This window comes from Ischnura elegans, chromosome 13, assembly GCF_921293095.1.
Source record: "Ischnura elegans chromosome 13, ioIscEleg1.1, whole genome shotgun sequence".
In the NCBI taxonomy this organism is placed as follows: Eukaryota; Metazoa; Arthropoda; class Insecta; order Odonata; family Coenagrionidae; genus Ischnura; species Ischnura elegans.
The window spans coordinates 6,512,104-6,573,051 of record NC_060258.1 but is presented as its reverse complement, the minus strand read 5'-3'; the positions used below and the strand labels follow the sequence as shown (position 1 = coordinate 6,573,051).

Below are 60,948 nucleotides of genomic sequence, written 5' to 3'. Positions count from 1 at the left end.
CTGGAAATTTTACATTTGAATACAATTTTAAATTTTTAATTGGGCTGAATGAAATATAATAAATATCAACAATATTTGTGGCAAAAGTGGTGTTCCCTATCATGGATAATGCGACTGAGCGATTCGATAAGCTCTGGGAAAATTTTGTGATGGCATGCATAGGTTAATTAATAAAAAGGAAAATTTATATAAAAGAAGAATTATATTGATGAAACATCGTCAAACAAATCAGAAATTGTCAACCATAAGAAAAAGATTTTTCTATTTACTATTTATATTGCATCAAATAATATCATTTTGAAAATACACAAATTTACGCATAAAATTAAGATGTAAATTTTATAAAACAATTTTGTTCAGCTGTGTAAATAATTTTCTCCATAACCAATTCTTGTGATACTTCAGAAAACACTCAAGACAATCATGGGTCAGCCAGGCAGGTGGGGCAATAATATGAAGTGTCCTAGCAGACATTCTTCTTGATGTGCTATCTACACCTCTTTTGTTTTAGTCTTTTCTGTCTTTGTCTTTTAGTTGGGGAAATGTCTTGATAAGCCGTTGGTTTTGAATGAGGTGTGCTGGGATGATGGTTGTCTCTTCAAGGGAGCTGGAGTTATAGATACAGTTAAAAGTGATTCTAAAATTTGAATTCAAAAGTCGATAGAAGGAATTTTCAAAAAATATTCTGAGCATAAAAAGTAACGGTTCAGCAACAGTAAGATTAGTAGGTAGATTCCCAAATTTTTGTACCATGTGATGGATTTCCTTTCAGTGGGATAGGAAGACCTTTTTTGATCCCAATTATCGATGCCACTCACATAATTCTTATATTCAATCACTTCCTGTGGCTTTCTTGGTGTGCAACCAAGGATATGAGATACTTAAAAATAAACTTTTTTATTATACACTAGAGGACGCAATAAACTTCAAATCATCTTCGTATATCAAGCTATGTATAGAAAAATCAATTGATCTTCGTTCGTCTCGCCAACATCCGAAAACGGCAAAAGCGACCTTCTTCTCTCAACCACGGCACGGATTATCTTATCATTATGTTAGAAATAACTACATCAACGTATAGGTACCTACCAACAGTTTCTTTGGTTGGTACTGTTTATTGGTTATCACTATTACATTCGGTTTTTTAATAAAACTTGCTTATGTTTGGATTTAAATAGTTTCTCTGATGAAGAAGCGTTTGCAGTTCTTGGGCCAATAGTTCGCGTCACTATTTGATTGTGAGATTTAATTGTCAGCTTTCTTATCTGGATTACCCGAGGGGTAGAGGCTAGCCATTGTGTTCAGCTCAAAATCCATTGCCTTCATCTTCATCTCGTGATCCCATATCTCAGTAATCTTGCAAAGAATCGCAACCTACCCAAGAAAAAATGTTAAATAGATATTTATCCTTCTTATCCATTATGTTCAGTCGAGAAAATGGCAATTATTTTTGCCCAAGGGAAGACTAACAATGTAGTATATTCGCAATACCTACTCCTCCATTTTTTATGAGGCACTAAAGATTAGATAAGTCCGCTGTCTGTGGGTGTAAAGGCCATTTCCTAAGTCATGAGACGAGTGCGAGTTGCATCTCACGAATTGATCCACCATATTTTCTTCAACACCTGTTATCTGAGAAGTATTTGTCCCTCATATTGGATTGTAATTTCTGCAAGTTTAAAAAGGCATTAAGGAAAGGTTTGCTTCGTACGAGTATAATAATTTTCCCATTTCAGTGACAGAAATAATTTATTTTACGTGTCAGGATTGCCTTCTCTGTATTGGAAATACGGGAGTCGAGGAAAGTTCGAATATCTATTTCAACCAGATTGCCTAACCTAGTGAGTAAGTACGTGCAAATGCATTTTATTGCAGCTTTTTTATGAATTATCCATTGCTGCGTGATTGCCTTACTTTAAATTCACATGCATGATCTTATCTAATACAATCGACCAACTGAGTTTGAATATAATGTATGATAAGAACGGATAGTAAATATTTCTCTTGTTATATCCAAAAAACGTTTTTTGCCACAGTTTACTCTGTACTTATTCCATACCTGAAAAACATTACTACGAAAATCTATTTCAAATGAAATCCACCAATTTCTTTTCCACGAGACGTAGTCCTATCGCAAAATAATTATACGAAATAGCTTTTCAACAACCTCAATCAGAGGCCGGCATGAGTCAGTTCTTATGAGCTTATTATTTACTGCTTTTGTTTAAAATGATGTTAAAATCTATAAGATACTCTCATCTTACCATTGAGAATATCTAAACTTTCATTTTTCAAGCAAGGGTGATTAAATACATGTTTTAGAAAGGCCATCTGTTTCTGTAAAAATGAGGAAAATATTCAAGATTATTATTGATACATAAAACTTATTTAAATATTATATTAATATTTGCAGAGAAAATAGGTTAGAATAATAAAATAAAGATAAAGTACGTCCTGAAAAGGCATTAGTCCTCATTTTACTATTCAATTTCTTTAGAGATGCAGACAATGCAAAATATTCCTAACAACCAAAACGAAACAATACCAACTGAAATAATTAAATCTCGAAAATGGATTTGCGTGTATTCCAAAGTCTGGCTGAATATTGCGAAGTCTTGCAAGTGTAACATCCAACGTTTTTTTTTTCATTATATCCCAGATAGCACAAAGTAAGGGAGTTATCTGTTTCTTGTGATTTTCTTCGGTAAAATTGACAAGCAGCTTATCGTAAGGTACGGGGCTTATATTAAGGAAGGGTAAGATTTGAGAGAAGAATAGGTAAGAAATGCCATCAATGAGTCTTTCTGAGAGCAAATGGTAACAGATTTTCCGGTAAATAGAAAAAAATTAATAACTGCAAGGGACGGGCTGGTGAAGATAAAAAGCATAATAAAAGTACATTTTTCTTGCGGCGAAAAGAAAAAAATAATGCTAAGGAGTTTCGAACGAATGATTTACGTATCCACAGTTCTGCACTCTAACTACATCACCACTGCAGCTGATAACTGCAATGGTCATAGTTACCAGTTTAAAATTCAATAACGTAGAAAAACTTTGCTGGTATATGCGTGAACAACTGAAACTATTCAAGGTCCACATGATACAACATTTATGAATTTTAATTTATGGCCTGATAACGCGATGAATACAATATGTATATTAGAGATTACCAAAGGCATTTTTATATTACTCTACGTCACTATTCGTGTGAAATTGTGTTTTTCTTCCGTCTGTCCTTTCTTTTGTCCGCTGTTTTGCCATCAGTGCATAAACGTGAATGATTTTCAAATTATGGACATTTAATGTTATTTCTACTCATGTTATAGAAGTGCCAAGAATGGAAAAATTATTCTTATTCGTAAATACCTTAATGAATACTCTAAATCGATAGAATAATCTACGGAAGTGCTGAAAGTTTGGCATCCATTTTGTCATTACTCTGTATGTTTGTCGGCCTGGCCGTCAGAAACCCATAACAAGCTTACTTGATAAGCGCCTTCTGTATTTCTTCCTTTCATCTTATATCAATGGTTTATAATGTGCTAGCTGGGATGCAGTAAGCACAATCCGAAATACCCTGTAAACAATACGCTGAATTTGAAAGTTAAGGATACGATCTTCAGTGAGCTACTCTTCAAGGTGAGGTGATAGTACAATTCTGAAAGAGAGTAAGACTATTTAGAAATCTCCATTACCATGGGGTGAGGTCCAAATAACGCTACATTGGCTACAGTGCAATCTCGAGGAAAGTGCTCCGGAGCAGCGGTCAACAGGCGATATGTTCGCCACGAGAATTTCTTTCCGAAGCGGTCAAGATTGAAGTCAAAACGTTGGAATGAACTAAGGCAGGCTAGCTGGATTACGAGATGAAGGAGATTGTTTCAATTGTGACAAGAGGCGATCAAGGCCATTGTATATTAATGGTTGTGGTTGAATATAATTAGAATAAACTTTATTTGGAAGTTTGTGGTTCCACAAAGGAAAACAAGGAACTTGGGGCTAATTGCTCATACCTAACCCCGCATACCTCTTGCTTTATAAACTCATTACCTTACTAAAGAGAAAAGTGGGTGATCTACAGTTTAATAACTTGTAATATATTCACTTAATATGACTAGCGACTATTATAAAACTTTAATCTGTTGTCTTTATTTCATATATCTTATTTTTCCGTCATGTTTATAGCATGAGATGATGTGCCTAAATATGTTCAGTCTTAAATCGTTTCTAGTGCTACATGCCCTTTTAATAGTTATGTCGCCTTCTGTGTGTAAAAGACGCTTCCAGAGGCATTTGAGTGTATTTTGGGGGAGATAAAGGAATGTGCACGGAGAGATAGAGCTCGCTTTACATTCATTTAAATCACAGTTAAATTAATATCCTACCTGTAAATGCCAGTGTCTTCTTGTAATTGGGATTACGAACAACGTAAGACAATTAATGTGCCAAAATATTCTCTTTATTGTTAATATGATATTTTATGATTGATACTCAATCCAAAACAAACGCAATGATAACCAGGTTAAAAAACTTGTCTTTTTGTTTTCAAAGAATCAGGGGGGCACGTGAACCTGTACCCCTCCCCAATATCCCCATCTGTACTCTAGTCATCTGAGCGTTGTTCAGCCAACAAATTTTACTCTTTAATTGATGACAGAATAGTTTATTCTTATTTCAAGTAAAAATATTCAACGTGTGCTAAGTGAAAGATAGAAAAGTTATGCTCCAATATAATATGAGGCCACCTCTAATATCTGTGTAGACTTATTTTTTACTGAAGAAATTGGACGAGATCGTGTAGGTGAGTAGGACCATTATCGTGGAGAATTTAAATCTCAATTAATGCCATAAAAATAAGATAAGTGAAATATTGAACGATGTTGTCCATTTGACTCAATTTTGTTTTAATTCATGTACACTAAGTCACTGGCGATGAGAAATATCCAATAGAGATAAATAGGATATCAGGGGGAGATAAGAAGTGGACAGGAGGAGTATGTAAGGAAGATTAGCAGGGGTGGTGTGGGGTGATTGGGGCCCACGGCTGGGGCTCAAAATAGGGGGGCTAAAAATCTTAACCGGTGAGCCCTGCCTTGGAATACTTAGGAAATCCCTGCGTGGAAATGGATTTTGACGCCATCCTGCTTCTTAAAATCCTGATAAAAGTTCATGAAAAGTACAATTTTGTAAGATAAAGTAGTGTGAAAAGTGGAAATTTCACAGCTTATGAAATTCAATAATGTAGAAGTGCTGTTTTTTTCTCCACCTCCGATGAACTGGAGACAAAGGAACTGAAGACGAAGTGGTGGATTAAAAATTTGGTAGTCCAATGATTAAGTTAAGTAACATAATTTAAGTGATGGTGTATATGGGGAAGGCAATTGAGAGCTAAGGTAATTTGCATTTCTAAGAGAAGAGGAGGAATGGAGGAGGAAAACCTGGCGTAAGCATGCTTTCAATTTATGGCACAAAGGGGAATAAGACAGCGTTTCATAAGATGGACAAATTATTGTACTTGAATTGCCCTCTAGAAAGTAACCGAGCAAATATTGATAATTATATGATGTACTTTCACCCATGCCAGCATCCGCTATTAAGTTGTTACTCAGTTTATTTATTTACTTGTTAACCTTTTTCCCATTTGAATACAAGTGGGCAGCACTTTTCCACAACATTTCAATGAGTATGATGCGTTTTAGCTCACAGAGTCATCATCTGGTACAAGAATTGTTCATGAAATACTGTGGAAAAGTGTTACCATCTCTAATTTAAATATTTCAAACTTCCACCATGTAGCACCTGCATCTGTTGATTTTCATCTATTGTTCTTATTTCTTTTTTCTGTTTTTTCAGCAGCCTGTTTTCCCATCTAATCATGTCACCTAATAGATTTTCGAGCATTTCATCTATATTTTCATTCTAACCTCACTTCCCTCTTTATTATAGGTTTGGTAATAAACGATCAGTATTCCTGCTTGGTAGAAAACTGTCCCGACATTTTCAGTGTAGCTGTATCTATTTTGGTCTCCAGCTGAATTGTTCTTTCCTCATAAAAACGATGGTTGTGAGTGATTGAAGTTTAAATAAATGCCATTCCAGATCATTTTCCTATTTATTCTGGGTTGCATTGTAAGCCAGATATTTTTTCTCAAGTCACGCTTATGCTTTAGTTTTTATGTTCCCACTCTGCTTTTGACAACTTGTAATAATTTGAAATTCATTCTTTTTCTTTGCAGTCAACATTTCATCCTTTCATAGCAACATTGAGATCGTGTTACTCCTCGCTGACCAACGCCACCACACCTGATTCCCATTGGAAACTCCCTGTATTCTGAATCCAACATACTCTTAAATAATTATTTCATTCTTTCGAAATAATGGCAAGCAACATTTCTGCTAGCGGCGCTGAGCAATTTGTTGAGGAGAGGCTTTTAAATGGATTGTTTACTGGTCCATTGCTTCAGCATAAAGAGCTGTTGAACATGTTGGAAGATGTTGATGTTCGGTACATGCGGCAAAAAACACTTTTGCATGTTGGTGTGGGACTTGGAAAAACTGACTGGGTGGAGGAACTATTGGCGAGAGGGGCCGACACAGACATTACAGATGACAGTCAACAGAATGCATTGTCTTCGGCTGAGGAGATGGTGCGGCAGTTCCCTGACGATGTAGAACGCTCAAAAGTGCTGCAGTTGGTGACGTTGGTTCACAAGAGGGACCAAGTTATTTTGCATCGTCTGGAAGCATCTTCGAGTAGGAGCACTGATCATGCAACACCCGTGGCTAGCCCAGAATGTGATGTTGCATCTCTCAAGTCCTCCGTGGACTCATTGAGGCGAGAGATGAAATCTCTTGTGCGACAGCTGAGCTCATCGTTGGAGGAACTCAAGGCGCAAGTGTGTGGCCATGACACACCGTTGCGTTGTCTGGAAGAGCCCGTGGCATCAACAGCAGAGGATGTAACGTCGATCAAGTTTGGATTTAGTGGGGAGGCATCTTTAAGTCAACCTACATCCGATCCGGCCAGAGCAAGGCAGGAGTGCGTGGATGCCATGATGCAAAAGACGCGGATAGTGTATGGAAGTGGAGTTGATGAAATGCGTAAGATGTATGAGAGACTGTATGATGGAGATGAGTGTACTGCGTGTATTATTAAGTTTTTAAGTGGGGATGATCGGGTGAAGGTGATGGTGGACAGTGATTCTTATTACATTGGAGGGATGAAGGAGAAATTTGTGGATTTGGATGGGACACAGAGGAATGGGAGTAAATGGGAAGCATTTTGTGATTTTGAGAGTGAGACTGTATATTTGGGTGCAAAGGATTGTTCTGGTATTAGAGAGGAATTCGTATTTGCTGAGTTAGGTTGTGCCCTCTCACAATTATCACTGAAGTTAGTTTTTGATAATGAGGGGAGTCCTTATAGCAAGGGAGATGTTGAAGGCGAGCTTGAGTGGATGAGGGCTCTAGAGGAGTTGGAGGAGAAAATGAAGAGGGGAGAGGTATTAGATGATGATATCAAAGTTGCATTGGATGGGAAGACACTGAAGGCAAAGGTATGTTGGCTGGCTGCAGCTGTCCCTTGGATTATCGCTTATTATGGATCCACAGATGGAAGAGCTAGACTGCTGAAGAATTACCCTCTCCTCCTCTCTCTCTATTCTAACAATGTGATGGGAACACTTCTAGCCAGTGCAAAGGTGGGTATTATGTCTATTTCTTATGCTTTTTTCATTACATCATGGTCTTTATTAAAACATTGAAATCATAATAGCTGTTTTAGCCAATAAATCGGTAATTAATAAATGTAAATGTAAACAAACTTTTGAATAGTTGAAAGATTTGTTCGTAATTTAATTTTCCAAGATTTCCCAATATTCGGCCACTCGGTGGAGATAGGAATGGCATGCAGAGGTGAAATGAAAGTTCTGGTACATTGAATACATCCTTAGATATTCCTCTCATGTGTTCTATGAGGCCTATTACGAACGGCTTACCGCATGCGGTGAGATACCGCCTGCGGTATCATACCGCCCCGAAGCGCGTTTACCGCCCCCGAGCGATTACGAGTGGCCACCGGTCGGTATCATACCACGGCTTAGGGGTCGGTATGATACCACGGCCAGCTACCCCGGTGGTGAGATACCGACCCCCTAATGGCGGACGTCTGTTTACATTTTTCAGGTCGAGCTGGCGTTTTTAAAACAAAATATCCGACGATAGAAACTCGGAAGCTATCATATTTTGTGTTATTTATAATATTAATATCTGAGTAAGCGTATAAAATATAAAACTGGAGCCGACTGGAGCAGTTGAACAAAAAAAGTATAATACCCATATAACAACGTTGTAGCCGTCTGAGCTGAGAGAGAGAGAGCCACGGCCGTAGGAGATGGATACGTTGATTGTAAGTTGACCCTCATTCATTTATTTAATTAGAACAATTTGGATGTTTTTTAATGTCCGCTATGTTTTTATATGCAAAAACATCTTCCATTTCTTCATAGGTTCCGGAAAATTCGTCGTTAAGGACTGCCTGTGCTGGTATTGTATGGTGAATACAGCTGTTGCTCGCCGCTTGGAGATTTCTACGAACATCTATTGTGGCAAAATATTATTTTTTCAACGTGACAACTTCTTGTATTGCAAGGTGAATACTACTTTTGCTCGCTGCTTGGAGATTTCTACGAACATCTTCTGTGCCAAAGTAGTGTTATTTTCAACGTTATAACTGCTTGAATAGTGAGGTGAATGTAACTTTTGCTCGCTGCTTGGAGATTTCTACGAACATCTTTTGTTTCAAAATAGTATTATTTTCAATGTGACAACTACCGTTAATCACAGTACCAGTGGTTGTAATGCACAAAGTTTGACGAGGTTGACAAACATCTGCCAAGAGCTGTAGTTATCACTGTTCCATTGTGGTTGGTTTTTAAACAGTGGTTTACGCTATCGAGAAGTGTCTGATAGTAATGTAAAGATTGTCAGTGGCGTTTATACCTTCGTCATTCACCGCAGAGATAACATTTTACGATCAAGCTATCAAGTTCAAAGCCATGTGTGAAATTTGTTTATATACTAGTATATCAATTTCGTACCAAGGAGTTGTTGTGAGAAAAGTCACCTGTGCCACTTGCGTAGGATAATGTGAGGATTAAAATCAGTGATTATATAGTTGTTTTCATCATAGCGAGCTCTTGATAGTAATGTTTACGTGATGAATATAGGAATGGTAGTGACTTCCAGTTTTTGATGATCGTATTTGCCTATTTACCATTATCTATAATGGTGTGAGCATGTATCGATTGTGGATTTTACCTGAAATATTGAAATAAGTTGTAGCCTGTGTGTGTGATTGCCGAGGAACCGATTCGCGATCTCACATGTTTATTGTGGGCAGACTGTTTTGCTGTGGTTGTGTACCCGTGATTAAACCAAAGAAACGGTGAAACTCTGTGACATTATATTGAAATAAAATTTTATTGTAACCAGAAGTGAATATTTTGTGTTTTTTAATTCTCCATTGCTTTTCATAGATAACAGCCAAAAGTTATTTTTCATTATTTTTAAAAGTGCCTTTCTTGTTCTCTGAATTTGCATTAGGTTTCCAAACCCCGTTACTTACACGAAAGGAATGCAGAGCAACAGATATTATGTCATTTCACAGATGTTGATTGTCATATTGTCTGTGATTAAGGCTCTCAAGCTAAGTATTCGTGGTGGATTTTCATATATTTTTTAAGAATGGACATTTCGGTCAAAACTATAATGGAATTGGTGGTTCACCTTGCCCGTTTGCCCTAAAAGTACTTCTATCGTAATTTTTCAATGGTCTGCCATGCAATTTGTCACTACCTGCGTCTGCTCATACGTGATTTTTTGATGATATCTTCCGTAAGTCACGGCTAATTATTGTTTTATTCAACTTTTTATCCTATAAGTAAGAATTGAGGAGCAAAATTCGTTCATTTTTCAAACTTTTAAGGTGAATTAACGAAGAACACATCCTTATTAATCCATAAATACCACTAATTGCCTTAATCGACTGCCAACAACTCTTGCCGAAATATTCGTCTGCTAGGAACAGTTGCCGCGGAATTGGAACACCGCACGCCCTTGCCATTGGCTACACCATTTTCGGGCTGAAGGAGCTCAGAATTTTTCATACAAACGTCACTTCCGCCGCATCGCTCCTTACCGACCCCCTGACACGTACTCTCCGCCCGGCGGTGACTTGCCGACTGTCCCATTCGTAATCGCAAGGGGCGGTATGATACCGTATACCGAACGAAAACTCCGCCCGGCGGTAGCGTACCGCCCGCTCGTTCGTAATAGGCCCCTATGAGTACTTTGATTTAATGGTAGTGGGGTTTTGTAATATTAGAATATTTAAATGCAATTTATTTTATTCCAACATTCTACTATCGGTATTCCAAGATGCAGATTTCTTTTCAAAAGATAACATGTATTGAAGATCTTATGTGTCATAAGTTTAAGAAAGTGACTTCAAAACTAACAAACTAATCTAATGGATAAATATCGAAGTTAAAGATAAAATAATATAAGGAAATTGAAGAGAGCCCATATTAAAATCCATGATAGAGCAATCCAGTGATTCATACGTGAATTCCAAACAATAGTGAAAGTCTTCCAACATATTTCACTTCTAAAATAAAAGATATTTGTAGAACATGGGTTTGTTGGAAGATATTTGATAATTGTTGCTTATAAATACTGCCATTGAACTCTTGTAAATGGAAGTCATATTTCATCTCACTATGAAGACTGACCTTATATTGACATTGCATTTTGATTGTGATTGCACTACTTTTCATTCCATTAATTTATATTTTCTGTTTCAGAGATGAATTTGCCCTGATATACTTTGGAGATTGTGATGGAGCCAGTTCTGAAGATGAAAATTTTGTTCATATTCATTTATTTTCTTTAAGCCTCTCAGTTTTTTTTGGTTAACTTAATTACTCGTGTGTTTAGTGCAATCGTAACACATATCTTATGATTATACTCAGACATTTTTGTTGATTTCATGTTTCCGACACCATGGTATTTGTATTTTTAATTATAGATCACTTTGAATCCCATTTACGCTATAAGTAAATTGAAGGAATGTACCATTTTGGCTTACCAATGTAATCCTTCAGTTTATCTGAAAGCCATCGTACACATAAATCTATTTGCAACATATGAAGCTCTTTCCAATTTTATAATCATATTTTGCCAGATGTACTCATGTTTGTATAGCCCTTTGATAAAAATTAGTTTGTTTTGGTTCATTGGTCTCACCTTGTTTGAACCATTCACTTGAGAGACATTTCCCTGTAGTTTGCTATTATAATGATGTAGGCATAACATTTTGTAGTAGGCATAACACTATATTCGTCAAAGATTATTAATTTCAAAGATGGTGTACATTTAAATGTGATGCAAAATATAAATTTACAATCTTGTCATACTTGACATACAATGGTTAAGATGGGATTTTTTTCAATTTTTACCAGTTGGAAGGCATTTAAGAAATGTCGTTATTAAGTAATTAGGTTCTTAGATTCATTTTCCTACATGTTTGTGACCTTAGTACATTTTTGTTGTAGTTGGTCGTTTTCAAATTTTCACTGGCGTTAGAGAAGATCATTGCAGTCATTCATGCACGTATATATTTTCAACATTCACATATCCTTTGTATAGTATTCAGTTGACGGGAAGTAGGTATCTTCTTATTAATAAGCAATAGTAAATGTCTCCTTATCCTCAGGATTGCTGCTTGGTTTTCAAGGATTTAAGTGAATATAATGGTTAAACATGTTACCAGTTGTCTTGATAAGAAATATAGCTATTCCTATTTCATGCCTTTGTGACGCCTCCTTTCTTTGGGTTTTATCGTATATCTAGGGCATATTTTTTTAAATAGCTCTTTATTTGTCCAATCTTCCATTTGATAAATGTGTTTGGGTTTTTTTATTACTTTTTATGTTTCACAATTTTACTTTTTTCTCTATTTTCGGCATTAGCATTTGTTACTCGTTCGTTTCTGTTATTGTATTATTTGTTAAACAATAGCTATATTCTCTCTGCTACCTGGAGGTAACGGAAATGTGGTTAACCTGGATCCCCCCAATTTTTTTTTTATATTTACAATTCATATTCTAGGGGAATGGTAAGGGTCTCATTTTTACTACATTCTGAAAATATTACGTTGATCAGTTATGTAGTTTCCGAGATACAGGCTGTGACATAAATGTCACATTGGGCGGATCTGTTGTCTTTTGGTGCGAGGTAATATTTCCCCAGAAAAAGCAAATATTTTTCGCATTTGAGCTGCACTGTTCATTTAAATGATAAAAAACACTAGAAAAACATATTATTAATTACGTACACTATTTTCAAGCTTTGTTTAAATTTAAATTAAATTGTTTAAAAATTTAGCAATAATTTTTGGAGTTCCATTGCCCGCGATTCACAAATTTTAAGATGTAAATTGTGATTTTTTAAGATGTACAAATTTTTTGGATTTTTCAATGTTATTTCACAAATGTGGGGTATATTTAAATTTATAATGTTTATATTATAAACTTGTCAAATACACATCAAGAAAAATTATTTTAAATTTATGTAGTTTTCGGCAGGAGTGTTATGAAATTACAGAACCTTGAATTGACACAATCAATGGATTTGTTGAAGGTACATTTAAATAATATTTTTACATGGCTAATAAGTAAAATGGTTGAAAATGCACTTCTCAATTTTGGAAAATACATAGAATAAATATACATGTTTGAAAAATATTCTCACAACTATTAACCCGCCGTGACTCGCGCCCTAAATACGAACGTGAGAGCTCGCGTGGGGTGTTTCTGACACCCCACTCGTTTTTTTCGCTTTTTTCAATTGTTTAATTGTATTTTGCCTTATTTTTTGCTATTTAAGTATCCTTTCATAACTCCTGATAATATTTGTTTGTTTGATATGAATAATTGTCGCATAGGGATATTTTGTTGTAATTTTGTTAATTTTCAAAAGAATTTGAAGTACAAAAGATGCGGACGTTGATACAATTTGTAAACATTCTTACATATTGGCTGTATTCTAATTAAAGCAATAATAATTTTGTTCACATAAATTAACAATTTGCATTACCTGGCTAAATAATTTTATACGTTACTTCGTTTCAATATTTTATATGAATTGAATTTTGATTATTTGATGGAAAAACCGGCCGCGAGTCTTGCGATTTGCCTGCTTTTGAGCTAATGGAAATGATTTGATGATTAGGGTTTTTTACATTTGTTATAACGATCAAATTGTATTCTAAGTTGTTAATAATGATTCTGAAAAGTATTTTTGAAGAATTTTATCTCAATCACTGGCTCTCTCAAGTGGGAAAATTCTGAATAATCTTCTAGTCTATAAATTCCAAATTTGCCTGGGAAATGCTGTATCTTTTCGGAAATCGAGGGTGGACCTGTAGTCTGTTCAAATAAGGAAGGATGGGTAAGAGATTTGGCATGGATCGAGGGCCCAACGATAACCGCGTACCTGCCGTCAGCCAAAAATTACCCGGGGTCCAGTCGATCACGCTCGATATAATGAGTCACGAATCGCACTCCACTCGGAAAAATTATCTCATAAAGTAAGCGTGATATGTAATTTTTATTATAACTTTGATTTCTACGTATAATTTCATGAAGAAAGAGTCTCTATACGACGGAGCTACGTCCATTAGTTATGTAACACTTACATAGCGGTTGCAAAAAAAACCACTAAGTGTTGCATAACTACTTGACATAGCTCCGTCCTGTTTACACTTTTTTCATGAAATTACACGTGGAAATCAAAACTGTAAAAAAAATACAAATTACGCTTATTTATATGCAGTAATATTTCAGAGTGGAGTGCAATTCATGACTAATTATAGCAAAAGCGGTCTACCAGACCCCGGCTATCGTTTGGCGGATGGCAGGTAGGAAGCTATGGTTGGACCTCGAGCGGTGCCTAATCTCTTACCCGCCTTCCCTGTTTGGATAGACTATACCAACGATCGGAAAATCTGGACTACTCCTTCCGTTGTTTATTTCTCACGCACAAGAACCCCCTACACGGGTTCTTACTCACGCCATTCATTGTGCCCTAGTATGTCATGTTATGACCGACTATCTCGAATTTTCGTCATGACTCACGCCAGGCTTGGGGAAGGACAGGGTATGGCAAATACCGCAGCAAGAAGTGTGAAAACCCCCCTACGCACCCAAGACTGGAAGCAATAAAAAGGTTTCACAAATGAAGCGGCGGTAGACGGAGGGGGAAAGATTCTCTTTCCTTTATACGCAGCTGAGTCAGGGTCATTCGGATTTCAGAAATGTTTTGGGCTTAGGCCGGAAAGGATCTGGGTGAAGGTCTTCCCTACTCTCTTTGCTGAGAGGTTTACCCTGCAATAAATCCTTTTGTTCTGGCGGTCTCTGTATCCCAGTAAAAGAGAAGTTTGCTCTCCATTCGGCAATTCAAATATGAATTTTTACTTCTCTAAACAAGATTTGTCTTCGTTACTTTGTGCATGCAGACATCACGATAGTTACCAGAAAAATTTCCCTGCGAAATCCTCGCTATTATTGATCAATATTCATATGCTCCTTTGGGATAGTTGCATTTTGATCAACTTTAGAAATTATTATGTGTAAAATGAGACAGAAAATATTTACGAATTGTAGCAAGTTGGTATAGCCTCAGTTGACATTTGGAAGGGCTGATGAATGACACGAAAAAATCGTTTACACGAATTCCTTCATGAAAATATTTTTTAATATTTTCCAAGCACTCACTACATACTTTCAACATGTGCGATGCACACATATTCCTTTCACAAATTTCACAAAACAATTTAGTTTTTATGTCTTTGGCTCTGGGGCAAATTACACACCTTCCACTTCCTCTTCTCCGCTTTTCCTGTGGCTCCGATATTGATGGCTCTCCGTATTTCTCTAACGTTTTCCTAAATTCTTTTGGCAAATTTTTTTGTGTACTTCTCTGGGCAATAAAAGGTTTTGTTAAGCCTTTAGCAATTTCTCGGAGGAATGTTCTTCTATTTGTCTTAATTTCAGGATGTAAGTTCCTGAAAATAACGAACGCATTGATGCCCAATGTATTCATCAAATGATAAAAAACCACCATAGACCATCTCCTTGTGTTTCTGGCAACACTATAGGTAGCGCACATTTCATCTACCGTATCTACACCACCTTTCGTAGAGTTGTAAAAGGATATCATTTCCGGTTTTTTTTTCTCACCTGTGGTCGGATCAATGCTAATATCAAATGATGAAAGAAAACACTCCAATGGCCGTAACAAGGGACCTCGTCACAGGTGTAAACCAAAACACTGTGTGGTATGCTGGAACGGGAAAATTCGCAGCAGTGACCAACCCCAGCCTCTCAACCGGAAACCCTTCACAAACACACGATCAACAGTGTAGAAACCTTCGCGAGGGTTTTGTGGGACCTCGCTAAGGCTGCTCACGTTGAAACCAATCACTCGCTTAACTATGAACGAACCTTCGCGAGGGTTTTGGGGGGCCTCGCTAAGGTTGCTCAAGTTAACCCTTTCAACGCGGAGGCTATTTTTTGTATGGCTTTCCCCTGACTGAATGCATTTTTTTGGGTTTTTCAGTAATACTGTACCTAAGAAACAATTATTCTTCAGGAATTAAAAAAAAAAAAATTTTTTAATGCTAAAAATTTAAATTTTTTCAACGGACGTGAATTCACGTCCTCAGCCATACGCTTGAGGCCGCTTTGAGTTATGCAGGGTAGTATCATCGCCCCTTTGCGACCATATATCTCTCCTAAGTTTTTAGCTACCCCTATTGCTGGGAAAAAATGCAAAGCCTTTCAAATATAGTTATGCAATATGAAGTCTTATTTTTATATTGATTTAAAATTCCATAGTCATACTTTATCAATTTTGTAATTATTTTGCAAATGCTGAAATTTTTCTGCTAAAAACGCGATCTGCTATAACGGTTACTACAACGACTAAATAGCTATTTCTCGCACTCGTTCTTATGTTCTGTGAAATAATAGAATGAAATATGCTGTATGCTATTTTGACATTTGAATCTAATATTTTTTTTTTATTTCGTTACGAAATTTTGCAGCAAGAACTAACACAGTTTCTAGCAGGATTTATAAATGAAAAAAAACTTTTAAAACAAGCATAATTTATTTTTACATAGCGCTAAACAAATAAATAATATACACAAAATGCAATCGCACAAATTCAAAACAAGCACAAAATCCTTTTACAATACTATTTACAAATTTAAAAACGTAAAAATAGAACAGAAATTACAACTTCATCAGACTGCAGAGCAAAAAAAACATATTATTTATACACAAATAAAAAAATACAGTTTCCATCATTGCAATTATTATGTACAAATATTTACAACCGCATATTTTCGTGGAAGGCCGTGAAACATGTGTCGACGCAGAGGGGAGGGTGTCCCTCGCAAGCAGGGCAAAAGAACGTTGTGTCTTTTCTTATCCCCTTCTTCTGGCATTCCCGGCACCTTCTTTGCACCGTTCTGTTCCTCTTGCTTTTTTCGTCAATTGGAAGGGTGTGAGGGAAATGCCTTGATAAGCCTACGCCTCTGGAAGGGACTGAAGGGGAAGGGCCTGAAGGGCGAGTGAAAGCAGGTGAAAGTAAAGATTTGATTACCGAAAGCCGAAAGTCATAAAATGAATATCTGGGATGTAATTTCTTATACAAATAATAGCTATTGAGGAGGAGAAGGTGGAAGATGTGAATGCCCAACTTCTTGTACCACTTGAGAGTTTTTCGCTCAATTGGATAATAGGACATCATCTGATCAGTATGATCAATGCCCCCCATTGCCTCGTTGTATCTTGCAATTGCCTCAGGTTTGGGTATGGTTCCCCCTCCCCTTCGGCGGGGGACATCGATCATTTCGCCGCTATACTGCGAACTGATCATCAGTACTTCTCTCTTGTCTTTCCACTTCATGACGCAGACACCGTCATCAGTGTAGGCATTCACAACTTCCCCCTTCTTTAATTTTTTTGAATTAATTTGGGGAGGATTACCCTTCCGGTTAGTTCTCAAAGTTCCGGTACAATAGGTCTTCCGCTCCAGTAGTTGGTGGGCCAAATTGACACTGTTGTAATAATTATCCATAAATAATGAATGGCCAGCATCAAGGTGACCCTCCATTAGCTTATTCACAACAGTGTCAACGTGGCCTCGGCCTCCTACATCAGCGTCACTAGATCCTGTGTAAACGATAAATCTGAGAACTAAACCGGAAGGTTCCGTTAGCATATAAATTTTGATTCCATATTTATGTTTCTTCCCCTTCAAAAACATTCGGAAAACAAGTCGCCCCCTCCAGAGAAGCATAGACTCATCAACGCAGAGTTTTTGCGTCGGAGTCACGGCATTACTTACTGAGTCATGAAAGAGGTCTATTAGGGGGCGAATTTTATATAGTCGGTCATTTGGCTGAGGCTGACCAGGTTCTGGGTTTTTCGCAAAGTGCAAACATTGCAAAATACCCGAGAACCTGTCACGGCTCATGCATCCCCGAAAGCAAGGAAAGTTAAATAGGAAGTCCTTGCTCCAGAAGTCCGATATCCTATTTAATCTGATTGTTCCCATGTGGTACAGGACGCCTAAAAATACAAGGAACTCCTCTTTCGTCAAGGATTTCCATTTAACAATCCTTGCTTTCGGGGCTACATTCTGCGCCTTCAGCTCGTCGGCAAATCTATTTGTCTCTCTCACAGTCAATTCGAGGATACTGTCAGTCAGTAAAAGATTAAAAAAGTCGGGGGGTTGGTCTCCTTGAGGTGAAGCAGTCATACCAGGGGTCTGGGTAAATGGAATGGGGTCTATTGTCGGTCTGCCAGAAGTCCAGGTGTAGGTGGTCTGTCTTAGTCTGGCAGTGGTGGCTTGCGAAGAGGTACTCGGGAGGCCTGAATCTGGGGATAGCAAGTCATTACCCTGCGAGGGATCCTCTTCCTCCTCCGAATCATCGTTATCACTCCCGCTGCAATCCGTTTCATCGGAGAAGGTACTATCTTCTTCCTCACTGTCATCTTCCTCTTCTAGCAGCCTCCGGAGTTCCTCCGTGGAGGTTATTACTCCCGAAGCTGCCATTCTCCTCGACTTCGGTGGAGGAATGTCCTCCGTATTATCCTGAGGATCAGGAGTACGCGGGGGACTGACTTGAGAAGTCGAGGGTTGAGGACTCTCCCTAAGGGTGGATTGCTCCACACCCCTTTTTTTTCCTCCCCGAGTTTTAACCATTCTGAAACATGATAAATGAAAGCATAGTATGATGGCATACTTTTATGGACTAAAAAAACATTTTGGATAATAATGTAAATTTTCCACTATTTATAAGATCTCGATTAAAAAAAAGAAAGACCTGATTTTAGTAACATATTGGTTCAATGATGAATGAATAAATTAGCGAATATAGCAAAATCTTTGTTTATTTAAAAAAAACTATGGCGAGTTTGGTGTCGTTTTCCATCATTTTAAAAAAACTTTCTAAATATGGTATGTGTATCATTCATTAGAAAACATTTAGCTTGTATCGCTATGCTATTAAATGCCGAAGAATAACTCAGATCTACTCCACTCCCATTGTCATAGGCCGGGGTAGGGTGTTTGCCTGCGGAGGATTATAAGGGTTGAACCTGCAGGTACCCGGAGACCAGCGGCCGTCCCGTTTTACACAGAGCATGGGCAGAGCTATTTACCGCTGGGAGATGACATGCATTCCGAAATATTCTCAGAGGGAATCCCCGAGCCAGTCGGTAGACCATTGAACTCTGCTTCATAATAAGAAAATATCCTCTGACGCCATCCTGCTTGAGGGTTCTTCCGCCCCAACACCCTCATCCCTAATGCTTTTCACGTGGCAATAAACCCTCTTTGTGTCTGCGAAACTTCCGAAAGCAGGGCCAAGAAGGTCGCGCGGCACCCCGGCAACTGATCAAACAAAAGAATATACGGAGAGAGTGAAAGGTATCTGAAAAGAGTGAAATGTCGAAGACTACTAAAGATATTGCTAGCGACCACTTCAACTCCAACTTTCAAAACATCCTTTTCTGAACAGCCAAATCTCTAACGGGAATGACAACACTCCCACGGATAATTCTTTTTCTTGATTTCCTGATTATGCAGATACCAAGAACACAAAGTTATTTTCATTCGTAATGAACAAAGATATTTTGTTACGCAGCAAGCGAGGACCGCAAAATTTTAACAAGAATACCAAAATGTTCTTTGATATCGTGTCTTATTTTTTATGTTTCCAGCATTATGACAGTGGTAATTAATCACAAATAACAGCAACAACACTTTCAACCTTCAGTAATGAAGGCAATATGTGCTTATACTTACTAGTAATAGGTACGAGTTTACAAAGAAAAATTAACAATTTATGCATGAATTTGTAATGCACTGGTCCGAGGATTAAATATAAAAATTTAGGAGCGCATAACTGTCATTTGAAAAACAAAATAAATGAAAATGTTACATGAGCAAAAATAAAAAATAGCTACGTTTCGCAAAAAAATATTTTGAAGCAAAAAGAGTATAACATAATGATTCATTAACTCACCCAAATTGAAGGCAGACGAAGGAAACAAAGTTGATAAATACACAGGATCGGGATGTTTACAGCTCCTGAATTCTTCAATAAATTCTTTGCTGCTGCAGTATCTTGTGTAGGAAGTAATAAGAAGAAATAATGAATACACGGTACATGGGTGTTTAAAATAAAAATAGGATCTATGCACAATAAATGATAAAAAATGCATTCAATGCTTCATCGCCATATTTCATCGCTAGTACGTGAAGAATATTCGAAGAATATTTTGGATAACGAAAATTTATCGCCGTAAAAGTCGAAAAAAAAAATAAACTGAAAATTTTCATTTTCTTTTTACTTGAAAAACATAAACCTAGTTATCAAAATACATATCTATAACACATATATCAACGCACAATTAGGTAAATAAAAGGCAAATCACGCATAATTACAACAGAAAATGAAATGGAACAAGGAAAAAAAAATGTTTACGTACCTCCAAGTGAAAGCGTCTTCGACCGTAATATTCACCCCAGCAAGAAGAACTGACCTTCCCCAAGCGATGGTAGGGCTGTAACTGACGGCTGTGAGCCTGCAAGAGCCCCTCCGAACGACTTGGACGCAGTGGTGCCGCTATTAAAGCCGCCGGGTATTGGACGTGAATTCACGTCGGGCCGCCATTAGCTAGGAATCGCTGGACGTGAATTCACGTCCAGCCGCGCGGAAAGGGGAAACACACACACACACAATCACACAAGCAACACTTACTCCGTGGGTATAAACTCCGGGAGAATATGCTCAAAACTGAGCGATGGAACTGCCACCTGGACGGGAAAAGCGTACCGGTTTCGGAATCCAAGATTCCCTTCTCAACGCACCTGAGGACAAAGCTTCACTTCAACAAGGTTGAGTGGCGAAAAAACAATAGACACCGCTGAAATATATGTAGAGGAGAGTGTAGGGGAGGGGAATGGTTGTGGTGTAGAGGGTGGAAGAGGAGAGGGGGAAATTGTGGTTGGACGTAAGGTATGGGGGGGGGGGCGGAATAGGAGGGGAAGAGTTAACGGACGGAGGTAGAGAAGGGGGGGGGGGGAAGGGGGAAAGGGACGGATTAACTTGGACGGAGGGTGGGGGAACGTGACGTAAGGATGACCGTTACGGAGTGGAAAATAACTGAGGGCGTAACGTTCTCAGTGCAAAAGAGAAAATAGAGAAGAATATGGGATGGGACCTTCATCACTATTAAGGAGTTTCCCTTTGTTTTTATAAATGTAAATGCTCTCGTATGCGTCGAGGAAGTGTTTTGATGTTTGTTTCAATAGAGTTAGGTTGTCTAGGGTAATTTCGTGGTCTGTGTCCGTAAGGTGTTGTGCAATGCTGGATTTCTCAGGTTTATTGTTTTTGTAATATGAGAGGTGTTCTTTGTATCTGGTGAGAATGTTGCGTCTTGTTTGACCTATGTAGGAAGCTTGGCAGGAATTACAATTAATCTGATATATGCCGGATTTTTCTTGAAGAGGTATTTTATCTTTACTGGTGCCTAAAAGTTGTTTTAGTTTGTAGTCGTTGGTGTACGTGATTGTAGTGTTAATTGAGTTGAAGACTTTGTCTAGACCTTTTGTTATGGTGGGGTAAAACGGGAGTTTGATGAATCTTTTTGATAGGTCTTTTTTGTGTATGGTTGAGTTGTTGATTAAGTGTTTGAATTCATGTTTTTTCAAGATGTGGTCGATTAAAGAAGTAGAGAATCCGTTCTGTTTGGCAATATTTTTAATGAAGAGTAAATCTTTGTTGAATGCTGGTTTACTAAGAGGTATGTTTAAAAGTCTATTAATGAGGGAATGGAAGGCAGCAAATTTATGGCTTGGATGAACAAATGAGTAGTTGTGTATATAATTTGTTGTGCTGGTGGGTTTTCTGTATATGTCAAAAACGATTTTGTTTTCGGATCGTGTTAGGAAGAGATCGAGGAAGGGAATTGAGTTATCGATCTCAGTTTCTATGGTGAACTTTATGGAAGGGAAAAGGCTGTTTAGGTTGTCTAGGAAAGTATTCAGTGAGCATTTCTTTGTGTCAAATACGGCAAAAATGTCATCCACATATCGTAAATAAATGGAAGGGAAGTAGGAGAATTTCTTCTTGAAGGTTGTTTCGAAATGCGTCATGAAGATGTTGGCAAGAAATGGCGAGAGTGAATTACCCATAGTAGTACCGAAATTTTGTTTGTAGTATTTCCCTTTAAAGGTAAAATAATTTTGGTTCATTACTAAATTCGTGAGGCGTATATACTCGTCTATGGTTTTCTGATCTAAAGATAGGGATTGAAGCCAAGTTCTTAGTGAATGAATGGCTGTGTCAATAGGTACACTTGGAAATAAATTCGTTACATCAAAAGAAACCATGATCTCGCCTTCAGAAAAGATAAAGTTTTTAGTTTTGTTAACAAAGTCTACGTTGTTCTTAATGGAATGCGGACTCTGGAAGTTGAATTGTGCAAACTGGGCAACTAACCATTTAGACAACAAATAGGTTGGGGAGTCGATCCCTGATACAATGGGTCTCATTGGGCAATTGTCCTTGTGGACTTTGGGTAGGCAATATAACCTAGGGAGGGTAGGATTGGAAACATTCAGTTTGAAAGAAGTGTTTTTGTCTATTAAAGCAGGGCAATCTTTGAGTACTGATTTAAATTGAGAAATTAATTGCCTAATAGGGTTTTTGGTTATCTCGGAATATGGCCCTGTCGATAATAAAGTAGTGACTTTATCGTAGTACGTAACTTTGTCAAGTATGACAACAAGGTTGCCTTTATCAGCTTTCATCATTTGACCTTGTAAATTCAGATTAATTGTAATTCCTGCCAAGCTTCCTACATAGGTCAAACAAGACGCAACATTCTCACCAGATACAAAGAACACCTCTCATATTACAAAAACAATAAACCTGAGAAATCCAGCATTGCACAACACCTTACGGACACAGACCACGAAATTACCCTAGACAACCTAACTCTATTGAAACAAACATCAAAACACTTCCTCGACGCATACGAGAGCATTTACATTTATAAAAACAAAGGGAAACTCCTTAATAGTGATGAAGGTCCCATCCCATATTCTTCTCTATTTTCTCTTTTGCACTGAGAACGTTACGCCCTCAGTTATTTTCCACTCCGTAACGGTCATCCTTACGTCACGTTCCCCCACCCTCCGTCCAAGTTAATCCGTCCCTTTCCCCCTTCCCCCCCCCCCCTTCTCTACCTCCGTCCGTTAACTCTTCCCCTCCTATTCCGCCCCCCCCCCCATACCTTACGTCCAACCACAATTTCCCCCTCTCCTCTTCCACCCTCTACACCACAACCATTCCCCTCCCCTACACTCTCCTCTACATATATTTCAGCGGTGTCTATTGTTTTTTCGCCACTCAACCTTGTTGAAGTGAAGCTTTGTCCTCAGGTGCGTTGAGAAGGGAATCTTGGATTCCGAAACCGGTACGCTTTTCCCGTCCAGGTGGCAGTTCCATCGCTCAGTTTTGAGCATATTCTCCCGGAGTTTATACCCACGGAGTAAGTGTTGCTTGTGTGATTGTGTGTGTGTGTGTTTCTTAACTTGAGCAACCTTAGCGAGGCCCCCCCAAAACCCTCGCGAAGGTTCGTTCATAGTTAAGCGAGTGATTGGTTTCAACGTGAGCAGCCTTAGCGAGGTCCCACAAAACCCTCGCGAAGGTTTCTACACTGTTGATCGTGTGTTTGTGAAGGGTTTCCGGTTGAGAGGCTGGGGTTGGTCACTGCTGCGAATTTTCCCGTTCCAGCATACCACACAGTGTTTTGGTTTACACCTGTGACGAGGTCCCTTGTTACGGCCATTGGAGTGTTTTCTTTCATCATTTGACCTTGAGGCCGTAGAGCTCAACCTTTTTATCTAATGCTAATATCGCTGTGCATACTCGAAATCATGAGGACGTTTTTCTTCTTTTTAGGAATATATGACACAAGAGTCATATTTTTCCTGAAGAGAAAAATGCTACTATACTCATCTCTATTTTTGACAAAAACAATTTCATGGGGAAGCTCTGCCTTATTCTTCCTAATGGTCCCCACAATAGTAAGTTTTCTTAGAAGTAGATCTTCCAAAAGTGGCACACTCATGAACCAATTGTCCACTGTAATGTTCCTCCCCGTTCCCAAAATTGGACTGACAATCCTTTTTACAACCTCCTTTGGGCTGTTGTCTACTCTAAAAGGACCATCTGGCTGAATACCTAGGTAAACCTCCATTTTTTGCGTGTAATACACAGTAGCATCTACAAGTGCAAATATTTTTATGCCGTACTTTGCGGGTTTGTTTGGTAAATATTGGCGGAAAGAACATCTACCCCGAAAAGGAACTAATTGCTCATCTACTGTAGCAAACTCACCGATGTTGTACAATTGTTCAAATTTACGGATAAACATTTCAAATACCTTTCTTATCGGAGCCAATTTATCAGTTTTTCTCCTATTTTCTCTGTCTCTGATGTCATCAAATCTTAGACATTGGAGCAGCAATTTAAACCTCTGGTAATTCATTGATGCCCTAAATATCTCCACACCCAAACCATCTTGATCCCACATATCTTTCAAGTTCTGGCGACCTGATTTGTTTGCCCCTAAATAAAAAAGCAGACCAATGAGACATCTGATTTCAGATTCGTCTGTTGGCTTAGCATCTCTTTCTCGAGAATAATTTTGCGCCTTTTCTGCAAGTTTGATATTTGTACTATTTACAATTATGTGACAGATGTTCTCATCAAAAATTATGTCAAAACAATCTAGCGGAGAATTTATATCATTTTTATTTCCCTTGAAGCCAGCTGCCTGAGATACAATGTTATGAACTGGTGTTCGAACATTACGTCGTGGCTCAGAGGTACTCCATTTTGTCACTCGATCTTTGCCCGTTAAAAAATTATCGTTAGTCACAGTTGTATATTCAGTCTCTGAATCACTGATGTCCTGATCGCTACATGTGTCGTGCTCCGATTCCTGTGCTGAAGCTGAAGAGAATTCAGTGTCTGAATCAAATTCTTCCTCTTCGGATAGTCCACTGGAAAGCAGAAGAGCAGTTTCTATGTCCCTCTCTGATCGTAAATAGGTCATCTAAGGGAAAATATAGTTTATATAAGTTTCTGAATGATTTTCAGTAATTCCTAAAATTAAAATTTTTCATTTATCAGAAATTGAAAATGACATGAACTTACCTCGAGGTCTCTAGATAATTTCTAGGCTTCCCACTAGCAATCACTTCTAAGAGAAAAAAGTTATACGAATTTTGGGATGAAATTCTTCCCTAAAATGGAAAAATAAAAGAAATATTGCGTATAGTCTCCTTTGAAATAATGAAGTAACGAAAAATAATGGTGAAATAAGCGTTGAAAATTTATAAAACGTAATGAAGCATTAGGTATCGAAATAATGATTGTAAAAATAAGATAAATTTTATAATTGTAAGTGAAAAGACTCACCAAATAAAAGAACGAAGTATACTTCGCGGCAGTATTTAGTAGAGGATCCAATGAACACAAAAACAAGTAAACGCAAAAAAGTTTACGGCACACATTCAAGCATGAAACCAACACTCGAAAATTTCGCTCCAACGGGATGCGCACTGTCTTCACAAAAGCGTCTGATCTCGGCCGAAAACGGAAAGAAACTAACCAATTTTCCAGGACAGCTAGGAAATATCCCTAAACTCAGCTACTGAAAAGATGAGACCATAAAACTAGACCCGAAACGAACTCTAACCAAAACAAGACGCTGGGGTGCCTGGGACACCCCGCGCGAGTCACGGCGGGTTAAAGTACGCCAAGTGCCCAGCCATGTAAAAATATCAGGCTTGCCTGCATGAGGTTTAACGTACAGTCCCTGCATACAAGGACCATGACACTTGGACAATGTCTGATGGATTGTACATTACACCCAGGTACTATGTTTTTCACTAAAAATATACCAATACTCTGACTATTCTCAGGAATTTCTCCATATACAGTCTCAAAAAGATAAATCCAAGTTTTCAATAGAGTCATTATCACAATCAGGCAGGGATGGGCAAAGCAACAGAAATATTTTCAACTTTGATTAGAGAAGTTGCAATCGCTCGAGAACAGAAATTTTTTGCTCATGTTTGCTCTTGCACTTCATTTAAAATTTCCCCCTTTTCTGTAGAAGTGGAGGTCTCATTTGTGTTGGAAAGAATGCGGTTCTCTTACATCAATCGATTCGAATGATGCATCTTTGTCAGCCTCCTCGTTACCGTTCCCGGGTATAGCATGCTCCATTTGCACTTCCTCGGACTACATTCTTCATTCTCCTTCAGGAGCTCTAGAATTTTCCTCTTCCTAATCACGGGGCGATCTGGAGATAATGTGAACTCCTGATACGTGTATTCTATTACCATTATTCTCAAAGGATCTTGCATCATTTTCCAGCTCATGTACAGTCTGTAAAAAAGCAAGATACCCGAGTTTGAGGAGCTTTAGCGTCAAAACGAAGCAATCAACTTCAATGCAAGAAAAAGCACACGAAAGAGAATTCATTTCTGTGTTGTAACATGTAATTAAAAAATCTTCGGCTTCATAATTTTTCCAGTTCTTAATTTTTTTCCCCAAAAGGACCCGTTTTATGCGCGTAAAATCAAGTTTCCCTAATTTGAGCGCTTGACATTACCGTAGTTTTCGTTCCTATATCTACAATCTTGATATGAAAAAGCTACATCTATCACTAGTAATTTGCCGTAAACAAGCTGTTTATACCACTAAAATTAACGGATGAGTTGCATACAACGCAAACCTCTGCTAACTTCCAAACCAGGGGGTCAATTGAAAATTGATATGCACTGTTGTCTTCCGTAGAATGTTAGTAATACACATACGTATATCATGCACGTTAAATGTCAGCAGTAAAACAAAAGTTATAAACAGGCAGCGAACCGACAGCGCAGTCCCCCACCTGTCTACTGGCTGTGGTCCAACAAGCAAGGAGCGGAGAAAGCCGCTTCCGTAAAAGGGAGAGAACAGTCCAAGTAATATTAGCCTCTTGGTGCAGCTTGGCTTCCGACTTGCCCTCAGTGCCGATTCCTCGTTCAACGATAGTTTCGCCAGCGTTGCTGCAGGCGTCTTCAGGTTTGAAATGACGGATGCAGATGTTTTGCAGTCTTATATGAGGCTTGAGTATGGTAAGGTACGGCAAACTATGGGAAATGGCTGGTTTGGGAAAGAGTTTCTTCGAGGCGTTGGAGAGCGAGTAGCTGTCCTCCCTATTGAAGCTTGGTGTTTTGGCTATTTCAATAGCCTCTTCAATCAGCCGGGGAAATTATTGCTTCTGTTTGGTGGTGAGTTATCGAAGTACACGATGTGCATTGGCCTTCCCCATACATGCTCGGCGATGGCTGAAAAAGAAAATTATCTATTCTTGGTAGCTCTTTGGTGGTCTTTCATTCTGCATTTCAAGGCTCGTGATGTTTGGCACATGCACGAGTCTCCGCAACACTCGACTCGGTATATTCGTCTTTATATCTGAATGGCACTAGGCCTTTCATATGGGGTCGTCTGTCTCCTTGCAACAGGATTCTTGCAGAACACGACACAGTCACAAAAGTGTCACTATGCCGTGTTTTGCCAGAACCATTGCACCTTTATCCGATTTCTCGGACGCATACATCCTTGAAATGCAGAATGGAAATGAACTTAAGGCCCACCGCGATAGACAATTTCGTTTATCCACCATCCGCGAAGTACGAACAAGGTAGACTTCGAAAACGCTAAATGCTAAGAATTTTTGGGAGACAAGTGGTTCCTGAACTGCCGGCATTCAGACGCTGATGAGCTGTGCGACAATTTGTTCCGCCATTATATCTATCTTTAAAACTTTATCGCAGATGGCCATGTAAACCTCTCGGGCAGTCTCCTCCCGGACATCAGAATGGGGGACAAGTTTTACCTCCGGAATGTTTTACCCAAGGGAATTCCATCGTGAGCGATAATTTAACGTTGGAGAGACGGCGACTCCTCGGGATAATAATATGGTTGTTTCCCCTTTCCTTTCTCGTCGCAGTATTACAGCCGTTCAAGTAAACGTTCTCACGCCTGCACTGAAATCATTGTCGCTGTACTGATCACCGTGGCCCCTGCCTTTACTCATATGAAGATGACCCGCTGTTTTCTCCTCCAGATGATGCGAGGCATACTTAGAAGCCTCCCATCGCCAAATCACAGCATTTCCAAAGGCTTTGTGCATTATTTAGTTGGCCTATCTTGCCCAGGGATCGACTCATATCTGCTCGAATAACTACCGCCTTTTCTCCATGACTGCTTATTCGACATATAGTTGCTTATATCGCTGCTAAATTGAATAACTAAATGTCAACACAACATCTGCATCCCCGGCGGACAAAGTCGGTGGCTGCATATCTTTAACTGGGGGAGCGTCAAAATTTTTCTGCCACAGTGTGCGGGACATGAGCGGGGAAGATATTTTTCCATCGACCCCGGGCGTGTGTCTAGCAGGTAGTGCACCCTCATAATCTGGGACTGCTCACCCTACCCCCTCACGACGGACCACGAATGTAATATGTCCTTGGTAATTACTCAGACTGAAGACTGACCACCAAAAGTATAAAAATTAGATACCAATGCGTTTATAAAAGTTTCCCCGGTTAACACTAGGAATACCGGACTTGACACCCCCCCTAGAACTACCGAATGGAGTCATTTTGACTCCTACCTTATTATTGTTTATTTTTGCTGTTTATGTCTGTTTTTATTGATAGATTGCATAAGTTTATCATTTTTGTTGATTATTGCAATATTTCAGACGTCGTTTTAACAAAAAAATATATTTTTTTTAAATGCGAAATTCGACAGTGTTGCTTTGAAATTCTTTTTTCTTACATGTTATGTTGTTTTAATAGAATTATAATGGAGGAATTGGATAAAACAGCAAACGTAGACTTTTCAACACATTTTATTATATTGTTTGAATGATCGAAAATATTACTTAGGCTACATGGTAGTTGGGAGGATAATTAACTAAAGCAAAAAAATGCAGTTGATACGCCACGCATTTGTCTAAGGTGCTTTAGAGTTCAAGCATTGTCGTTCATTTTCATTGCCCACACAAAGACTTTTGGCAGGTCTTACAATTCCCAACTGATAGATTATTTTGGCACTTTGGTTTTGCCTGGAAATAATTTTTTTTAGAAACCCGTCAGAAGAATCTGCGGCATTGGACACGCAACGCTTTTATCTAAATCTAACATGAGGATCAGCCAACTCTGTAACGAGCTTTTTCTAAAACGTCTTGCGCGAAATGTTTTAGGTAGTCTCATTGTACACTATCCATGAACACCTGCTAAGTCGGGAGTATTTTCCAACGAGTAGATAGGCTATCACTGAGTAGACGTTCTTGTGGTATATTTGTGATTTCATCTCTTTTGGTTCTTCTATTCTCTTTTATTTACCTTTCCCACAATACTAGTACCCTGGATTTTTTTGCTGTTCAGCGAGTTTGACTGAGGTAAAGTAATTATATACAGTAACATTTCGCCCTTTTTCAGAAATGGTTGCATTGGTTTCAGTACTGCTAAACGGCAATCTGCATGAAGTGAATTACCTTTTCCAACATAAAGGAAGGCATTTGCAAGATATTTGCTCTCCTTGTCAACAGGTAGCCAATATTCATGGCCGTATTTGTCCGGATTAGAAGGAATGTACAGAGTGAAATATACCTAATTACACTGGGAAAAAGTTGTTCATCAACTATAATGTACGGACCAGGTTTGTAACAAGCAATGTAATTCTCTATGAATCTATCGTACACTATTGAAAAGAGGGCAAACTTGACAGTTTTGAGTCACTGGAATCAATTAGATTTCTTATCAACTCTTAGACATTGCAAAATGTTAACAAACCTAGTCGATCGTTGTAGAAAATGGTATTCCCCAGTCGTTTGACCAAATACTCTCAATAGAGTAATCATTTGTACCTGGTATTCCTCGGGCATAAAATATGGCTATACATGCAACTAGCTCCACATCGGAAAGTGTATAATCTTCGTAATTTTGCCTGCGTGGTTCCACAATTGTACATCGCTTTATGTGAGTCAGTATAAACGAATCGATAAATAATCGTATATAATACCTTTTTTTGTAACTACCCATGAAAGGGAAAGTAAATGTAAATTACTGCTTATATTTCGCACGCGTTTTGTATGAATCTTCAGACTCACTAGAAACGTTTTGAGGAATAAAATCCTCGACTTCGTCACAGCCGAAATGATCTTTTGTTTCGCGTTCCGATTCACCTTCCGGTATAGAATGCAACATAGATAGGACTTCTTCACGCTTTCGCCTACTTCTTCTAGCCATACTCCCAGTCAGGAAAAATGAAATCCTTGCTTCATAGGAGTTTTGCAGTCCACTCGAGAAGTCACTGGATTCACTAATGCAAAGGACAGCGCACGGTTTTCCTGTGCGGCACCCGGCAGCCAGCGCTGTCAGAGCCGAACGTGCTAGGACAGTAACTTTATTTCATTCTACTGATTTATTTTCCTGGTTCATCAGTATATCAATTTTTCTGGGGAATCGGTATATTAGAGGTACTGTTTCATATTTGAAAATCAACTTCCACGCAGTCAAGGCTGAAATAAAAGTGCTGCAGCGCAATGCACAGTATTAGCGGGCGGCGGCAAAGGTGGGCGGCGAGAAGGAAGGGGTAACGGAGGAGGGACAGACACAACGGATTCTAAACACATGGATTTGAAAATGCTATGAATTGCATATTCACCACTTTATCGCAAGGTAAAATAATATCAGGACATTCACATAGTTTGTAGATCCAAACACCGACCCGTAAAATAAGAAATGCTTTCAAAGTCTCGCAAATATGAGCCAAAAGGAAAATAATTGTATATTTAAGCCTTTGATTGATTTATATTAATTATTATTGACATAAGAAGAGATAAAAACTTGTATAAATATTACTATTTGGTGAAAAGACAAGCAAAATACATTAGGGAGTCAAAATGACTCGCTTTGGTAGTTAAAGGTAAATTTTGAAAAACGTGCACTATTTTATTTTCTAGAATTATTTTAATCGCACAGCCTTATTTTGTGTCGAAAATGAATAAAAGTCACGGAATTTCAGGCCGGAATTCGGAAAATTTTAGACAGGGCAGAGAAATAAAAATGGCGAGGAGTCAAAATGACTCCATCGGTAGTTCTAGTGTTAATTTACAACAGCAAGATAAATTAATTCCTAGGAAATGCAAGGATTCGTTGGAATGGTTTTCATCGTGAATGCGCCGCGGAGAGCAGGGAGCTTCTTCTCTCTTTAAGAAGGGATAATCCGGGAAGCACTCCCCGTGGTGAGGGTACAGAGTCCTCGAAAGACGCCTTTGTGCTTCTGCCACTGGGTTTGGCCGAGTTCAAGCCACCGCCGAAAGGACGGCAAGGAAATCTCAAGGAAAGGCTACCAATGATAAGAAATTCTGGCCATCCGTAGATAAACGTTCTCCCCGCACTCACCATGCAGACCGTTTAAAAACGTTCCCGCTCCCTAAGGGATAACCCATTAGTGCATAGCGACCGACTCATCGGACGTGCGTCTACAATTTTACTATGGGCTCCAATTGACATGCTCTACATTGTAATACTAAATTAAGTTGACATGGATATCTGTCTATACCATTCTTCTAATATTTTAGTTGACTACTTGAATGTATCCACTTGAGAAGCATTTATTTAAGATATGGCATTCGAAGAATCTCAGTCACCCGCACAGGGTAATTCAATTATTTTTATTTAAGTTTTTTTTCTTAATATATTGATAACTTACATCTTTTGTCCTTAAGGTTGATGTTATTCTTTCATATTTCCTCAAGTTTCTCTTTACGTTTTTTATCTATATTATCAACATTGACAGCCGTTCGATATATCGGGCGCCATGCACGGGGGTCAATTCTCGTTGCTAATCTAACAATGGCTGGTCTTATATTTAACCAAAAATTTTAATTTAAGCATAGTAAGTTTAATTTTAAATTTTATTTAACGATTGAACGCAAGCATATTGATAGAAACTATCCATAAAAAAGATTTTTTCCTTGGCAATAAATAAATATAAACACCCAATGGCACCTCTGGAGGCGACAATCATGCAAGATTACCCTGAAATGTAACATCATATAATCTTAATGAGTGGAGAAAGAGGAATCCTCTAGTTAATCTAAAATGCATTTCTTCATTCTGAAAAGGTATTAAAATGTGGAAGTCGTCTAGACTTTTTCTTTATTTTTCATAGATAAATTTTAAAATCACATATGCATACAAAGTATCATAAATTCTAGATATAAAAATGTGAACCTAGCTTTGTAGGAGGAACTTATGGCATTCCTCGGTTTTAAGATAATGTCAGGATACGCTTAATCTTTTTCATATGTAATCTTTAATACATGTTTATCTGTCCGCCATGTGTTTCCAGACGGCTGAACGGATTGTGGCCAAAGTTTGTACATAGATGAATCCCTTGCTCGCTCACTCCGTAGTACTACTTTTGGCTGCGTCCGACGTGTCGTCTGAATCATTTTCTCATAACCAAACCCTGCAAGTGCGCTCAGTGCCACCTAGCATCCACTCCCCACCCTCTGATTACTCTTCCATCCTCCGATAACATCCCCATGCACTCTGCCAATGTTTGTACATCTTCCACCTCCATTGCTGCCTATTCTCGCAACTTCACTATTCTAAGGTTAATGGCCCACGGTTATCCTTGCTGTTCTTTTGACGGTGCATTCCGATAAATCGTGACGAATCGCTCAGCCGCGAGTGAAAACAGAGAAATAGGAATAAAATTGCATATATTTTAACAATGAAAATAAATGACATGCTGAATTCATTAAATTAACAAACTCGGCCATAAGCCTTTTATTGTGCACTGATATCACATTATTTACAAAATGTAGACAATAATAATTATTTTAACAAAGAATATTCAAAGAACAAATAATTAATTCTAAGAAAATTCGGAACCAATTAGAATATGACAATGAAGACTAGACTTAAAGCCAGAAACATTGGAGTGAATACTGTGGACGTGTTTAAACAAAAATGTGTAGTGTAGGCTGCTTTATCCTAATATGATAGCCTGGGTGTGCCCTTTTCTGCAACTACTCTCTTTCAATATTCATTACGAAAACCCAAAAACACATTACTTGGCACGCATTTCATAGAAACATGTAGATGGCCCATCATCCCTATTGACACAATACAATCATTCACTTCTCGTTGTGCAGGCGAAAATTAAACATTAGACTCCTCAGGGCAGCTTTGCATGAGGTTTAAGTAGAACATTTGTAAGATTTGTATGAATTATCCTGTCGGTGAGAAAATGTTGCATGCGCAAAGGTGACTTTTCTGAGGGAAAGCACACAACATGGATAGAGTATCTCACTTTTAATATGTTTACGTGTTGTGTGTGTAAGCTACTAAAAATTTTTATCAAATGTATAAAATTTTTGTTGAATCTTATGCATTTGTTTGTTCATGACTGGTTCATAATTCATAGTATTGTTTCTCACTTAAGTGGGGATAGTCTCTTTATATTTCTCTGTTTTAACTCATCTATAATGTATGCATGGTAGTACCGTACTACATAAAAATTGAATCTCTATGTCGGCACTTTTCATTCACCATCCTGCAGCTACCGTAATTCCACCAACCATCTTGTAGATGCAATGATTCTCTCAGCAATGGCTTCATATTCTAAGGCGGTATTTTTTTGCAAGTCACCATTTTTATCTGCAAATTTGATGCATATCCTTCAGCACTACACGGTGCTTTAGAGATTTACTTTGGTTTATAGCTTTTTGGCAGCTGCATTGGTGTACCAGAACTTTGATCATATGTAGTTAGTTCTCGTTTGCTGAAATGCTCCACAGATGTACTCGTGTTAGTACATATATAGTATAAACTGAAGTGGTGTTGTTGCATTGGAATTTGACCTAAGTAACCTCTGGTATAATCTCTACCCTCAGTAGGCCTGAACAGTCTCTTGTTCATCGTCTTCCCTTCCTACTGTTCCCATTAATAAGAGGCTGCAAAATGCTGTAACATCTCTAGGCAATGGCTAGAGGTGGTTAGTGGTGATGAAGTCTCATCAGCGCCAGCTGTGGAATTACCTCTAGGGTCTTAACTATTTAGAACTGTGGTATACCCACATTATAAGAATATTAAATTTCCTAAAATGCCTAATAGGTATTATTATCTTAATCATTATTTCCAATACATATAACTTTATGAGGCAGTTTTTTAGTTTATCCAGTTTGTTTTTCCAATTATTCTCATGTAGGTACTCTTTACTTAACTGTTCCAGATGGATTTCTTAAGATATGTAAAAGGCAGAGCAGAGGCGAACTTGGACAACAGGAATACTCTTCCCTCTGTCTATCCAAATAACATATGGATACTCTGAAGAGAGCCATTCCTCCCAGAGGTTCAACTCAAGGCTTTGAAGTGATGTATGGATGTTAACCCAGAAGTACTAAAGCATGAGGCATTCATTTTAATCCAGGCATAGCAGAGGCTGGATTTAATGGCTAGAATGCAGTCCTGATCTGCCTGCATACAACTAAGCATCAAGAGGAGTGAAACCCATGGTGTCCACCTATGTGTTTCACTGTTAAAGTATCTTATTTCACAAATCTCACCTCAGGAATAGGAAAGCAATAATGAAATACTTGTTGAAGGAAATAAAAAGTGGCCAGAATTTGAACTATTTTACCCAAATCGCTAGAAAAAATGTGAAACAACCATTGGTAAATGTTGCTGACAAAATTTCGATTGATTCTGATGAATAAATATTAATCTCTCCTTTGTTTCTGTTCATGCAAAAGAATCTTATTAGCCTTAAATTGCTGGTACCTGTGTTGCAATAGTTATATGTATGTCAACTACTTAATTGTACTGGATTACTTCTACCAAAGTAACTGTCAGTAAGTATTACCCAGCAATTTCAAGGTATACAGTTAAGAATTTTATTAATTTGTAAAATCACATGTAAATTAGGTTGTTGATGTCATCATTTCATGGTCTTCGACTGTGAAAGTGTATATTCTCTATACTTGCACCACAGTGGGCCATCAAATCAGTTTCCTTAAAACGTTAATTTTTGTACAATCTGCATATACTGGAATACCTTTACTTCTACATTGCAGTCACACTTCTTCTCCTAACTTTGGAAGAGAATATATGCAGTTTATGTGCAACATTGCTTTCAGCTCAGAAGGGAGGTAGAAGGAAGTGGAGGACGTAGAAGAAAGTGGAGGAGGTAGAAGGAAGTGAAGGAGGTAGAAGGAAGTGGAGGAGGTAGAAGGAAATGGAGGAAAGAGAAGAAAGGGGAGGAGGGAGAAGAAGAGGAAGTCATAGAAGAAAGGGGAGGAGGAAGAAGGAAGTGGATGTGGGAGAATGAAGGAGAAGAGGTAAAAGGAAGGTGAAGAGATAGAAGGATGTGGTGTAGGTAGGAGGAAGTGGAGGAGGTAGAAGGGAGTGGAGGACATAGAAGGAAGTGGAGGAGTAGAAGGAAGTGGAGGAGTAGAAGGAAGTGGAGGAGTAGAAGGAAGGGGAGCAGGCAGAAGGAAGTGAAGTAGGTAGAAGGAAAGGGAGGAGGTAGAAGGAAGTGGAGGAGGTAGAATAAGGTGGAGAAGGTAGGAGGAAGTGGAGGAGGTAGAAGGAACTGGTGGAGGTAGAAGGAAGTGGAGGAGGTAGAATGAAGTGGAGGAGGTAGGAGGAAGTGAAGGAAGTAGAAGGAAGTGAAGGAGGTAGAAGAACGTAGATGAGGTACAAGGAAGTGGAGCACGTAGAAGGAAGTGAAGGAGGCAGAAGGAAGTTGAGGAAGCAGAAGGTAGTGTAAGACGTAGATGGAAGTGGAGGAGGTCGAAGGAAGTGGAGGAGTCAGAAGGAAGTGGAGGAAGTAGAAGGAAATGGAGGAGGTAGGAGAAAGTTGAGGAGGTAGAAGGAAGTGGACGAGGTAGAAGGAAGTGGACGAGATGGAAGGGAGTGGATGATGTAGAAGGAAGTGGAGGAGGCAGAAGGAAGTGGAGGAGGTAGAAGGAAATGGAGGAGGTAGGAGAAAGTTGAGGAGGTAGAAGGAAGTGGACGAGATGGAAGAGAGTGGATGATGTAGAAGGAAGTGGAGGAGTCAGAAGGGAGTGGAGGAGGTAGAAGGAAGTGGAGGAGGCAGAAGGAAGTGGAGGAGGTAGAAGTAAATGGAGGAGGTAGGAGAAAGTTGAGGAGGTAGAAGGAAGTGGACGAGGTAGAAGGAAGTGCACGAGGTAGAAGGAAGTGGACGAGATGGAAGGGAGTGGATGATGTAGAAGGAAGTGGAGGAGTCAGAAGGAAGTGGAGGAGGCAGAAGGAATTGGAGGAGGTAGAAGGAAATGGAGGAGGTAGGAGAAAGTTGAGGAGGTAGAAGGAAGTGGACGACGTAAAAGGAATTGGACGAGATGGAAGGGAGTGGATGATATAGAAGGAAGTGGAGGAGTCAGAAGGAAGTGGAGGAGGCAGAAGGAAGTGGAGGAGGCAGAAGGAAGTGGAGGAGGTAGAAGGAAATTGAAGATGGAGAAGTGAAAGACTACCTCTAAACTAATGAGATTGATCCTCTGGCATTATATAAGACGCTTATATCTATTATTTCTCACATTCCTTATGACGATCGACCCTTACCTGAAAATGCCAAAATGATTTCTCTTAAGCAATGGCTTCGGAAAACATTTCCTGATCAGGTACCCTCATAGTGCTTGTATCAGTCATTGAGCAATTAATTTTATTGATCTATATCTATCGTCTAGTAAATTCCGTTATTTTTGTTCTTGCATTTAAACTACATAAACAACCTGTTAAGCTTTCTTCATTTTGGCTAGTAATCTTATATTACGGTAATTAATACGCAACTTTCACAACCTCCAAATATTTTCTGTACTTCTACTTACACCAGATGTTTTTAATACTACTTTATGTCTATTTATCCTCAATTTCTTGGAAATATTAGACTTCGGCCGGCGAGCCGAGTCACGATGATATTTATGTTGAATATATACTTACCATCTACTACACTTTGTAAAAAAACCCCTGTCCCGGGGGAAGACGGGGCCGGATTGTGGCCTCATCCGGGCCAGGTAAAACCAATAAAAAGTCTAAAGTCCTTCTCCCTCCTGTCCTTCCTTCTCCCTCTTCCCCTTCCTTCTCCCTCATCCCCTTCCTTCTCCCTCCTCCCCTTCCTTCTCTTTCCTCTTCTTTCTTCTCCGTCCTCCCCTTCCTACAAATGACGATCGCCTTAACTGAGAAAAAGTTCAATAACGACGTTAATATCTCGAATTCCGAGACAAATAGAACACAAAACAGTAAAATTAAGAAACACTAATAGTCCGCAATAGATAGAGAATACGGAAATGTACTTATTTGTAAAAAAACGTATAATTAGATCACGTTCGACACTCCCCACGTGTGCGAACGCGTAAAACAAAACTGTGAAAATAAACAAAACTAGGGCACAGAATCACTTCAACAGGATGTAATTTAATGAAGGAACACCTCCGTATCACTGATCAAACTCGATCAGGACGGATTTTTAAGAAAAAATGACGATATAACAAAAAACATACTCCGATAAACTGAAAACTTGTAACACTTGAAACTGGATGAAAAATGCACTCACGAAAACGAAACTTCCAGGGGGCAGTAGAACGTGAAGAACTACGGGCACACAAAAGCACTTGGTGGGCAAAGCCAACCCCAAGGGGTGGGGGGACTTTGAAAATTGACGGCGGCGGCAAGATGGCAAACACCGAAAACGCCACAAAAAAGCCAAAAATGGACGGATCTGGGTGATTCTCACAGTGGGCGGAAGCGGACACATTCACGCACGTTCCTGACACTTGCAACGTCAGGTACGCAAAGAATTACACACTAAAACGGAGGTAATGCAGGAGCGGCACTTGCACACGTGTGACTCGGATAAATGTTATAAGGAAGAAATTGCACTATGAAGGAATGCATTTTAAAATGCAAAACGTACTATGGAGGAAAACGATTTAAGGAGAAAACGTATTAAGGAGGATAACGAATTAGGAGGAAAAATAACTAAGGAGGGAAATGTAATAGAAGGATAAAGAATTAAAAAGAAAAAAGTACTAAGGAGAAAAATGAACTAAGAAGGAAAACGTACTAAGGAGGTAAACCTACTAAGGACGAAAAGTAACTAATGAGGATAAAAGAACTAAAAAGGAACACGAAAGAAGGAGGAAAATGTACTAAGGAGGAAAACGATTTCATTAGGAAAACGTACTAAGGACGAAAACGAACTAAGGAGGAAAAAGAACTAAGGAAGAAAAAGAACTAAGGAGGGAAAAGAACTAAGGAGGGAAAAGAACTATGGAAGAAAACGTACTATGGAAGAAAACGATTTAAGTAGGAAAACGTTCTAAAGAGGAAAAAAACTCAGGAGGAAAAAGATCTAAGGATAAAACGTTAAAAAAATAAAAAAGAACTTTGGAGGAAAACGTACTAAGGAGGAAAAAGAATTAAGGAGGAAAACTTAATAGAAGGAAAAAGAACTGATGAGAAAAACTTACTAAGGATGAAAAAGAACTAAGGGGGAAAACGTACTAAGGAGGAAAACGCACTAAGGAGGAAAACGAACGAAGGAGAAAAACGTACCAAGGAGGAAAACGTACTAAGGAGGAAAATGACCAAACGAGGAGAAGAACTAAGGAGGAAAACGAAATAAGGAGGAAAACGTACTAGTAAAAAAACGTACTATGGAGGGAACGATTTAAGGTGGAAAACATGCAATGGAGGAAAACTATTTAAGGTGTAAAAAGTACAAAGGAGGATAATGAACTAAGGAGGAAAACGTACTAAGGAGGAAAAAGAAGCTAAGGAGGAGAATGTACTAAGGAGGAAAATGAACTATGGAGGAAAATGTAGTATGGAGGAAATCGTACTTAGGAGGAAAAACAACTAAAGAGTATAACGTACTAAGGAGGAATACGAACTAAGGAGAAATAAGAACAAAAAAAGAAAACGAACTAAAGAGGAAAAATCACTAAGGGGGAAAACGAACTAAGGAGGAAAAAAAAACAAAAGAGGTAAATGCTCAAAGGAGGAAAACGTACTAAGCAGGAAAAACAACTAAGGAGGAAAATGAACTAAGGAGGACGAAGTACTTGGGAGAAAAACGTACTAAGGAGGAAAACGTTCTATGGAGAAAAACGATATAAGGAGGAAAATGTACTAAGGAGGAAAAATACAAGGGAGGAAAAGAACTAAGGAGGAGAACGTTCTAAGGAGTAAATGGTAGTATGGAGGAAAACGATATAAGGAGGAAAACGTACTAAAGAGGAAAAAAAACTAAGGAAGAAAAGAACTAAGGAGGAAGTAAACGTACTAAGGAGGAAAAAGAACTAAGGAGGAAAACGTACTAAGGAGGAAAAAGAACTAAGGAGGAACAAGAACTAAGGAGAAAAACGCACAAAGGAGGAAAACGATTTAAGGAGGAAAATGTATTAAGGAAGAAAACGAAATAAGGAGGAAAAAGAACTAAGGAGGAAAAAGAACTAAGGAGGAGAATGGAATAGAAGGATAAAGAACACATAAGGAAAACGTACTAAGGAGAAAAATAAACAAAGGAGGAAAACGTACTAAGGAGGTAAACCTAGTAAGGAGGAAAAGGAACTAATGAGGAAAAAGAACTGAGGAGGAACACGATCTAAGGAGGAAAAGGTACAATGGAGGAAAACGATTGAAAGAGGAAAACGTACTAAGGACGAAAACGAACTAAGAGGAAAAAGAACTAAGGAGGAAATAGAACTAAGAAGAAAACGTAAGAAAAGAAAAAAGAACTGTGGAGGAAAAAAGTACTAAGGAATAAAATGAACTAAGGAGGAAAAAAAACTAAGGAGGAAAGCCTAATAGATGGAAAAAGAACTAATGAGAAAAACGTACTAAGGATGAAAAAGTACTAAGAGGAAAACGTACTAAGAAGGCAAACGAAATAAGGAGGAAAAAGAAACTAAGGAGGAGAACGTACTGTAACCGGTGCATTTTGCCCGCTTACATAGTGACGCATGAGACGGGAGTGCGAGGTAAAGGAAGGCAGTTTTTTTTCTTCAGATATGTGTTCGTATGAATGTGTCAGTGAGTGTAAGAGGGTTTTTGAGTGTGTATTATGAATCATTGTGTTCCCGTTTGATGTTTCCCTATTTTCCTCCCCACATTGATGTATAATGCTCTCCCCTCCCCCTCCTAAAGTATTCAAGTCGAACTATTAAGACGAAGAAAAACGTGGTCCCCCCCCCGTGTCCTTGGTGAAGTGACCGTCCAGCCCAAAGTGCATCATCCCTTTCTTTCCCCTGACCCCTCCCTCCCTGGTGTTTCCTCCCCTCAATGGCTATATAACGTGCTGCACCGGAGGAAAAGGGCTTCTATTTTTTTGGCGGTTCCAAGTGAAAAAAACGCTCCTAAGAGTAGGCGGAGTGTGGGGAGGCAGAGAAGACAAAGTTGGTGGAGAGATCCCGAGAGAGAGAGAGAGGGTGCCCAATGCGAGTAGGAGTTGTACGGTAGACTCGTGGTGCCGATGAAAGGATCTCCCAACTGCCGCATAGAGGCCATCTTTCACTCGTGAACCTGCCAGAGATGACGCAGAGCAGCCTACGCCACGGAACGGAATCGCCACGATCAGCCGATCGAGAGCCCCGAAAATTCAACAATCTCTAAGAGAAAAGGCCACGAAATCCCAATCCCCCCCTCAAGGAACAGAAGAAAATTCCCAATAATATAATTCCAAATTCCAATTCCAAATAAATTTGAAAGACTAGAGGAGAAATTTGACGAGAGATTCGGAAGAGCTGAGGAAAGACTTGATGAGAGATTTGAAAAAGCTGAGCGAGATAGAAAGGAGGATATCAAGAAATTTGAAAGACTAGAGGGGAAACTTGACGAGAAATTCGAACGAATAATGAAGGATATGAAAGAGCGTTTCGATACTGAGAAAGATGAAAGGTGGAAACTAGAAGGGAAGTTGGAGGCAATTAATGGGAAGATTGAAGGAATTGGGGAAATAGTGGACGAACGCGTTCAGGAGGTAAAAAGGGAAGTAAGCGAGAAGGTAGAGGTTGTAAGGGAGCAAGTTGTAATAATTTCCCGAGATGTACAGGAGGAGAAGATCCACCACGAAAAAAGAATTAAATATCTTGCCGAAGAGGTAGCGGGGATCCGTCGAATGAAGGTAGGCGGTACGGGTTCTTCGACTAATTTTCCGAGTCCCCCGGCTAATTTACAATTCCGTGGCAAACCACATGAACACCCCATAGCATTTATGAGGGGAGTTGAAAACTATTATTCCGTTCACGCCATCCCGCCCGAGATACGATCACGGTTTTTCTATCAGATGTTGGATGAAAGGGCAAAGGGATGGGCAGATACAATTTTTCCTTTTCCGGAGGAGATGGAAGTATTCAAACAACTATTTGTCGCGCGGTATTGGAGTAAAGAGCATCGGATAAATTATAAAATTAAAGTTGTGTCGGGAATGTACAGGAGGACGCCGGGAAGTATCATGCAAGAGTACGCGACCCGGAAAATCGCAGCGATCAAACTGTGTGAGCCGCCGGAGAATGAGGAGGAAATGGTGGCATTATTGGTAAGACATTCCGTATGTTCAGGATTTGCTCCGTAGTTTGGAAGTTGCCACTTACGGCAAGCTCTTAATTATGCTCGGACGATTTGACCAGTCCCAAAATCATTTAGAAGGGCAGAAGAGACCCACCCTAACGTAAGCGCGATAAGAAATCCGTCACGCAGGGGGTTTAGCTCATGGCACCACGGTGGAAACCGAGGAGGAGGGCAGACTCAAGCCGAGAGACAGGAGGGAAATGAGAGAGAAAGGGGCGAAGGGAATTGGAATGAGGATAATATGCCCCAATATCTTATGGATTTTTCCTTACCACCTCCGCGGGCGGAAAACTTACGGAGTTTGGGTCGAGCGACTTCCCCCACCTGAACCCAGCGAGCATAAGAGTGGAAGTCCCCATTTTATCAACACTACGGGTAGGAAGGATCCCAGCCCACGTATTGAATCATGAGGAGAAGGAGAGGCTCCATTTATGTCCACATATTGAAAGTATGCTTCAAAAAGGTATCAGGGAGGTCTTCAACCGTTTCGAGAAAGCAAACTTAAGGTTAAATATAACGAAATCTAATTTCCTCAGGAAAGAAATCCATTTTTTGGGATACGTTATCGATACTAAGGGAACGAAGGCCAACCCAGACAAGGTGAAGGCGATAGTGGATTGCGAACAGCCGAAAAACGTTCGGAGCCTTCGTGCACTCCTTGGAATGTGCAACTATTACGCGCGCTGTTGTAAATCAGCCCAATGTTATTTTTTCCCATTGTGCAGCGGACCATATGTCATTCGCCGTATCGTTGCCCCAAATGCTGTCGAGTTGGAAGGAGAAGACGGCGGATTGATAGGTCCGTACAATTTCGGGAATCTAATTCCATACATGTCCGAGATTTAATTTTATTTTATTTTCTTTGCCAGACGCGTTCCCTAGGCGATGTTTTGTATTCCGCCATTGTTAACTGTGCGTTGCTCCGCCTGAGTAGGAGGGCGTTCGCCTCGCGAATCGCGATTTTTTGTGGGCGGTTTGCCTGTATATTTTTTTTCGTAAATACGCTCCCCGTATTCCCTCCTTTTGAGAGGGCATATGTAACCGGTGCATTCTGCCCGCTTACATAGTGACGCATGAGACGAGAGTGCGAGGTAAAGGAAGGCCGTTTTTTTTCTTTAGATATGTGTTCGTATGAACGTGTGAGTGAGTGGAAGAGGGTTTTTGAGTGTGTGTTATGAATCATTGTGTCACCATTTGATGTTTTCCTATTTTCCTCCCCACAATGATGTGTAATGCTCTCCCCTTCCCCCTCCTAAAGTGTGCAAATCGAACGATTAAGACGAAGAAGAACGTGGTTTTTCCCCTCCCCCGTGTCCTTGGTGAAGTGGCCGTCCAGCCCCAAGTGCATCATACTTTTTTTCCCCTGACCCCCCCCTCCCTAGTGTTTCCTCCCCTCAGTGGCTATAACGTGGTGCACCGGAGAAAAAGGGCTTCTATTTTTTTGGCGGTCCCAAGTAACAAAAAACGCTCCTAAGAGTAGGCGGAGTGTGGGGAGGCAGAGAAGACAAAGTTGGTGGAGAGATCCCGAGAGAGAGAGAGAGGGTGCCCAATGCGAGTAGGAGTTGTACGGTAGACTCGTGGTGCCGATGAAAGGATCTCCCAACTGCCGCATAGAGGCCATCTCCCACTCGTGAACCTGCCAGAGATGACGCAGAGCAGCCTACGACACGGAACGGAATCGCCACGATCAGCCGATCGAGAGCCCCGAAAATTCAACAATCTCTAAGAGAAAAAGCCACGAAATCCCAATCCCCCCCCTCAAGGAACAGAAGAAAATTCCCACTTCACCAAGTCAAGAAGAAAATTCATTAAAAATGATTTTAAAGTTTCCCCCCGCACAAGTAGAGAAGAGGACAGCACTTCCCCCTATAACAGTGTGAACTTCATTGCAATATCTATTTCGTTTCATATTTCCATTCCCCCCGTTTCTTTTTTTTTTATTTGTCCCATTTTCTTGTGGTTTTTGTATGGGTTATGAATGTGAAAACGTGTAGCGTGATTTTTTTTTGGGTTTAGGTTAAGGAATGAAATTTTTCTGTTGTGCAGCATAGTGAATTATGCGTTGTATTTCATTGAATTCACAGAGAAGAATTTAATTGTTACATTTGCTATTGATTTGCTTGTATTTGTAAATAATCATATTTAAAACTCATTAAATTTATGTTGAGCGAACTACGCAGTCGAACGGCTTTCTTTATCCGAACGCTACTGTCTCAGGTCTCATCACCCCTAAATTTCTCTCTCCTGCCCTTTCCCAAAATTCCATTCCTTCGCCCCAAGTGCACGGAATATCCTCGCTACACCTCTGCCCTCCCCTTTTGCCCTCCAATTCCCCTTCCCCGAATGTGCCCCGCACGGTGGAGTTACAATATATAAGTTAAATTTCTTTAATAAAAAATAAGCATGAAGAGTGGTGCTCCAGACATATTGCAACATAACTCTGATAATAAAAGAGGGTTCCTAAAGGTAAAAAAATTGTAATTTTGCCTATATTTTTCCGGATCCGCACCACTGTGCGGCGCCTTCTCGCACCATTTTGATTTCCCGTTGTTTTTCATTCCTCTCCCTTCTACTCCCTGTTGAGCACCACCGCTATACTATCGCGTCGTTACCCTATGTAAGTTCCCGACCCTTCCTTTACCACCGACACTCGCTAATCCCTCAAGTGGACACCGAAACTCTCTAACCTACTCACGCTCTCTCCCATTTTTTCTTTTCCAAATTTATTAGGTTTTTGCCTGCCCTTTAATAACCTCGCCATCTATAATGACCTCTCCGCCCTCCCCTATTCAGGAATATTAATATTTTGTCCAGAGACCTGCCCACGGATAATATTTAATTGCGTTCTTTAATTGTGCCCCTTTAATTTTCACAATGCGACTCAGTACCACGTCTTCCGACAAAATACCATTGGCGATATTACATCTCAATTACGCCTATTTTCCAGCACCGCATTGAGAGAGGCTGCAATACTTTGTCAACCGAATCATTATGGACGCAAATTATTGGACGCATATATGGACGCATGCTGAATATGAAAACCCCACCAACCTCCATTCGATATTCGAGCATATCTCTTCTCACAAATTCGTCATAATCTGTGGTGGTTGAGTGAATATTTTCCTAACGCTATTAACTTGAAAGTCTATTCGTTTAGTTTATGAATATATATTTATAGGGCCCAAGGCCCCCTGAAAATTCCCTCCGTCTTCTGACAGGCATTCAGACTACGATCATTGACGTCCATGTGACCGTTTCAACACTTGTTCACAGCTGCATGCTGTAAAACTTTTGTGTTAATGGGTAAAAGTGATAATGGGGAAAGGCAAGCAGAAGAGAAGATCGATGGATTCGCGGAGGACGCAGCTCGACACACGTGAAAGAACCCCTCTAATAGGACCCTGCCGCAAGGTCCCGATTCCGCATGCTGGCAGGAGAGAGACAATTAGACTATTCTCTCGGTCCGAGGCGAAGATCGTCTTCCCTCAGCCGGAGGTGATGGAGACGGACGGAGAGTTAGGAAGAGGAGAGGGAGGGAAGGAAGGGAAAGAAGAGAGGGAACTGGAACGACCTTGAACGATGGATCTCTCGCCTCTTGCTCGCAACTCCGAGGCCATTTATCGGCTCTTTCAGAATTAAATCAGCAAATACGATTCCCTCCTATGACGTTAGCCCTCTAGTATACTTATTATATACTTTAGATCTCTCTTAATCAATCGTACATTATCATTAACTTGAAATTTTCATAAAAAGTACATAGAAGCACTACATGAATTAACATCAATCAGACAAACAAATATTATTTAATCATACAATTAGAATTAATGCCACAGAAAATCATTCTTGAGCTTAAGTGCCTCAAACTTCTATCAAAAGTGTTGAAATGAATGACTTTAATATCAATGTAGCGTTACGTCGTTAACCCTTTCACTGCTGTGGACGTACCTAGTACGTCCGCACGGTAGACTGCGGTGGACGTACTTTTTCTTCCTCCCTGCCATGCGGTCAGCACTTTCGCCGAAGCACTTCGAAGGGACCCACTAATCCAGGACCCTTTCCTCGACGAACTCACCAACGCAGGGCCGTCTCATCGGCCCTACCAGCGGGGGCCCTACCTCCGGAAAAGTGACCGCTCTGAATACAATTTGAAAGTCAATCAATCAATCCGATAGTCACAAAATAATTGTTTTCATCGCACACCTGCCAATCACGCAATCAAGTACGTCTTTGAACCGTGTTTCTGCGATGAAAAATAACGATTTTGTTAACTTTAATATAATGGCAGTTTTCCAGTGGTCCGCAGCCACGTTTTGTTGCAAAGTTAACAAAATCGTTATTTTTCATCGCAGAAACACGGTTCAAAGACGTACTTGATTGCTTGATTGGCAGGAGTGCGATGAAAACAATAATTTTGTGATGATCGGATTGATTGATTGATTTTCAAATTTTAGTCAGAGCGGTCACTTTTCCGGAGGTAGGGCCCCCGCTGGTAGGGCCGATGAGACGGTCCTGCGAGGGTGAGTTCGTCGAGGATAGGGTCGCGGATTAGCGACCTTTCGGAGGGTGTACCACACCCATCCCGGAGGTACCTGTTCCATGGGCCAGGAAGAGCATTTTAACATTTTCGCCGCATGTGAGGAGAAGGTTTCCGGAGATTCAACAGCAGTGAAAGGGTTAAATCTTGGAGATTGTCCACGTAAGCCCAGATATAGGGAACTCCAGTCGTCGGTCACAAGGTGGTTCAGGGAAAGACTCCATCTAGAATTCATCCAGAAAGAATCAATGTCTATTGAAAGTAGAAGTATTCAAAATCAGAATAATTACAGAGAACAACAATGATAATTAATGATCCCATAGGAAACATTACCAAACTAAGTACCAGCTGTATAATTTTTCTAAAATCACCCATGTCAGTCACGCCATCCATCCACCACGAGCGCCCGAGCAAAAGAGAGGGCTTGCATACTCCACGACGTGTCAGGGTGGAGGGGAGGGTTTTTGCAAAGGAGTGGAGGGGTAAAAAGGGCGATGTTCAGTCAGCTGCGTATATGCCCCTGTTGACTAGCAGCTCCGCCAAGCATTTGTCATCCTACTCGGGGTATAAGGGGGGAACAGCGTGCAGGCCGGAATTTTCTCCTCAATCTTCTGGGTTGAAGGCATCACTCGAATTAGAGTGAAATTAATTGGAAAACATGGAGGGGAGAAAGTCAGTGGGGTGAGGTGTTGGAGGGAGAGAGAGTAGTGATAGGACTATGGTAATACTTCTCACTCCAAACTCCATATTGGTGCCTCAGCACCCATTTCCCCTCAATTGCCTAGGAGTAGGTATTCCTCCGCAGTAGTCGTATATAAGTCTTGCTCTCCAGGTATGGTTGGGTTCAGGGCTGGTTTTCCGTGTGCTGGGTTTCCGGATGCAGGATCTCCGGAGGCAGGATTTTCCGGAGGCCGGATTTTTAAGAGACAAGAGTTTCCGATACTTCGAGTCTCCGTGCCTTTGAGTCGAAGGGCCTTTGCGCGAAAAGTCCTTAGCTGGAGAAGTTCTGTGGATAAGTTCGGAGGAAGTTCCGAGAAATTTCTGGGGGGGGGGATACCATAAATTTAGGGGAGGGGTACACTGAAAAATGAGACATAAATTTAAACACTTTACCACCATTAAAAATAGCAGTTAAAGATAATTGAATAATTTATTGATCCTTGACAATATAGTAGAGTAAATTCACTTGAACATTAAAAAATTAGCTTACAAACCTAATTGAATATTATTTCATTATATGAACATTATGAGGCAATTCTTGCATGCAGTTATCGTATTAATGAGAATTATTTATCTTGATGACGAATGAACACAAATTAATTAGACTACTAAGACCTAACACAGTTTTAAATGAGAGAAAACATGAATAAATTGAGAGAAAGTCTCTTCACAATCAATGCAACAAAAAGGCTTCTTTTCTATGTTCACGCAAGTGTAAAACAAGGTTTCGTTTGGTAGCATAAGACTTTTCACATTCATTGCATGAATAAAATTTCTCCTCCGCATGAGTCTGCAAATGACGGACAAGGTTGCTCCTAAAAGGCAAAGACTTTTCAAATTCACCGCAGGAATAAGGTTTCTCCTTTGTATGAATCATCATGTGAAGGATAAGGTTACCCTTTTGAGAGAAAGACTTTTCACATTCTTCGCATGAAAAAGGTTTCTCTTTCGTATGAGTCCGAATGTGACGGACAAGGTGACTCTTTCGAGAGAAAGACTTTTCACATTCACCACAGGAATAAGGTTTCTCCTTTGTATGAATACTCATGTGACAGACAAGGTTGCCCCTTACAGAGAAAGACTTTTCACATTCGTTACATGAAAAAGGTTTCTCCTTCGTATGAGTCCGAATGTGACGGACAAGGGTAATCTCTCGAGAGAAAGACTTTTCACATTCACCGCACGAATAAGGTTTCACCTTCGTATGAGTCCAAATGTGACGGACAAGGTGACTCTTTCGAGAGAAAGACTTTTCACATTCACCGCAAGAATAAGGTTTCTCCTTCGTATGAGTCCGAATGTGATTGACTAGGCCGCCCTTTTGAGAGAAAGACTTTTCACATTCACCGCAGGAATAAGGTTTCTCCTTCGTATGAGTCCGATTGTGTAAGACAAGGTGACTCTTTCGAGAGAATGACTTTTCACATTCACCGCAAGTATAAGGTTTCTCCTTCGTATGAGTGCGAACGTGACGGACAAGGCAATTCTTATCAGAAAATGACTGTTCACATTCATTGCAGGAATAAGGTTTCTTTGCTGAGTGTGAACTATCTGTGCATGATGTCCCATCTACAGTGAAGCTTTTCCTCACTTCACTCACTTTTTTCTTCTCCCTTGTTCCTCCAAAGTTTGCCTTAAAAAGCCCATTTCCGTTTTGTCTCATCCCTTTTCTTTTACATATCAGCTTATTTAAACTCTTGGAGGAGGTGGGCCGATGAGAACAATTTGTTTCCCCTCCTAAACCAAGAGTTTTGAGGGCCAAATCTTTCCCAATTGTCAAATTAGCATGAATATCCAAATTGCCAGAACCAAAATGAATTTTGAGGTGCTTTATGAGATCATTCTTGGCATTGAATGCATCCCCACAGTCGAAGCAACGATAGGAATTGTCATTTGATCTGGCAGGCTTCCGAGGATTTTTGATCATACTAGTACTCATATCTTCGTTTCCTCGCAGGATTGCCTCATGGCAACTCTTTCTACGGTCAGTGACCCTAAAAAACTTTATGCTGTCTGGATTGTCACAACTACCAGTTTCCCCAGCAACAGTCATTGTTGCTCTATTTCCTTTGATTATAGACACATGCTTAGATTTTGAATGAAGCTGTCCATCATCAGGAATTGAGCACGAAGTTATTTTATCAGCAAGATGGGTACCACATTTTTCAATGTCTTTATCCATCACCTTCCTTTCTTTCTTAAAATTTGATGCTGGAATTTTTGGTTCAAGGAGAGCAAACGAAGCTGAGGCTCTTTCAGAAGTTGGGAGATCTAGAAAAGAAATTCAAATTTTAAAATAAGTAAAGTTAGACATGTAATCTATGATTCGTTGACTTAATTTATAACAACCATTAGACAGATATCAAAGGTGCAACTTCAAACGATCTTTTGGTTCAATGCCATACACATAACCAATGTTGCAAATGATTTTTTATACTGTTTTCCAAACATTTCTTCACAAATTGAGTGGCACTGCAGCTCAGTAAATTAAGTAAGGTATTACATAATAACCTCAAATATCTACCCCAAAAAAAGCCCCAAATTTCACGCAAAATGACAGTAGAGCATCCTTATAGAAAATATACCATGCAGTTATTTGTAAAATTACATCCAAATTATTCAAACCTCTCATATCCATCCTCAATGTGGGTGATGCCCTGTACATCACTGTACAACCATTAAAATTTTGGATGAAACTACAGCCTTGAAATCTTCGCTAACAAAAATATGTAAGCAGGGGCTGGTCACTTACTGTCCTTCATCTCCAGAACCAGAACTTCTGCACACAAAGCATTGAAATGGAGTTTTGCCTATTTTTAGCCAAATCAGATTTTTTCCAATTTCACTTCTTCCATGAATATGTAATTGACCTAATAAACCACAGTTTCCATGAGCACAACAAAGTGAATTGGAAGGGTTATGTATCAAAGCAAAATTTTCCCAATATTTCAAAACTGAACCAAACCTTTTGTCCTCATTTCAACAAGTTCCATGTTTACTTTGTCTATCGATACCACACAATTGACATGGGAGTTGGAATCTCACGCCTTTTATTCTTCACAAGAGATTTTTGGTAATTGTTTTCTATTGACCAATCTTAATGGCAAAATTGTAAGGTAAAGTAGGGGGTGTTCCCATAGGAATACACATGACTCCAAATATTGCTATATTTCACTGAAACACGAAGAAATTTTACTAGAAATTTGCCGACCTGATTAAATTATCCAGCAGAACTGTGAACATGTACTAAAGAAAGTATAGAAGGATGACAAATTCACATGCAACATCCTTCACAAGTGGAGTGTCCAAAAAGCTGATCTAAGAATTAAACCAAATTTTGTTATTGTAGTCCATTGTGAGTTGTCCACGAATCAGCCCCCATATGGGGTTACACGTATAACCAATATTTTAAACTACAAATTCAGTTAAACATTTGCAGGTCAAATATATTAATAAATAAGAGCCACTCTGCAAAGGGTGAGCATTAGTCTAGTGCTTAACCCTTTCACTGCTGTGGACGTACCTAGTACGTCCGCACGGTAGACTGCGGTGGACGTACTTTTTCTTCCTCCCTGCCATGCGGTCAGCACTTTCGCCGAAGCACTTCGAAGGGACCCACTAATCCAGGACCCTTTCCTCGACGAACTCACCCACGCAGGGCCGTCTCATCGGCCCTACCAGCGGGGGCCCTACCTCCGGAAAAGTGATCGCTTTGACTACATTTTGAAAATCAATCACTCAATCCGATCATCACGATATGATTGTTTTCATCGCACTCTTGCCAATCAAGCAATCAAGTACGTCTTTGAACCGTGTTTCTGCGATGAAAAATAATGATTTTATTAACTTTGATATAATGGCCGTTATCCGGTGGTCCACAGCCACGTTTTGTTGCAAAGTTAACAAAATCGTTATTTTTTATCGCAGAGACACGGTTCAAAGACGTACTTGATTGCTTGATTGGCAGGAAAGCGATGAAAACAATCATTTTTTGATGATCGGATTGGTTGATTGATTTTCAAATTGCAGTCAGAGTGGTCACTTTTCGGGAGGGGCGCCCCCCGCTGGTGGGGTCGAGGAGACGGTCCTGCGTAGGTGAGCCGGTCGAGGATAGGGTCGCGGATTAGCGACCCTTTGGAGGGTGTACACACCCATCCTGGAAGTACCTGCTCCATGGGCCCAGGAAACGCATTTTAACATTTTCGCCGCATGTGAGGAGAAGGTTTCCGGAGATTGAACAGCAGTGAAAGGGTTAAAGTGCCCAGTTGTCACCCAGAGCTGTGACGGTGTCGAGCGGCTCAAAAAATTAAAAATTTCATCAAATTTATGGGAATATGATGAATAACAGGCTTCTGTAAAATAAAAAGTAAAATGAAAGTACGAAAACTTTCATCACAAAATTTGATTGAATTCTGGGGTCACAAAATTTGATTAAATTCTGAGATCCAGTTTTGGAACATTTGCCTGGTCAGAATTTGTTACAAGTCTTTTCTGCGAAAAGTTATTTTCAAACACTTAGAGCACTCACCCACTGCCTTGGTCATGGAGTCCATGGCCATTGTCTGATTCTGAATCAGCTGTCCATTCTCCGTAGAAGTAGGCTGAAAGTAAGAATAAGAATATAAATGGACAGGGAATTGCAACGAACTTAGCAGGCTATTAAATACAAATAATTCTTCAACCATATAAACTCTCATATAAGCTTATATTTTCCATGTTAACAAGAAGTAAATCAATATTTATGATAAAATACGTATTCGCTATGGATTGACAGCAAATGTACAGGAATCTGATTTTCCATCTTTTCAAAATGAAAATAAATCATAAACAGCACTGGATACATAATCTCATTGAGTCTGTGGTCTACACCCATTGAATTCCATTGTACGCCTTCCTTCTCGACTTCCATGCTAAAAATAGTATTTATTTATTGATACATGTTTGATACATTGATACATTAATTAATAATTGTGATCACCAAGTGAGAGCGAACCAGATGCAAGAGTAGGTATCTTGGCCCTTGCTTGTTTTCCTCCCTTCTGCTCTGTGCTGATCCAAAGTGAGCAAGGTGTTTCTACTCTCAGTATAAGGCCAACTGTGCCATGAAGTCAGAACACTCACTCACTTAGTTAGCAAATGTGAGCAGCTAGTGCAGTTTATTGCACCCATTTTGCTCATTAAAATGAGTGATTCATTTCGAATAATTCATGAATTCACAACACACTCTTCTGAACTTGTTCCCTGTTTATGAAGTCAGGGAAAAGGTTGTTTGTTTGTACTAAGTGCGGTTGGGAATGTTCCACAAAGGGAAGGATTGCATCACAGCAAAACTGTGCTAGACAAGGAAAGAGTGTTGACTCACCAAGTCATCAGTGGCCAATGGTTCTATGGCATCACTTTCAATTCCACCGGGAGCTGTCCCATGCAGCACTTCATCATTCTCTTCTCTTATGGGGTCTATGTTCTCCTCTTTTACATGAAACTAGAAGAGAATGTGTGTCACTCCACAAAATGCAAATACATAATAATAATAATACAAATAATTTATCCTGCTCGTGAGGAAGATCTTTCAGCTCAGAAGATCACAGAGATAATTGATAAGTACTCCCAGCAACTGGCCGTCTACTCTAAAAGGCTAAGGAGATACAAAAAATGTACAGAGCGGAAACGCCAAAATAATCTCTTCCAAAAGAACGAAAAGCAATTCTATAGAAATTTAATGAATGCAAAAAGTAAAACGCAAACCGAATATCCCCCATGGCACAATTAACAGAATATTGGTCTAATTTATGGGAAAATACAGAGAGACACGACAACAATACCGAGACACTCTGTGGAGAACGAAGCAGACTCACTGGTGTAAAAGATATGCCATCAGTCAGAATAACAAAAAACTACGTTCAGGAGGCTATTAACAAAACACTAAACTGGAAATCACCTGGCCCGGACAAACTTCAGAACTTCTGGATTAAAAAATTCACTGCCTTGCATGCCACCATAGCTAGAATATTTTGCCATATATTACAGAAACCAATAGATACTCCTGAGTTTTTGGTTCGAGGATGCACTTTTCTCCTTCCCAAAAACGATGCAAATACAGACCCTGCAAACTACCGACCAATAACCTGCCTACGCACTATGTACAAACTACATACTTCAATACTCACCAATAAAATCCAAACTCACCTCGATGGGCAAAAAATAATGACAGAAAAGCAAAAAGGCTGCTACAAATATTCAAAAGGATGCAAAGACCAATTAATAATAGACTCCATAGTAACGCAACAGGCCCTGAAGAAACTTAAGCGTAACTTATATACGAGTACGGGCTATAGCGACACCCCCGCTATAACGAGAGATAGCCGATGCACCGTCAATTGACCCTATAATAAGCGTGTTGAAAATTTCGTTTTTACGAGACCCTTTTGGTGTTGGCTCTCGCCATAGCGAGGGTTTCACCGCCGGAAGACTTTCATCAAGACTCCGTTACCTCTGTAATTGCTAGCGATCTGTTAGAAATGAAGTTAATGGAGTGCTCAGTCTCAAATTCATGTGGTAAACTGTCGTTCGAAAAATAAGGTGTTAATTTTGGTGAAAATATTGTGGCATTAGCATCCGCGAATGCTTCATCTTCTTTTGTTCCTCGGGCGGCAGAAAGCAGTCGGCAGCATACCCGCACGTCCGTGAGTTGCGTGAATAGAAAGCATTTTAATGGCAGTCACCATGGCCAAAAAAACACCAAACACGTCTAAGCGAGAAAATAAAAATAAAGGAGTAATATGAGAATGTCGAAATTAATTTATCTTCCTATTAGCTCTGCAAAATTAAAAAAAAATAAAAGCGCCCAAGGAATGCAGACGATGAAAAGTTATAAGGAGCTTTGTTCGGGTGGTTTTGCCCACTCAAATCTGCGGGAACTTCTGAGAAAGGGGCTACGCCTAAGCCTAAAGCGGAGTATTTCAGGGATAGATTGCGAATCGAGAATTTTAAGACTGCGGAAGGTTGATTATACTATTGCGGAGCACCAAAGCGTTATCTCCCCTCATAATTGCTGGTGATGCCTGGGGTGTAAACCCGAAGTCGTGGAAGAAAGGATCATTAGTATCTTTAGAAGTATTCCCCGCGTCATATAACATAGACGAAACGGAACTTTTTTTTACATACAACTCCCCGACAAAACCCTTGCGTTATGATGTATTTCTTGCAATGATGCCCCTAAAGGTAGGTAGTGCGCCTTAGCGATGATGTAGGATGTACGAAGCAATGATACTCGGCGTGAATTGTCCGGATGGACGTATTTATTCTCCGTTACGGATTTACAAGGGTTAACTATTCGCGTAGGTGAACGGAGTCGTACTGGCGCTCTCATTTGTCACGCGGGTAGCCGAGCATCCCCTGGTGGCCGCTGGAAGAACTCACAGAACAACTAACTCTCGTTTGCAGTGCCGTGGTAAACTCGGTGTATTATTTCAAATACGTCGCGAGGGTAACACTCAAAAAGAAACTTTTTTTCAACAACGGTAATTTTAATCACATCATTTTTCAAGCTTAGCAAACTTTTTACCGTAGATGATGAAGATATTACATCATCTGATAGAAAAAGTCTTCCAAGACGTTATACAACCTTCCACCGTTTTCGCCTATAAAAACAAATGTAATGCGTTATTTCACTTCACTGCCGCTTAACGTACAGAAACAATAAACATACACCACTGGAACTATTTCAGGAATTAAATAACCGCAACGCAGTTTTATCAGTTAATTTTTGAATTTTCAGTGGAAATACCAAAATAATAGAATGATCACGTAAAGGAACTAATTAAGTGCATAGAAAAATGGCTCCGACGGTTGTGCATTGGCATAATGATTGACGAAACAATGCTTTGCATGATTTTTATTCAGTGCGGCGCTTATAAATTGTTTGAATAGTTAGTCGTTGTTTGAGTAAGGAAGTTTAGTGATGCAAAACAACATCGCCTTTTGTCTGGATTTATGCTTACGTTTATCGGATAGATGTTTATCTGTCGCCGTACCACTCCTGTTCCTGTATATCTGTTCGCAACAGGTATATTGGCTATTATTTGCTCCACCTCCGGTAAAGCGACAATTCGTTATAGCGAGTGTTTATTAGTGCACCGTGAGGTGTCGTTATATCGAGGTTGCACTGTAGACTATAAAAAAGCTTTTTACGACACCTCACTCTTACTTACTGGAGATACTTAAAATATAAAAAAATTTCACCAAATATATTAGCCTTCTTTGAACTGATTATGCAAAAATGGTCAACAACAATTAAATTGAACACAATAAAGGAAACGCAGCAGTCTAGAACAATAAACTTCGGCAAAGGGATATTCCAAGGCGACTCCCTCAGTGCTCTATGGTTTTGTATGTGTCTAAACCCTCTAAGTAAAACACTGAACTATACAGACTATGGGTTTAAGATAACTACAAGCCCGAAAAACAACTACACCCTAAATCATCTGTTATACTTGGATGACTTGAAGCTATACACGAACTCGCCCAAAAGTTACAAAAACTGCTAACCATAACTTACAATTTCACTAAAGGCGTAAGAATGGAATTTGGTATAGACAAATGCAAATCCATTCATCTAAAGAGGGGAAAACTAACAGCCACAGATGGTTATACCCTCGATGAAAATACTTTATTAGAAAACCTTAAGGAAACCGAAATTACCATTACCTAGGCATTGCCCAACTAATGGCCATACCCCATACACAGTTAAAAGACAACATACAGACAGAACTTAGCAGCAGAATAGAAAATATCCTGAAAACGGAACTTCACCGGCGGAATAAAGTAAAAGCCATCAATACTTTTGCAATACCAATCCCTCTCTATACCTTTGGAATTATCAAATGGACCTCGACCGATCTTAATGAAATAAACAGAATTGTGAGAACCCTTCTTACAAACACCGTTTACACCACCTAAAGAGCTCCACAGAAAGAGTAAAACTTCCCACATATGAAGGAGGACGTGGTATTCTTGATTCTGTACAGCTTCACTATAAGCAAATTTCTGATCTAAGACAATACTTCTTGGCAAAGGAGTCAAATGCAAACTTTTTGAAATAGTATGTAAAACAGACACTCACTACACACCACTACATCTAAGCAACCATGAACTAGACATCCCGATTCAAACTAAAGAACAACTAATAGATCAATGGAAAAGTAAAGAGCTTCATGGGCACCATTCTCATCAGTTGAACATGCCATAAATAGATAAAGAGGCTTCGAATGTATGGTTGAAACAAGGGAATATATATGGGGAAACAATCAGATTTATGAGGACCATTCAAGATCGCATAATATTGACGAGGAACTACAGAAACTTCATATTAAAAAAAAACGTAACCAGCAATCAGTGCAGAAGATGCAAGAACCAATCTGAGACAATAGAGCACATTATGGGAAGTTGCACGGCCCTAAAAGCAAATGAATATACCAGTAGCCATGACAATGTAGCCATAATCATGCACCAAGAACTGGCAAGAAAATATAGAATCCTGGACACCGATGAACCATAATACAAATACCATCCACCTGATTTAATGGAAAACGGAGAGTGCAAATTATACTGGAATGCAGAAATAAAAACTGACCGAGCAATTAAAAACAATAGACCAGACATAGTTATAATAGACAAAATGAAACGGCAAACCACCCTCATAGACGTGACAATTCCCTTAAACCATAATGTACAGAAAACACAATCCACCAAAATTAACAAATATGCAGAACTTGCAGCAGATATCAAAGCCTTGTGGAAGATGCAGTCAGTAGATATATGCCCAATAGTGATAACAACAACAGGAATCACACCGTGCGAAGTTCTACACCAGCTAAAAACACTAAACTTGGAGAAAACTCTACCAAAAATGCAAAAATCCGTCATCCTGGACACCTGTCATATTGTCCGATGGTTCCTTTCAATAGAATAATAACGGAAGTAATAAAAAAACACAGTCGAACTTGACTTGGTCCGTTCATTGTGAACAATCCTTGAAAGATAGCAAGAGGGAAAAAGGAAAATAATAATAATGATAAAAGTAAAACCTCTTTTATCGCAGAATACTCATCCTGATCAAATGCAATTATGCCTGAGATTTTTTTGACCAACTTCAATGAAATTTCTAACATGATAGCTCTTTTCTATCCAACTGAGGAATGGATTTGTAACATAACTAAACTGCGCTAAACAAGGAATGAGTATTCACTTACCATGTCATCCATTGCCAATGGGTCTATGGCATCACTTTCAATTCCATCTGGAGCTCCTCCAAGCAGCATTTCATTATTCTCTTCTCTTTGAGATTCTTTATTCTCCACTTTTACATGACACTGGAAAAGAATGCAGCACAACACTCAATAAAGTCCTAATATTAATAACATATTTTTGATAATATTTGATGTAGTAGAAGTATGTATGTCCTCAACAGACTCCTATCATCAAAAATTTTATCCATCAGTACCAAACTTTAAATGTATGAAACCACAATAAGACCAATTCTTCTATATAGAGCTGAATCACGGATCATCGACCAAAGAACAGAAAGTTTATTATGTACCTTTTAAAATGAAGTTTTTAGAGCAGATTTTTTGGGCCCATAAAATGAAATCTGGAAAATAAAACATAAGGGAACTCAGGCAACATTTCAACTAGCCAAACATAGTTGCTGAAGCTGAAGACCCGCAGATTGCGATGGGCAGGGCAATGCTAAGGCAGATAGAGGCTCTAGCAAAAAAGACTGGGAAGAAAACCCTGATGGAAGACAACCTCCAGGAAGACCCAAAAAAAGATGGAAGGATGAGGTGATGATTGATATGGAGAATGGGAGTCACTGAGGAGGAGGCAGAAGATAGAAGAAATTGGAGGCAGACAATTGGTGAGGCTAAATACCATTTAGGGTATAAATGGCTATGGGAGAAAGTAAGTAGTAGTACACCCAATAATTGTCACCAACCCTGGGGTTTAACCCTTTTGCGCCGAATGCCTCACCTGTGCGGCGAGGATTTTCTTCCATGAGCAACGAATGCCACACCAGTGCGTCCTGAATGTTCTTACCCTAACCAACAAATGCCGCGCCTGTGCGGCACAGGTCAAAAAAGTGACCGTGGCGGACACATTAGACCCACGGACGAGGTCGCCCCTCACGATCCGCCTTAGCGCGAGCCCAGTCCCATCTTCGGCCGCTCAAGTCGACCCTTTCTTATCCTCTCCACGCGGTCAACTACTGTTATTTGCAGTGTGTTTTCCAAAAAAATATTTGTTGCTTACTTTTGAAATCCAATGCTATAAATGAATTCATCTTTTTTTGCTGACCACATGGAAATTTCAAACGAAATTCTAACGTTAATATCAACAGGGTTATAGAACAACTAGTAAATATACTAAATCCGTCTATATCAACGTTAGAACTTCGTTTAAAATGTCTGCACGCTCAGTAAAAAAACACAAAATTCATTTTGAATGTAAAAAAATCGATGCGAACAACAAGTATTTGCATATATTTTGCATTAACATTTTAGCCAGTTGACCGCGAACTCGTGCTAGGAAGGGGCTTTTAATCCTCCTAGGGTCTGGGACAGAGGCCGAGGAAAGGGATCGGCACCCTCTGAGTTGGGTCCAAAAATGGTTAGGAAGGGAACCTCTGCCTTCAGTTGACGCGAAAACGCTTCGTACAAGGGAGTAAAGAAAACTTTCAACAGGCTTGTATTGAGGAAGAATTTCCCTGAACCAAGGTCCGGCGCGAAAGGGTTAATGTTCGAACCCCACCTTTTGTATCTAAAAAAATGCAAGACACCCAAGTTTCAGAGCATCAATCGTCTTTTAAAATGACGCAATTAATTTCAATGCAACAAACAGCATATGAAAGAATTTATTTCTACATTGGATCATTTATGTCAAAAAAAAATTCTCCCCATAATACTTCCTGCACTTATTTTTTCTAAATATGTACCCACCATTTTTTGAGTGTAAAATCAAGTAGCCCAAATTAGCGCTCTATATATTCCTATATTTTTTCATTCCAATAACTAGGAATTTTGAAGTAAGAAATCCAGATCTATTATGAACTGATTTTAAAATAAAAATTGCTTTTAACACGATAATTAACGGATTTATTTTGTACAATGCAACTAACATCTCTGTTAACTTTGAAAATGTATTGCTACTGTTGTTTGCTGTGGAATGTAAGCAATGCAAGTGTGAAGATCATACACATTAATTGGCAGCAGCATATTCAATACTGTTTGATTATTATCCTTTTTTTGCACTCTGGTTGTCGGTTTTGCTCTGCCTAGTGAGGAAGACCAAAAAAAAAACAACAGAAAAGAGAAAGTCTCTCAAAGCCATGCACAGTTGCCATATCGATGCATTGTACCCTGGTAGTATATGAAACGCCCACTTGCTGCATCAGCCGAGTCGGTGGCAACCATGCACATATTTTCTCCTCCCTCTTCCACGATGGAGCTACCAGTACATGTGTAGAAACATTTAGATAAATATTAAGCGACGTTGACTTTACCAGCAATATTCAACGCAAGTGTTATCAATACTAGTATTAAAATCATTGTACAGCATACATCAGTACCAATCAATTTTCAATTGATCCATTAGTTTCGATGTTAGCAAAAATTTGCATTGTTTATTACAAATCTATCAATTTTTGTGGTATGAACAATTTTTTTCCTGAAAATTTTCAACAAAAGATATGGCTTTCCTCTACCAAAATTCCACGTTACTGGATAGAAAACTGTGAGAATACTAGGTGCTCAAAGTTGGGCAACTTGATTTTACACACAAAAAAACATGCATTATTTTTAGGAAAAACTAAGTATAGGAAAAACCATGGGGTGGATTTTTTAAAGTAAATTATTTGAGATAGAAATAAATTCTATTTCGTCATTTTTTTGCATTTAAATTGACTACCTCATTTAGACCGTACAGCCCCTCAAACTCAGGTATCTTGCTTTTTTTTACAAACAGTATGTAGGTTCCTGTGTACGAATACAGTTGCAAATGCACCAACAGCACCATCATCACTTCTTGCTGCTAGAATTACATAGCTGATGAATAAAGACAAATATAAATTTTTAATGATTTTCTCAAAATAAAGGTTTTCTGGTTGACATAATCCATCATGATGGGAGCTAGCTAGTTCATATTGCATTTTGTTACTGTGGTAGACTACGAGCTTATCAAACAATACCTCATGTCTTGAAAAATATGCAGGCATGTCAGATTCTAATTTTTGATGTGGTGGCACACATGTATAGTGAAGCAGTAAACTCCTTGGTTCCATTTCATGCGTGCATGCTTTCAGTTACCTTTAGAGTTCACCAGTAAGAGAGGATTTTCAGGAGCACTTTCAACTGCTGGATCCATCGTTGGCATTCGGTTGCTACTAGAGACGCTTTATTCCATTACAATCAAGTATATTTGCAACCCCCTCCAAAGATGCTTTTGTCACCCAATGGTGGATAGACACTCCTAAAAAAGGAGTTCTCTTTGGTCTACGGTCAGCAATTTTACTTTCAATGTACCCTGCAATCTTAAATCTTTACATATCTGTGGAGTTCTCCGTCCTTACCTAAAAAAATTCCCCTTCCATCATCATTTTCAAATTTCCAATATGCCTAAATATCCATTTTATTATTATTTATCATGTCTTTACAAATAATCTAGAAAAAATGTGTCTAAAGGCCTGTTTACACGGTACATTAACATGTATGGGTTAATGTCTAAATGTATGAACGCGAGAATGAACGCCAAAATGCACCGTGTAACCACCCAACATGAGCAAATGCATGCAGAGAAAATAGAACCTGTTCTAATTTGGTTCATGCATTCATACATGTTCCGTTCCAGTCCACAAAAATCATTCACGCAAACGTACATTAACTCGTACGTGTTAATGTATCGTGTAAACAGGCCTCAATTTTTCTCCATTACCCAATTTTTACTGTACTACAGCCATACTCTTATTTTTATTGTTTGAGCAGAAATGGATGGTTGCATCTGTTTTTGAAAAACCAAGAGCATAAAGAAACTTCATGCCTTCATTCAAATCTGCCAAGCGTTAAATGGTCTGCCAATAGGGCACCTAAGCTATCCTCAGTAATGATACACCATTTGCCATGTAATTCACAATTTTTACATTTTAAACGGTTCTTCAAGCCAAAAATAATGATTTTAGGCAATGAATGGAAACATTTGCATTAAAATGATTATATAACTATACATAACCACAAAATAGAGTTTCATAGTGCTTAATTTAT

The 60,948-nt window shown here is 39.3% G+C and overlaps 2 protein-coding genes across 2 annotated transcripts; one reads left to right on the top strand and one right to left on the bottom strand.

Moving 5' to 3' along the window:
- Positions 1-1,829: 1,829 nt before the first annotated feature.
- LOC124170419 lies at positions 1,830-12,087 on the top strand. Its single transcript, XM_046549140.1, has 3 exons — positions 1,830-1,845; positions 6,237-7,700; positions 10,863-12,087. The coding sequence occupies exons 2-3, from the start codon at positions 6,378-6,380 to the stop codon at positions 10,866-10,868; spliced, it is 1,329 nt and encodes a 442-aa protein (XP_046405096.1). The 5' UTR covers positions 1,830-1,845; positions 6,237-6,377; the 3' UTR covers positions 10,869-12,087.
- Positions 12,088-16,232: 4,145 nt separating this feature from the next.
- On the bottom strand, positions 16,233-20,354 carry LOC124170455 (piggyBac transposable element-derived protein 4-like). Its single transcript, XM_046549179.1, has 3 exons — positions 20,127-20,354; positions 19,661-19,761; positions 16,233-18,337 (listed from the first exon to the last, which is right to left on the bottom strand). Exon 3 carries the CDS (start codon positions 18,334-18,336, stop codon positions 16,453-16,455), a length of 1,884 nt encoding a protein of 627 aa, XP_046405135.1. The 5' UTR covers position 18,337; positions 19,661-19,761; positions 20,127-20,354; the 3' UTR covers positions 16,233-16,452.
- Between the last annotated feature and the right edge of the window lie 40,594 nt (positions 20,355-60,948).

Bases quoted from the DNA above. Each gene is read 5' to 3' on its own strand.
- LOC124170419 (XM_046549140.1), top strand. From the start codon at position 6,378: ATGGCAAGCAACATTTCTGCTAGCGGCGCTGAGCAATTTGTTGAGGAG.
- LOC124170455 (XM_046549179.1), bottom strand. From the start codon at position 18,336: ATGGTTAAAACTCGGGGAGGAAAAAAAAGGGGTGTGGAGCAATCCACC.